This window comes from Euphorbia lathyris, chromosome 4, assembly GCF_963576675.1.
Source record: "Euphorbia lathyris chromosome 4, ddEupLath1.1, whole genome shotgun sequence".
Taxonomy (NCBI): Eukaryota; Viridiplantae; Streptophyta; class Magnoliopsida; order Malpighiales; family Euphorbiaceae; genus Euphorbia; species Euphorbia lathyris.
Window position 1 is genome coordinate 95,458,555 of NC_088913.1, and position 72,089 is coordinate 95,530,643.

Below are 72,089 nucleotides of genomic sequence, written 5' to 3' on the forward strand. Positions count from 1 at the left end.
TCTATTATAATAAGAAGTCATAGCAATTTTTTTTGTAAATACTAATATTTTCTCTATTATAATAAGAAATCATAGCATTTATTTCAACAAAAAAGAAGTCATAGCATTTATACTAATTAAGATTGATCTGGATGTTTAAGATCGTTTAAATTAGATTTTGAATTTAAATTCTAACATATGTAAAAAGCTTTAATTGAGAAATGATCCATTTAAATAGTGTCTGACGAGTCTCAGATCGAGAAATCAGATAAACTATAAATAAAATAAAAAAAGTCGTTGATTCGTTGTCAGATTTCCACCTCCAACTTATTGCATTTATAAGAGAAAACTACCATTGATTGTTTGGGGTCAAGTAATAATTTCAATCGTGTCAAAACCGATTAAATTATTGTTTTTAATATATTTTAAAAACTAGTGATTATAAATTAAGGATTTATGATTTATTTTTAGGGTATAGATTTATTATGATATATTGAGAATTAATTTTGATAATATGATTTTATTGTAATTTTATAACTAAATATGATTTGTAAAAAGCCCAAATTGGCCCATCCTGACAGCCAAGCCCGTTGTTTATAGATTGGGCTTGGATATACTTATTTAAATGAAAATGTTGAAAAATTTACATGGAAATTCACTTTTAAAATTTTATCTACAATTATATCAAGTGAGACTTTATGGTTTATAAATTAAGGATCTAGGCTATATTTACTAACGTTTAGAATTTATGAATCAAGGTCTAGAATTTTTAAATTAAAATATAAAATCATACTTTATTTATTATATACGGAAAATAATGATATATTGAAAACTAATTTTAATGATATGATATAATTGTAATTTTGTAACTAATTGTGATATTCATATAAAAAGCCTACTGTTGTTTTGATCTAGCTCATCCCGACATGTACAAGCCCATGACTAAAATGAGTTGAAGTTAAAATTTAAGGAAATTTACCTTATTAGTCCGAACAGATCCGCCTTTATATTATATATATATATATATATATATATATATATATATAAATTTTATACGATAGAATATCTAATGAGGTTTCTAAATTCTAACCCAAACTTTTTGGACAATAAAAAAAACTAACCAAAAAAATCTTTCCGTAAATCTATTGAATGTAATATTGAAATCGAAATTTATATATTTTTTTTTTCATTTTTAACTAAAAATTTCGTCATGAATTTGAATTTTTTGTAAGTATTGTGTTAGCTCCTTCAACCTCGACGATTAAAAAAAAGATTATTATGATTTTTGGGTGTTGTTATACCCAGCCTTGAATTCCTACCCCTAGTCCCGTGAATGGACGAAAATACCCTTTCAGGTGTTTTGGGTGGGAGAAGGCATTTTTTTTGCTTTCCCGACACGCGGGCGTGTGGCTATCACGCCCCACCTTGCGGTCGGGCGTGATAGCCACACGCTCGACCATACGGTGAGACGTGAGGCTATCACGCCCGACCACACGGTGGGGCGTGATAGCCACACGTCCGCATGTCGGGAAGGGGAAAAAAAGCCCATTATCTGATTAAACCCGTAAATACCTGTTAACACTACATAATTTTACTTAAACCTGTAAATATCATACAATTTTAATTAAACCCCAGCCTCAATTTTAATTAAAACCCAGCCTCAATTAACAAATTAAATTAACAATATAAAAATTTAGTTAAACTCAAATTAAACAAAAATAAAATTACAATAATTAAATTTAACTAAAATTAACAAATTAAAATTTACAACATAAAAATTTAGTTAAACTAAATTAAACAAACTAAAAATAACAAAAATCTAATTAAATTAAATTAAATTAAAAAAAAATTGCCCATACGCTGTGGCGTATGGGCATCACGCCCTCACCTTTGTGAGGGCGTGAGGCTATCACGCTGCACCACAAGTGACAACGTATGAATATCACATCGTCGCCTGTGGTGAGGCATGAGGCTATCACGCCGTCACCTGTAGTGCAACGTGATGTTCATACGCCACACTAGTGGTGACGGCGTGATCGCCATATACTGCATGTCCCGATTCAGATTTCAAAAAGCAGCCAACTTCGATGCAAAAAAAGTCCAAAAAACATCAAAATCAAACGGAAATACGTAGCATATGTCCCTTTTCTTTGCCGCCCCTCCACTGATCCATGTTTTCGTTGATAAATTAGTCCGGATTAGATTAAAGAGAGTTTAGGTTGTTTGAGAGGATTTGAGAATTTTAAAATTTTACTAAAGGGTATTTTGGTCTTTTCTCAGGATTAAGGGTGGGAAATTGAGGCTGGGTATAGTAATTCACTTTAAAGCAAGCTGCAATGGTAAAATTGGTAGACACACTGCTCTTAGGAAGCAGTACCAGCATCTTAATTCGAGTCTGAGTAGTGGCATAACATCATATAATTTTAAAGATACAATATATCATATAATGGCTTCACTTCCTAATTTCAATTTTATATACGAAAAGAATAAGAGAAGAACCCCCACAGATTATTTATTTCTATTTTTTTTTTTTGGTAAGAAGGGAAGAAAAAAAAACGAACAAACAAAAACCTAACCCGGGATCAGTCTAGGAAGACTGACCCCAATCCTATCCTCAAGAAGAGAAGGTAACAGAAAAGAAGGAGGAACGGAAAGGGTAGAAACACCTAACATCCCCCCATGCCCAGCAGCTGCTAAGCGATCCGCCACGCGGTTTTGCTCCCTATAAATATGGGAGAAGGTAAGAGAATCGAAGGCAGGACGAAGCCTCAAGATGGCTTTAATGAGATTCTGACTCTTAAGACAAACAGCCTGTCTATCCGAAATCCTGTTGATAGCCTCCAAATTGTCAGACTCCACCGAAAGTCTTTTAACACCCATGCGAATGGCGAGTTTAATGCCAGACAAGATCCCCCAGAGCTCTGCAGTAAAGGAGGAGCCCGTACCTAAGTTATGGGTAAACCCAGCCAGCCAGGCGCCACCAGCATCCCGAAGAACTCCACCAGCAGCAATTCTGCCATTACTAAGGCAGGAGCCATCCGTATTCAACTTGACAACCCCTTCCCTGGGCTTCCTCCAACCAACTAACTGGACCTCTTTAACCGGGGAGGGGTGAACCAGGGGCTCTCCTTCAAAACTCTTTGTAATAACAGAGAGTTTTTTCGAGAAGTAAAACCGGAGGTCAGGAATAAAGACAGTCTTCTCAGCAAATAACTCTTCATTCCTCCATTTCCACATTTGGTGACAAATAATAGCGAAGAGAATAGCCCCGTGCTCCATACTGGCCAACAAATTTCCATTAACGCCTTCAGAGAACCAGTCAATATCAGAGAACCCCATAAAGGAAGGAAGGATGTGGTGAGGAAGGACCCCTTCCCAAACCTTTCTACTATTCGGGCAATCCCTCAAAGCATGGCACAAGGTTTCCACATGGCCGCTGCATCTGCTACAGGCACCAGATACAGCCAAGTGCCTTCTGTGTCTATCTGCATTCGTGAGGAGCCTGTCTTTGACTCCCAGCCATAGGAAACTCCTAATGCGGTAGGGGACTTTGAGGGCCCAAATGGACTTCCAAATTTCCAAAGGAGGATCAGCCCTATTAGGGGTAAAAGCTTCATAGGCCGATTTGCAAGAATAAGAACCATTATTAGTCAAGGCCCAGCAGTGTCTGTCCTTATCCTCCTCCTGATTACTAATCTTCACACCTCTAATATTAAGGAGGGTCTCCAGGCTAAGAAAGGAGTCGAACTTAGACCAGATCCAGTCTCTCTCCGAGTCCACCACATCAGCAATTCTCCAGGAGAGGAGATCATTCGGCGGAGGGGCGATGCACACCTCAATCAACGGTTTGTCACCAATCCAGGTGTCATACCAGAAACTAATGGATCTCCCATTACCCACCTCCAAGCCAATCCCCGTACAGAACTCAGCAAAAACAGCACTAAGCCCTTTCCAGAGGAAGGAACAGCTGACAACCCTCTCATTCGGGCCACCAAAGATTCTATCTTTCCTATACTTGCCGCACAGAAGACGAACCCAAAGGGAGGAGGGAGATTGCCATATTCTCCAAAGAAGCTTCATTAACAGGACTTTATTATTGTCCTTAGCTTGCCTTATACCAAGACCCCCCCTGCTCTTAGGCTGGCAGGCTTCCTTCCAAGGGACCAGGTGAATCTTCCTCCCATCCCCAGACTCTCCCCACAGAAAACGCCGATTAATTTTATCAAGGTCGTTGAGGACCGGCTCAGGGAGCTTACAGGCTTGCATGATGTGATTTGGAGCAGCGCAGTTGATAGACTGGATTAAAGTAAGGCGACCTGCAAGGGAAAGAGAATTAGCTTTCCAGCTAGCACACAAACCGTTAGATTTGTCCAAAATGTCTTTAAAAGAGGCTTTGGACACCCTGTCACTATGAAGAGGGACCCCAAGGTATTTCCCAAACGATTGAGTCAGGGGAATGCCAGACATCTCACTCAGTCTTCTACACAAGCTATTATCCATATTCTTGGAACAAAGCATACGGGATTTATGGATGTTAATCTTCTGGCCAGAAGCCTCACAAAAGCAGTCGAGGATATCCATCACAGCCTTAATTTATTTCTATCATAACTCCCGCAAATTATTTATTTATTTATTTCTTTTTATGATAGTTTCGAGTTTAGAACATATATTAATTCATATATCTTTTTTCAGTCGTGTCAATGGTAATTACCATTCAGTTGATAACTTTATTAGTCGATGAATTTGTAGAATTATACATTTTACTACTTTTTTCTGTATAATAGGATTACATCGTTGGTTTTTTGGAGACCCTTTGCCATTAAATGATTTATATGAATTATTAATCTTTCTTTCATGGACATTTTCTGTTATTCATATAGTTCCGTATTTTCAAAAATATAAAAATTAATTAAACGCAATAACCGCATCATATATATATGTATTGGTTCAATAAGAAATTAGGATAAATTCATCGAAATATTAGCAATTTAAAAGTGCGGAATGAAGATGAAATTTGATGAATCGAAGTTTTGGTAGTTCTGTCTATCAATGCATTTTGCTTCACATAATTTTGATTTAATAGATGACGAGAAGTTAGAATCCGAAAGTCTGTTGAGTCCCCGTATTTATAGGCGGGTGGTGGAACCCTTATTGCCCGAGTCAGAATGCGATCGATAGCTCACAACTCTAACTGCGAGGGTGACCTAATTCTACATTCGAGCGTGGGCCTTTTAGTGCCAAATGCTTCATCATCAACAAGTAGATATTAAAAGGAAAATTACAGCCATGACCATTGAACTTTACTTATTTTCACATTATAACTACTGAACTTCAATTCTTAATGACAAGACCATTGAATTTTATATTTTTTAACACCAGTGGCCACTCAACGCCTCAAAATAAAAAAATTCGAAGAGTTAATGATATTATAAGAAGTTTTAATTCTTAAAATTTTTGTTTCCAGGTCATTCAGGTATTGTTTGGTTAGAAAATAGAATATGAATTTTCAGAAAGATAAAGCTCCAAAAAAATATAATTTTAAAAAATAAAAAATATAGTTTTATTATAAATATCGTTCTAATAAACAACTTTAATTCTTGAATATTTTCATTTTGAAATTAACGGTCATCTTGAGGAGTTGCTAATTCTTGAATATTTTTATTTTGAAATCGTTAACGATCATTTTGAAGAGTTACTTAAAGTTGAGTGGCCACCGGTATTAAAAAGTATAAATTCAGCGAGCATACCGTTAAAAATTAAAGTTCAGCGACCACAGTGTTAATGGATAAAGTTCAGTGGCCATGAGTGTAATTTATAAGTGTTCAATTGAGATTTTAGTTATAGCAAAGTTGAACAATTGTTGAGAGACAAGCATGCAAGTTAATTTGTTAATAAAGAAAGTTTAATTAAAATATTTATTATATTACCTAAAAATAATAAAACAATTTAATATAAAAAAGACATATATGTAACATATATATATATATATATATATATAAATATAAATGTATAAATGTAACATTTTAACAACAATACCATTGAAACAACTATAATCCTTTTATTAAAGGAGGCTTTTTATTCACCAGACAGTTAAAAATCACCTAAGAGACTAAAAAACGTTCAATGGACTAACCGACATGGATTCTCAATTTCGAGACCTAAATGTAACCTAACGGAGCGTTTGGTATTCTATTGGATAGAAATAAGGATAAATGGTTAGGATAAGGGTAAAAATATGATAGTCGATAATTATTATTTAATGTTTGATATGTGGGATAGGGACGGGGATAGAATAATACATTTTACTATTTTAACTTTATTTAAACTATATAAAGTTAATTTGAGGGATAAGATGGACTTTTCCATCCTATTAAAATCGCATGAGCTTATCCCACCTCCTTATACCACCCCTTCCTGTGTGGGATAAAAAGCTTATCCCTCATCTGTCTCACTCTTCTATCTCCCAAACAAATACGGGATAACTTATCTCGTGTTTTTTTATCCCTACCCCACCTTCTATATCCCTTTTAATAAACACCCCATAACTAACTTCAGTTTTGAACACCGAGTATATACCCATATATACATGATTTAGTTACTAATACTGGTTTAGAATCTGCAAAAGCAGTCAATAGTCTTTTCTAACTAGAATAAACTTCAACATAGTCCTAAATTCCAATTAGAATCAACTTCAACACATGGTGAAACTCCTGAAAGGTATAAAAACAGCCTAATAAATCACCAGCTCTATTAACTTGTCCATAAAAATAGATTTAAACTTGATTATTTCATATCACCAACTTCCTAAACTTGTCCATAAAAGTAGATTAGCCCTTGAACTTTATAAATATCTCACAAACTCCCTGAACTTGCTTATTCTGTAACAACTAAATACAAAAACCTGTTAAACCTAAATTCTAAAAATACATATTTATCTATTCAAGAGGTAATTTTTTCTCTTCTCCTACCTTTCAACCTATTATAAGAATTACGTTGCAGGTTTGAGAGATTGAATGGATGGAGTTTGAAAGTTAGTATTATAAGTTTTGTATTTAATTGTTAAAAAATTAGAGAGATGGTGAGACACTTATAAAATTCATGGAGCTAATATACTTTTATGGATAAATTCAGAGAGTTAGTAATACGAAATAATCAAATTCGAGGAACAAATGAGACACTTGCAAAGTTTAGGAAATCAAATCTACTTTTATGAATCCGATGATGTGTCAGGCCTATAAAAGATTAGTTCAGAGATTGCTTTATTTTGATTTGGGTAAATTTCAAATAAAACCCTTGTGGTTTCACTAATTTTCAGATAAAGGACTGATTTATTTTTTGTCAAAACGAAAATTGAGGTTTCGCACTTGGATTAATGCTATTAAAACCATTTTTAACGACCTGAAAATGAAAATTTTCAAGAATTAAAGTTGTTCAATGTCATATTTTTTATGGAACTACATTTTCGATTTTTGAAAATCATCTTTTTTAGAAATTTCTCTCTCTAAACATTAACTTTCTCTCTCTTTACCAAACATCATCTAAACAATCTCAAAATAAAAAAGTTGAAGAATTAAAGTTGTTTAGAATATTAGTAGTTCTTAAAATATGTCATTTTTGAAGTCGTCAAGGGTGATTTTAATAGTATCAATCGAAAAATTCCTTATTTTGCTAAAGTTGAAAACCTCAATCCTCGTTTTGACAAAAAGTAAACCACAGTCCTTTATCTAAAAATTAGTGAAACCACAGAAGTTTTATTTAAAGTTTACCCTTTTGATTTTAATATATCAGATATAAGAGTTCTTATATTAAGCATCCGGTCTTCCATGTCACTCGGAGAACCCCAATTCACATTTGAACATGTGTAGTGTGAGCCCAGATAATAATTAAAATAGTGAGGTCTCTTATAATATATGTAGGTCCGTGTTATACGTGTCAAAATATATATGGAAGGTCCTCTATTTGATATGGAAAACCGGATACTTCTAATAATTTGTCCAGATATAAATGTTAGAATTAGTCAACTGACGAAATCAAGCCTAGTCAAAGAGTTCTCAATACTAGAGTTCTCATATTATGAGTATTTTCGATAGATTATACTATCGTCATCATAGAACGAATTTAATCACACAATACTCATACTATGTCATAATTGTAGAACCAGTTTAATAAACTTTTAGGTGCCGTTTGGTTCGCGGAATAGAATGGAATGAAATGAAATAGAATGGTTATTCCAAAGGGATAGAATAGCAAAGAATGGAATAGAAATTCTTAGGAATTACTATTCCTATGTTTAGTTGATGGAATAAGGTAGAATGGAATAGATAATTTTTTTTATTAAAAAGACAATATCCTCAAATGTAATTTCTTATTTATTTTAAAATTTTAATTTTTTACTATAAATTGTTCAAATATTTAATATATATTATTTTAAAAAATATATAAAAAATAGAAAAATGGGAAACACGAAAGACGAAAAAACATGAAAAATACATTAAAAACGAAAAAACAATAAGAACATGAAAACGGAAAAATTGTAAAAACACGAAAAAAGAGTGGTAAAAAAACAAAAACAAAAGAAAAAAATGAGATAAAAGTGGAAAAGGGTGAAAACGCGAAAACATATAAACGTGTTAACACAAAAAAAAAAAACCCACGCAAAATATGAAAAAACACAAAAAAATGTGCAAACCGTAAAAAACACAAAAACACGAAAAAAGTGGAAAACACGAAAATGTGAAAAAAAAATGAAAAACGTGAAAAAATCGAAAAACACGAAAATATGAAAAAGTGTTAAAAACACGAAAAATGCGTTTGTAACGTTTTTTTTTATGTTTTTCCGTGTTTCCCAAGTTTTCTTGTTTTTTCCGTTTGTTCACGTTTTCGTATTTTTCACGTTTTGTCATGTTATTGTGTTTTATTTTGCATTTTTTCGATTTTTCACGTTTTAGTTTTTCGGTTTTTCCCCTTTTTGTTTTTTTTTTCGCGTTTTTGTATTTTTCGTATTTTGTTACTTTTTCGTGTTATGCACGTTTTTCCATGTTTTCGTATTTTTTCATATTTTTTTGTTTTTAACGTTTTCGTGTTTTGTTTGCGTTTTTCGCATTTTCATGTTTTTCACATATTGTCACGTTTTATGTTTTAGCATTTTTCGTATTTTTTCGCATTTTCGTGTTTTTATTTTTCACGTTTTTTAATATTTCGTGTTTCGTCACTTTTTCGCGCTATTCCTATTTTGTGTTTTTCGTGTGTTTGCTTTTTTTTTTTTTGCGTCTTCGTGTTTTTCGCATTTGTTCACGTTTTCATGTTTTTCGCGTATTTTATTTTTTGCATATTCTGGTGTTTGTAACATTTTCACATTTTTCGTGTTTCATATTTTTCGTATTTTTACATTTTTTAACGTTTTCATCATTTTTCCATTTTTCACGTTTTATATGATATAAATTATGGATTGACCAAAATTTATAAGATTTGGGAAAGTGATTAGAGAGAAGATTGAAGATTTAATGGAGGATAATTTTGTAAATTACAAAAATATAATATTAGAAATAGGCTATTCCTAACCTAAATTGAAGAATAGCTATTCCATGAAATCAAGGAATAAGGATTCCATGGAATAGCTATTCCATTAAAAAAATCAACCAAAGGTGGGAATAGCTATTCTTTAGGAATAGGCTATTCTATTCCCCCTCTATTCCGCGAACCAAACGAGTCCTTATAGTATTAAACTATTCCCTCCAATGTATTAACACTACAACCATTCAATCATGTAAGATCTACTAATTAATTTAAGGGTAAATAATTTATTAATCCTCTCTTTTTATCTAACACATTGTTTAATCCCTATTTTGAAAAAACTTATTAATTCCATATCTTTTTTGTATTATTAACCTTTTGATCATTCTATCTAATTTTTTTTTTAGTTTTTTAACTATTATAATCAGCATAAACAGACAGAAAATAACAAATTAACATTTGTATCGCACTATGACTGTTTAGAAAGCTAAGATATATTTGACAACAGATATAGACCTTATAATGCGTGTTTCAAAATAGAGAAACTTAATAATGTATCACGCAAAAAGGTGGAAACTAATAAATTATTTACTCTTAATTTAATAATATACTCTAGGATTAATTACATATAGATACCATATGGTTTCAACGTTAACGACTTTAAAATAAAAATTTTGAAGAATTAAAACTGATTTGTATCATATATGGAACCATATTTTTAATTTTTCAAAATCATTATTTTTAGAGTTTTCTCTTAATAAATATTAACTTTCTCTCTCGTAAAAAAACACCTAAATGACTTCAAACCTAAAAAGTTGAAGAATTAAATTGCTTAAAATATCATTTAACTCTTGAAAATTTTCATTTCGAGGTCATTATCAGCCAAATTTTGACACAGTAAACTCAAATACAAAATCTTACAAACCACAAGATTGCATTTGAAAAAAAAAAATAACACAAATATCCATCAGCAAATCAATGAAACCACAAGACATCTATATGTAATTAACCTTGTATTCTATTACTTTTTTTTAAGTGAAGCTTTGAAAGCCTCATTCCGCTTAATACATAACAAGCAGATGAACTCTCCTCAATGGTGTCATTTTTTGACACGTGTACTGTGATCCCACTTAATAAAATATAAAGCAGATGAACTCTCCTCAATGGTGTCATTTTTTGACACGTGTACTGTGATCCCACTTAATAAAATATAGGGTAAATTTCAAATAAAACCCCCGTGGTTTTACTAATTTTCAGATAAAGGACTGTGGTTTACTTTTTGTCAAAACAAGGATTGAGGTTTCGTACTTGGATTAATGCTATTAAAACCATCTTTAACGACCGGAAAATGAAAATTTTCAAGAATTAAAGTTGTTCAATACCATATTTTCTATGGAACTACATTTTCAATTTTCGAAAATCATCTTTTTTGGAATTTTCTCTCTCTAAACATTAATTTTCTCTCTCTTTACCAAACTTCATCTAAATAATCTCAAAATAAAAAAGTTGAAGAATCAAAGTTGCTTAGAATGTTAGTAGTTTTTAAAATATGTCATTTTTTAAGTCGACAATGGTGATTTTAATAATATCAATTGAAAAAGTCCTTATTTTGCTAAAGTTGAAAACCTCAATCCTCGTTTTGACAAAAAGTAAACCACAGTCCTTTATCTGAAAATTAGTGAAACAACAGGGGTTTTATTTGAAATTTACCCTAAAATATAATGATGAGATTTCCTATAACATGTGCAAATCCATGCTCTACATGGCAAAATCTGTATAGAGATCCTCCATTTGATACGAAAGATCCGGTACTTCTGATAATTTCTCCTAATAAAAAACTAGCTAGCCAACTGCATCTCTTTCAATATTGTTAGTATTTCTCATATCTATTCACATTTTGATATATTAAAAAATTGGCATATTTTAGAAGAAAAAGAAGATAAGGTAGCCATCTACTCCATTTCAAGCACATTGAGGATAATATATATCAACTTGAGAATTTAATAGCAGAATTTCGATATAGTTACACATTTTTGTTTTCTGCATGATCAAAGTAATTTGAAAGAACCTGATTTAGCCTCTCCAATTGTCCTTCAAATCCCTCGTCTTCCGAAGAGTTTCTACTGGCGAGTCACAACCCAACCTCGCCTGCAAAAGAAGCAAGCCTTGACATAAGAAAGCTATTGTCTCTAAACAGTAGAAAGAAAGTCCGTCGTGCCATGCCAAATTCCATAGGATTCACTTGATTGACCCGATAGTCCCTCAACTTGCTTAAAATCTAATCTATTAATCCCTTGATTGCAAAGAAGTAAACTACACGTAGAAGATGTGTTGCACGCGAACAAATTGACATGTGCGACATGTCGGAGTTAGACTGGGAGCTAGACTGACACGTAGGAAAAAAGGTGGTTAATTTTTTTTACCGTGAAATCCAATCTCTTATTACTTGAGAACTTTTGACGTTAGTTAGGTATTCCAGATTATTAAAACACAGCTAGAAGTAAACAATGTTATTACATAATTCACAAAATTGGGGCTTTCAGGGTAAAAATAAATAAATAAATAAACTCCCTTTTTTCTAGGTGTCAAACCAAGTCTGACGTGTCGCTTTTGTTTGGATGAGGGTATTTTAAAGTAAAGTAAGGTAGGGTAAGGTAAGTGAAGTGAATGAAATAATTTGTTGTGTTTGGATAGAAGGTAAGGTAAGTGATGGTTTAATAATGTAATTGTGTTTGGTTTGATGGTAAGGTAAAGTAAGATAAGTTATATACAAAATTACTTTTATATCCAAACAATGTCTTATTTTAAAATAAATTATTTTAAAATAAAATATAGAGGGTAATTTTGGAAAAGAAAAATTTGTCACCTCCCTACCCTCCAATTTGGGGTGTAAAGAAAATCAGCCAAATTTCACCTCACCTACCCTCACTTAATATTACATTCAATTACACCTCAAAACAAACAAGATTAGCTACCCTCACTTACTTTAAAATACCTAGGGGTGTGCATCGGTATAAAACCGAACCGAACCGAAAAAACCGAATACCGAAATGATCAAAATAATTCAAACCGACACCAAACCGAATAATAGGTAAAACCGAATTAAAACCGAACCGAAATATGCGGTTCGGTTCGGTTTAAACCGAACAAACCGAATTAAGTTAAAAATAAAAAATAAAAAATAAAAATCACTATATTTTCTCATTAAATTTACCTCAACAACAACAAAAATTGAAATATTTCCAAAATATATCTATATTGAGTTATTATATCAACAATAATAAAAAAAAAAAAATTTGTATAATCAAATATATGTGTATAGATATATATAAAAATATAAAATATGTGTAATTCGGTGCGGTTCGGTTTTTTTACATTTTCTGTCAAACCGAACCGAATACCGAAATACATTTAAAATTAAAACCGATGCCGAACCGAATTGTTAAAAAAACCGAACCGAAAAACCGAATTCACTCGGTTCGGTCCGGTATGCGGTTTAAACCGAACCGATGCACACCCCTAAAAATACCTCCATCCAAACAAACTGTTAGGTGTCAAGTTGTTTTAATTTTCCAAGGCACGTGAACAACTTCCGTATACAGTTTACTTCTTAGCAACCAAGAGATTAAGTGACTACGTTTTAAGCAAGTTGGGGGAGGCTACCATGACAATTCAAGCAAGCTGATGGGTCAATCAAGCTTTTTGGACAAGCTTATGGGGCTGATAATGTATTAAGCCTACTTTTTAACACCATTAGAATTCAAATCTTGTCCCAAAAAAAAAAAAAAAGGTAAACCTGAAGTTCTGGAAGATCAGCACGCATGAATGGATTTGTTTCCAGCTCTTCCTCGATAGTTGACGGGATGGTTGGGAGCCCTGCTTGCCGCTGTTTCTGAGCCCATGAGAGCTTTTGCTGTGTCTTCACATTGTCTGGTTCAACTGTCAGAGCAAACTGCAGGTTCTTGACTGTGTACTGGAGGAAGCATGATAAAAGATGTTACATTGGCATCAAAATAAACGAATTCAAAATAAGCATGACCACTATTTGAAACAACAACATTTAGCAAAGACAGAAATCCAGTTCGATGATTGAACCAATTATCGTTCACTAGCTAGAAAAATAACTATCAAATGATTATCAATACTGTTCCGTTCCAATCTCGCTTGAACCTACTAGTAGATCACATCTGATGCAGACAATGGTCTATACTCAATGTTGCACGGATACTTCTATTTAATAGCGTTTCTGCATTCCGTGATTGTTTCGTGTCTGTGTCTTTTTTCATTTGCAGGCTATTTTATGAAGTTATGTTTTAGAAATAACGTTTCCGGTGTCCGTGCAACATAGCTATACTTGATGTACCAACTACTACTGTTAATAACTATTGCATGACCCTAAAACTGCTCAAGAGTTGGTTCGGTGAATAAACCTTCTTAATTTCTTACATGCTATCCTGATAATATGGCACGGAAACTCCTCTTGAATAGTGTTTCCGGGTTTCGTGTCTGTTTCCATTTCAGTTTCTCGGCTATGTTTTGACGACTATGTGTTAGAAATAACGTTTTCTGGTGTCCGTTTCATTTCCGTTTTCATGGAACGTAGGTTGAACAAAATGAACTCCTCAATTAGCATTCTCATCTTTAAACATAAATCACTCAATCGAGCTAGTAAACCTGTGTTCTTAATCTTTCATCTGTATTGGAACCTTTATAGTGCAAACATCATAAAAGTCTAGTTTTCTGATGAACACAATGAAACTACAAGAATAGCTTAATTTAAACATAAAAGTATAAAAAGGATTAGAGATGTGTAGTAAAAATAATATGATGCATTCCGAAGTTCTATATATTTTTCGTTCATATGCATTGACTTTTAAAAGCATTCAAATTTTTCCATTTATATCATAAAGGAAAATAAGTACTAATAAGCAGGATTATGTTTACAAACAAATAAATTACCTCGTGGCCACAGTAAACTTGAGTAGGCTTTGGCAATGAAGCCAAAGTTTGACAAAGTGATTGGTACATCTGTTCTGCAGTTCCTTCAAAAAATTTCCCGCAGCCAGCAATGAACTGCAAATTGAACAAGGTTACAAAAGTTAGGGCTTTAACCATGCCGAGCTTTGGCCTGAATTGACAAGCTTGAGCTCACGATCCTATTCGTGAGCTGCTCGCGAGCTTGTTCATGAGCTTTGCTGGCGAGCAGCTTGCTAATTCTGTTCATGAACTTCGCTTGCAAACAACTCATTAATTATGTTCATTTACTATATTCATTTGAAATTGTTTCAACACAAAACTATGTTGTTTTACATTTTTCTCTTTGTAGAAATACTATTATTAAAAAAATAATTGAACCAAGCTTGCTCACGAGCGTGTTCATGAACATCATGAACCTACAACCAAGCGAGCTTTTGAGTCGAGTTTCGTCGTGCTCAAGCTCGGCTTATTTATAAATCAAGCCGAACACGGTCAAGCTTTTATCAGCAGAGCCGCTCATGAGCGGCTCGGCTCATTTACAGCCCTAACAAAAGTTAATGGCTTAAAATGGTTTAGGTGGACTACATAACTTATGCTTGAGAAAATACCATATTTAACAGTAGCACGTTTAAAGTTTATACCCTACATATATTGCCTCCTTTAACTAGCTTATCTATGATAAAATCCATATACACAACTGCATAAAGCTGATAATCATTTATTGGCTATACTCCACGAAAAACATTTCATAACTCCTAAAAGGACAACCAATTTGTATTGTGAATCTGAAAGCAATAGCATTCCAAATAAACAAACTAAGACCTATCTGTGCACTTACTAGCGTGTCTCCAGTGAACACTGCTGGATTCTCTTCCGCCTTGCCAGTTACGTAATAACTAATGTGACCTTTTGTATGACTGTAAACAAGAAAGTTAGTGAAATGGAAGACATAAAAAATTTATAATAAAAGGAATTGTTGTTACATTTGGGTGAAAGGAAAACCATGGAACATGGTAGAAATTTGAAGTAAGGAGTTCAGAAGCCTGTTCAACAGATTCCTGAGCAGGAAAAAGAGCTTAGCCCACTTTCATACCTAGGGTAGCAAATGGGGCACGGATTATTCATCCTCGATGCGGATTCGCCCCAATGGGGACGGGGAACCCCGTTTATTTTCCCCATTGAGTGGGGATGGAATAAAATTACCTCGAGGTGGGGATGGGGCAGGGGCAGGGACAGGGACCTCTATCCCCACCCTACAGGGATTCCCATCCCATCCCCATCATATCCCTACAGGGATTCTCCATGGAGATTCTCACAATAATAATATTTATATGAATTTTCAGATGTTTATTTTTATATTTGGATAAATTCTTATTTATTTTTATATCTGATAGATTGATGTATTAGAGTTTGGGATCTCTCGATGGCTAGGGCAGTCCATTGGATGCCACCTAAGAAGAATCACATTTAAAGGGCTTTAGCTCAACCTATCACAAGCATTATGCCAGCTTATCACAAGCCTCGTTGAGCCTCACGAACCTAACGCGCAAAACGAACTAAGTAACTCTTTCTTCTGCAAGCATCCTTCCTATATAAGCTATAGGAGCTCTAATGTTCATGCAATGAAAAGTCCTGGGTGGTGCGGTAAGGTGCTTACAGGTCATGTTCCCAAGATTCCCGAGAATGGGACATCAGGGCGGATAAGGAATGTACTACTCATGGGAGGAGTATCAGGTACTTCCTTTATAGACTGAAGTAAGCAAGCCTTGCCATCTCCTTCACCAAGCAAGCCTACTACGAGTGGAATACAAAGAGAGAACGAACTTACCTTACGGCTTTCCTTTCAATTTCATTTTCTTAGAATATGACTAATGAGGAATGGGATCCCCAAGGGGATTCGCACGGGAACTATATTTTACCAACTTCATAAATAGGCATGGACATGGGATTCCCCATCAAGACGGGGATGGGGAAGCAGTCCCCACCCCCACCCCACCCCATTTGCAGCCCTATTCATACCAATTCATGGAGAAGAAAAGCATCATACATAATTCAATAATGAGATAGTCATATCAATATCTACCATGAGCTAGGCTAAAATGTACAGGAATTTTGAATATTTCAAAGCTACAAGTACAAATTCTCGATATACTCCAGCTAAAAAACTAGCATTTGGAGAGCCTTTTGAAATCTGACTTTTTTTTACCCACAAGTTTCTCCTGAGGATTTTGCAGAAAATACCGAGACCTTGTTAAGCAGATGATGAATTGCATAAAGCATAAAACTCGAGCTTAAATTCAACTAAGCTATGGTTAAAAATAACTGGGTAACAAATGATGGCGAGCTTGTAAGAAAGCATACCAAGGAGTATGAAGAGCCAAAATATTAACATGAGAACCAAGAGTCAACTTATCACCGTTGTCCAGTTTATGGGTACATCCTTTAACGTTGTCAATGGAACCACCGCAGACCTCAATCCCAGGCACTAGCTCCTTCATCTTTTCATTTCCTCCAGCATGATCCCTAATTTAAGAAGCATATAATTGCGCTCAATGAAACAAAAACGAACTCTGGGAACAGATGCTAGAAAATTACTCAAAAAATAGGAATGAATCATTCAATCAACTCTAATTTGAGATTGAACTAGTACCGTTGAAACCTAAACAATGACTTCTGTGGACAGATAATACAAAATTACTCAACGAATAGGACTGAATCATTCAATAAATTCTAATTTGAGATTGAACTAGTACCAGTGAAACCTAAAGAATGACATCTGGGGACAGATGCTAGAAAATTACTCAAAGAATAGGAACGAATCATTCAATCAATTCTAATTTAAGATTGAACTAGTAACAGTGGAACCAAAACAATAACTTCTGGGGACAGATGCTATAAAATTACTCAAAGAATAGGAATAAATCATTCAATCAATTCTAATTTGAGATTGAACTAGTACCAGTGAAACCAAAACAATAACTTCCGGGGACAGATGCTAGAAAATTACTCAAAGAATAGGAATAAATTCAATCAATTCTAATTTGAGATTGAACTAGTACCAGTGAAACCAAAACAATGAATTCTCGGGACGTCCTGTAAAAACTTTTTACAAGCGGGCAAATGGGAGAAAATTACTCAAAGAATAGGAACCAATCATTCATTCAATCAATTCTAATTTGAGATTGTACTATACCAGTGATGATGGGTGGTAAGAACGAGCTTGAGAATGACCACGTGATGATTGAGAGCTTGAAGAATCTTATGAGTTGTCACATTATGTACGAAATGACACCAAAACAGACTTCTGGGGACAGATGCTAGAAAATTACTCAAAGAATTGGAATCAATCATTCAATCAATTCTAATTTCAGATTGAACTATTACCAGCGAAACAAAAATAGTGACTTCTGGGGACAGATGCTAGAAAATTACTCAAAGAATAGGAATCAATCATTCAATCAACTCTAATTTCAGATTGAACTAGTACCAGTGAAACCAAAAGAATGACTTCTGGGGACAGATGCTAGAAAATTACTCAAAGAATAGGAATAAATCATTCAATTCAATGAATTCTAGGTTGAGATTGAACTACTGAATGACTGCTGGGAACAGATGCTCGAAAACTACTGAAAGAATAGAAGCAATCATGCATTCAATCAATTCTAATTTGAAATTGAACTAGTACCAGTGATGATGCGTGGTAAGAACGAGCTTGAGATTTACCCCGTGATGATTGAGAGCTTGAAGAATCTTATCGGGCTCCACTGGATCCACCACCGCTGCTTCTTTAGTGGTCTCATCGATGATCCTGCGTCAAAAATTATGAATTTAAAACGAATCCAAAATTTCTGAGAATTGAAAGAGAAGCTCCAAATTAATAATCTCGCCGTACAGGTATGCGTAGTTATCTTCTAGGCAAGGGACGTGAAATATCTTCATCTTCACTATCTATTCTCCAATTTCACACTTACTGCTAAAACCCAATTAGGACCGCCATCAGAGAGTGCTGCGACTTTGAAGGGTAACGAAACACAACGTGGTGAAAAGAATAGAACACGTGGTAGTACAAACAGGTCGGGAAACGCCACCGTTTTATATGATTTTTCTAGACCTGGTATGGACCTGGCCTATCGGGCTTTTAATAAAACCTGACGAGCCCAAGCCCAAACCCAGTCCAACATGCAATAAATTGAGTCGGACTCGGGATTGGGGTGGGCTCAGGAGTCTTAATTCGTGATTTTAAGTCTTTAAAATAAATTAACTTTTTATTTTATACATTTGTATGGAGTTTTTATAGATTGAGGGATTTAATCATGACACCGTGTAAATTCAGGAGACCAATCAATCTTTTTGGACAAGTTCAAAGGCAAATTATGTTTTAAGCCGAAAATTAAATTAGACTTAATACATCGTCTCCTCTATCCAAAAAGTTTAATTGGTCCTCCAAACTTCTAACGTGTTTCAATAACTCTCTCAATTTATTTAAAATATCTCGATAGCTCCTATAACTTGCTTAAAATGTAGTCATTTAAGCACAATTCCAAAAAAGTAAGCTGCAGGTGGAACGTGTGATGTTCGCACCTTGAAGAAGTCATACGACTACGATCATGGTATGAGATTCTAATATATTTTAATATATTGGCAAAAAGCAGACTCATGATTTTTTTTTTGTTCATTAAACCATTGATCTGCTATTTAGATATATTAAGCCTCTGATCTTTTATTTATCACAATAAGCCATTGATGACCAAAACAATCAGTTTTGAACATAAAATTCAGTTAACATAATGTTATTCATCTCACCTGCATCTGAAATTTGTATTTTTTAACTGTTTGAAAGCAGTTTTGGATATGTAATGTGACTATATACGAAACCTGTAAGAACCTTAATTCAAACTGTAAAAATATTTTTTATATATAATTTCAAATACAAATGAAATTAATTATGTGTTTTTAACAGAATTAGATGTTCACAACTTACTAATTTAGTAAGCAATGGCTTAATGCGATCAGGGCCGGCCCTGGGCCTAGGCCAGGGGTGCCCAGACCTAGGGCCCATGGCTGTAGGGGGCCCAAATGCTTCAAGTATTGACCTACTTCTGAAGCTGACCTTAGACTCTTTTCGATTAAATCTTAGAAGGTTTAGAATTGAACTAAGTTAGTGGATTCAAGCCCACTCGATTAGATCTTATAAGGTTTAGAGTTGAACTAAGTCAGTAGATCCAACCCTTATGAGGGAGTATTTTCAGAATAATAGAAAAGGTCAACTATCATGGGGGAGCTCTACACTGAGTTCCTTACTAAATACTTTTGCCAACATCAAAATTGGGGAGTTTGTTGAAACACCTTTCCACATGATTTTGATTTGACAAAATTATTTAAGATAATCCCATGATTAAACGATTAAATTTAAGTGCTTTGATTTAATTGTACTAATGTGGTTGTTCAATGTTGAGTAAGTTAAGTAATAAGAACAGGAATTGAACGTCTATAAAAGAAAGCCTAAAGTCAGCAGACGCAAGTCACACAGCAGAAGCTGAGTAAGAACGCAACTCAACTTTAAGAAAAGAAATGTCTTCTTCAGAAAAGCTTGAAGGCGAAGTCGCTAAGTCAAGCTGAGTAGTCGTCAGGTCAACGTCAATGATCCGTCAACTTGGAAGACAAGGTCTGAGCAATATTCAGAAGACTCAGAAATCTGTCGGAAGGACCTTTTCGAGAAGCATGGACCATTTGATAAATTACTAAAAGACAAACCTGGCACAAGAAGACAAACCTGGCGTTAAAAGACAAACCTGGCTCTTGGCGAAAACAGAAGACAGGATTGGCCTGCAGCACTGACTGCTGACCAAGTGATGACGAAGAAGACCGTTTTCCCACAACGGCTATGTCGGGATTCAAATCATTGAAGCCTCAAGATTACTATAAAAAGGCCAATTCATCACTTGGATCACACACGCATACAAGCACATAAGACAGACAAGAAAATCTTCTTCAAGTCAATTCACTTGTAAAATCCAAAATAGAAGCTGTCTGAAAAGAAAAAAGCAAGCTCTTACACCAACTCCTATTTTGTGTAAAAGTCTAGAGTGATTTTATTCATCTAAAGTGTTCTTCACCCAGTGAGAACAAATCTTGTATCATCTGTAAAAGGTTAGAGAAGCTGAGTACTCGGTTATAGTACTCAGTAGTAGAGAGAAGCTGAGTACTCGGTTATAGTGCTCAGTGGTAGATAGGATTGAGTAGACGAATAGAGGTGATGCGAACCCACGAGGAACAGTGCCTCGAAAACCCGACAACTAGATTTGATCCCTAGGAAAGCTAACGAATCAGGGTCGGACAGAAAAGAACCCTTACAAAACTAGGTTGTAAAGACCCAATCACAGTCTCCAACAATTAAGGATTTAATCCCGAACTGTTCAAAGTAGTGCCCCAAAGAACACAAGAGAAATCACTCACAACTCTTTAAGAGTAATATTTTTATTAAGATGAAACTTGTGTCTTACATATGAAAAAGCTCACCCTTAAATAGGTAAAGCAAATACAAACAATGACTTGAATTGCCCTTACATATCTTTAATAACAACAATAATACAAAGGCATTTAAGTACTTTATTTAGTCAACCATTAAAACAAAGAAAATCAATACCCATAATTTGACAATAATGCAAATGAGAAAACAAGACTCAATTCTCATGGAATTGATTAGGTTCACATGGTTTTTTTGGAAGTTGTAATTTTAACCATTGAAAAAGAATTAAATCAATTCATATTGAATTGATTTTATTTTCCCCATAAATCCAAATGGTTAAAATTCATATGGTGATTTTTGAATCAATTTCATCTTCATGTAACTCGAAAGTGATTAAATTATTTCATTTTGAACTTCGCACGCTTCATAGGATTATCGAATAAAGGATTAAAATTCGTAAATATAATCCCGTTCTTAGCATGGATCCGATTCTCATCACGGATTAAATTTTTGACAATTTTGAATTTAACTTGGCTCTCTTAGGCAAGCAAGCATGGAAATTCCAAACTAACCCGAACTCCATGGTATCTAGATTGTTCAAGGCACGCTACTTCCCGCAATCAAATTTCCATGAAGCTCGATTAGGGGCAAATCCCAACGCTGTTTGGGCAAGCATCCACAAAACGCAAGCAATGATTAACAAGGATACACGATCGAGGATAGGGAATGGTAAAAGGACGAAGATATGGGAAGATAGCTGGCTAGATTTGGACTCGGGACTGCCAGGATCAGTACCGCTCTTACCTATCAAAAACTGGACAATAGATCAGTTAATGCAAAACGGGGCCTGAAACCAAGATCGATTAGAATCTCTGTTTTCAGAAGAGGATAGGAAGAGAATTAATAATATACCCCTACCGTCAAGTGAAATTTAAGACAACTTGTTTTGAAGAAAAGAAAAGAAAGGCCGATACAACGTAAAATCGGCATATTACGCATTGATGGAATCATACCCAAAGCCGGCGAAAGAGATCCGTAACACACCCTGGAGCAAACTGTGGCAAATGGATTGTCCACCAAAAGTTAAGAACTTCTTCTGGAGAGCGGCCTGGAATACTTTCCCGACACGAAAAACACTCCACAACCGTAGAATGGAAGTAGAGGTACATTGTCCGATGTGCTTAAATCAGGAGGAAACAGTCACACACATCTTCCTTAAATGCCCAATCGCGGTAAGAGCCTGGGAAGCATCACAGCTTGCTGAATTTAGACATCTTAGCGTGGTGGATTTTCAATCATGATGGAGAAAACTGGTAGAAATTTGCTCAAAGGAAGTTGCAGGAGCTTGTGCAAACCTTATATGGTACATTTGGTATTGGAGGAATAAGTGGATTTGGGAGAGGAAAACGATGGAACCGGAACAGATGGCGGGCCGTGCAAACCAGCTGCTATAGAACTGGCGGAATGCGCAGCAATTACTGAACATATGCAATAGTACTGGTACGGGAGAAACACAAGCAACCTGGCTTCCCCCGATGAGAGGCGTAAAACTGAATTTCGATGCAGCAACTAGTGAGGAGCAAAACATAACGGGCTATGGAGCAGTAATAAGGGACGTATAGGGTCGACTAATAGCAGCTCGCTATGGATCAGTCCAAGGCAGATTCTCACGGGCGATAGCAAAGGCTATATCATGCCGTGAAGCTCTCAGCTGGCTAAAAGATAGGGTAGAGGAAGAGGTGTGTGTGGAGGGGGACGCTCAATTGGTTATTAATGCGATTAGTTCGGATGAAGAGGAAGATTGGTCTTGCTTTGGGATGGTGATTTCAGAGTGTCGTGCGATAAAAGACTCACTCACCAGCAGCTCGATTCACTTTTCAAAGAGAAGTACGAATAAAGTAACCGTTGAGTTAGCAAAATTAGGATTAGCCTCTTCATATATTACTGTAACTACTCATACACCTCCATCAATTGTAAGCCTTTTAGGCATTTGATTAATGGAATATACAAATCTTTCAGTAAAAAAAAAAAGCTAGAAAATATTAATTTTTTAAAATTTGACTTTTAATATTACACATTGGCTTTCTAAACTAACGACAATTTATATATAATAGGCTTAATACATCATTTTGCCTCCTGAACTTATCTAAAAAGCTTGATTGGTCCTCTGAAGTTTCAAAGTGTTTTGATAGCCCTCTGAACTTGCATAAAAGGTTCAGTTAGCCCCCTGAACTTGTGTAAAATGTAATCAATTGATCACTCAGTCGTAAAAAAGTAGGTTAAATGCGGAAGATGTATTCCACCCATCTTAGAATGACATAATTAAAAAATAGATTAAAAATGAAGTTATTGTTTACTCAACTATACAACTTGTCTTCTCTAATATTAGAACCTAATACTCGATTTTGGTCGTTTTACTTTTTTTAAGACTCGTGCAATACATTTTCCACATTTAACTTACTGCATCTCTTTTAATATTGCTCATATATATTAAAAAAAATTGGCATATTTTAGAAAGGGTTAAGGTGCAAAAATACCCCTAACGTTTTGGGTTAGGAGCAACTTTACCCCTAACGTCTAAAATGGTGCAATTTTACCCCTAATGTTTGTAGCTAAGAGCAATTTTACCCCTAACATTGATAAATTGAATCAATTTCAGACACTATTATAAAATACAGTCATTTTTTTCTTTATTTTGCACCAATTTCATATCAATTTGTTCTAAAAAAATGATATAATCTTTTTTGTAATTTAATAATAAAATTGGAGATGATGAAAAAAAAATGAAAACTAATCACCTGCAAAAGCGATTTGCGATTGCGACTCCCCTTGCGATCTCCGATAACCTAACAACCGCTGCTGTCTGACTTCCGACGCCCAGCCGTCCTTTCTCTCCGCCGCCGTCGGTGACGTGGGAGGTTGCCTGTCCCTCCGGCGCCGATATTGGGTGTTAGTGAGTGGTTTTTTGCCTTCGCATCTGCTGTGCGATTTCCGGTTCTGTGGCGCGAGTTTCTTGTTTTCTGCTTTTCACTTACAACCGTTGTTCGTAGTCGGCTTCTGCTGGTTACTGCCGCCGTGCCCAGGTTGCTGCCTCCTCTTGGTTGGCCCTCTCTTCTGATCCGATACACCAACGCTACCGCCTCGGCAGTTTGGTTAGTATTTTCTTTCTCCCGCTTTGATTCTCCGCCGGAATTGTCTGTCTTTGGCTTCAATTGACTGTGTGGATAGTCTGTTTGGTGCACTGATTTCGCTTGTCCCTCCCTGTTTTGCTGGTTGGTCTGTTTCTTGATTTCCTTGGGCTTAATCTGCTCTCTGTGTTTGGAGTTTGTTTGGGTGCTTTGATTACTTGATTGGGAGTTGTGGTTGAACTAGGCTGTGTGTGGTCTTAGTTGCGGGCTGTCGGGTTTGCTGTCTGCTTTAATTTGTTTCCCTTGACTCTTGGTATCTATGGCTGGAGTGGAGAATGCTATAACCAATCTATCCTTGTCGGATGGAGAGGAGGAAGCTCTAGACCTCAGTGGTCCATCCTCAAATCCTATTGCTATAAATGGAGGGCTAACCTTGATTGGCCGGTTCCTTACAGAGCGTACCATTAATACCGTAGCTATGAAGGCTAGAATGGCCACGATATGGAGACCCGTCAGGGGTGTGGCTATATCGGAACTGTCAAACAATAAATTTGTTTTTGAATTTTATCATGCAATTGATATGGCCCGGGTGGTGGAAGGGGGCCCTTGGTCTTTTGATAATCACTTGCTTGTGCTTGCTCTCTAGAGAGACGAACCGTCACCTGATTTGGTTGAGTTGTATACTGCTGATTTTTGGGTCCAGATTTATGATTTGCCTATTGGATCTATGTCGGAGGGGGTGGGTAGACAGATTGGGGACTTTATTGGTAAATTTCAGGCGTATGACATCAATAATAACACTGGGTTACGCAGACAATTTATGAGGCTGGGAGTCTCGATAGATGTAAGAAAGCCTTTGAAGAGGATGAAAAAAAATCGTAAGGGGAAGGAGGAATGGGCTTATATATCTTTCAAATACGAAAGGTTGGGTTCTTTTTGCTACATATGTGGCTTATTGGGGCATACTGACAGATTTTGTGATAAGATCTTCATTCTGAAGCCTGAGGAGATCACTAGGGAGTGGGGGGATTGGTTGAAGGCCCCTGTGCGCAGGGGCGGGGATGTGTTGAGTGTGAAGTGGCTTAGAGAGCCAGGTAGTCAGGCTATGTCATCAAATTTTGGCAGCGGGCCTACTATTGAGAAACCTGTAAAACACCCAACAGTGGGGCAGTCGAGTGGGGGCAAGGAGGGTGGGAAGGAGAATATCCCTGGGGGTCGGATGAGTGAGAAATTGAAAGGTAAAAAGGATGTAGGGAAGGGGAGCCCAAGTGTACAGCCAGTCCAGGAGGGGGAGATAGTAAATATGGCTGTGGATAATGAAGATGATGGGCTTGAACTGGCAGACGATCGCAAGCATAGGCGAGCAGACCCGGAGTCGATTTCAGTTCAGGCTATTGTGAATAAGCTGCAGGGAAACGGGTCTGATCAGGTTCTTAATACTCCGAAAGGGACAGTTTCTAAGAGCCAAGTAGATTCTTCTTCTTCTAATGACACAGAAACGACGCGGTCTGCGGAGCAGGCCCGCCGAGGATTATGAATTGTCTAAGCTGGAACTGCCGGGGGTTAGGGAACGCCCGGGCAGTTCGGTCTCTCGGCGAGCTTGTTAAGACAAGTAAGCTGGATTTGGTCTTCCTTATTGAAACTTTGGTTACTAACTCCTGTATTGATGTTTTGAAGAGGAAGTTTGGTTTTGAAGGTGCTTTTGCAGTTGATTGTAGAGGTAGGAGTGGGGGAATTGCCCTACTTTGGAGGAAGTCTGATATGGCTTCGGTAGTTTCTTTCTCTGATCACCATATTGAAGTTCAGATGCACGATGCTGAGAAGGGGGGTTGGAGGCTGGTAGGCTTCTATGGTCACTCTAACAGAGCCAATCATGTGTGGTCCTGGAATCTCTTGACTCAATTGTGTTCCTCTTCGATTCTCCCTTTACTGGTTATTGGGGATTTTAATTGTATTCTTTCTGATTCAGAGAAGGTTGGGGGTCCAGGCTACCCTCAGGGGTTGATGCGCCGGTTCCAGGAGGTGGTGGAAGAGAATCTGTTGATTTATCTTCCTACACAGGGCAGTCAATTCACGTGGGAGAGGAGTCGGGGTACTAGACTGTGGGTCAGGGAGAGGTTGGATAGGGCTATGGTCACTAGTGCTTGGGTGGACAGATTCCCAACTCATCGGCTTCGTACTCTGATCTCAGCTTACTCTGATCATGCACCTATTTTTTTAGAGTTCGATAATATGGTTAGTAACATGAGGCATAGTCATTTTCGCTTTGAACAAGAGTGGTTGTCAGATCCTGAGTTCAAGGTGTTAGTGAGGACTTGCTAGCTAAGCAGTAGCTGTCATAACCTCGATGCCAAGCTGGCAGCTTGTGCCAGTAGTATGGAACAATGGGGAAAGAAGTATCGGCTGAGGTTTAGAAAGCAAATTGAGGGCTGTAAGAGGAGGTTGGATAGTCTTGTGGATAGTAATGCTCCGGCTGATGTGGTTAGATTCCTTCAGGCCAAAAGTGAGTTGAATGCCCTACTTGAGTCTGAAGCTATTCATTGGTAACAAAGGGCAAAGAACTTCTGGTTACAGGAGGGGGGCCAAAATACTAAGTTTTTCCATGCCTGTGTCAAAGCTAGAAAGCAGAGGAACACCATTCGCCGTCTTAAGGATGTGAACGGTCTGATAGTAGAAGGAGTAGATGATATGGGGATTATTGCCAAAGCTTATTTTTCTGATCTGTTTGCTGGACCTACTAGTCCTTGTTATGATGCTGTGAATACCCTTGCCCCTCTTGTTACGCCTGAAATGCAGGCTGACCTGTGCTCCCCTTTTACTTTTGATGAATTCAAGATAGCCATGTTTCAAATGCACCCTGATAAATCCCCTGGTCCTGATGGGCTAAACCCGGGCTTCTTCCAACACTTTTGGGACCTCATTGGCCCCGAGATTGTTAATGCATGTAAGGGTTATTTGGCCCGCAAGGAATTTCCCCCGCACTTAAATGACACAATAATGGTCCTTATCCCCAAAATTGATAGGCCTGAGTGTATGAAGGATTTCCGCCCTATCTCCCTGTGCAATGTGCTTTATAAATTGATTGCCAAGGTCTTGGCTAACATGCTCAAGCTTGTGTTACCTTTCTTGGTATCTGAGACTCAATCTACTTTTGTCCCTGGTAGGTCTATCTCTGACAGCATTATGGTGGCCTTTGAGTCATTACACTTTATGAAAAGAAAGAACAGGGGTAGAAGTGGTGAGGTAGCTTTAAAATTGGATATTAGCAAGGCCTATGATAGGGTGGATTGGACCTTCCTGAGACTTGTTATGCAAAAATTAGGCTTTCCTGGATTGTGGATTGATTGGATTATGGCGTGCATCTCTACTGTGGAGTATTCTGTGTCGCTGAATGGTACTTTTGTAGGCCCGATTACCCCGGGTAGGGGCCTGAGACAAGGCGATCCTCTGTCGCCGTACTTATTTATACTGTGTGCCGAAGTCTTATCTAAACTGATTACAAGGGCGGCGGTTGAGGGCTCACTCCATGGGTGCCTCATCGCTAGGGGTGCGCCAACCATTACACACTTGTTTTTTTTGCAGATGACAGCTTCCTGTTTTTCAGGGCCTCTATGGAGGAGTGTAATAAAGTTGGGTTGATTCTAGCTGAGTATAAGGCAGCATCTGGTCAGGCTATCAACCTGCAAAAATCTAGGATTTTCTTTAGTCCGAATATTGGCTTGGATCTGCGAAATGAGGTATGTGACTCTCTTCAGGTCTTTCATCCTCTGGATACTGGTCGCTACTTGGGTCTCCCCTCACTAATTTGGAAGTCCAAAGTGGCGATTTTTAGTTTCCTCAAAGATAGACTCGGGAAAAGGTTGAGTGCGTGGTCCTTTAGTTTCCTTTCTGCTGCGGGTAAGGAAGTGCTAATTAAGGCGGTTGCTCAGGCTCTGCCAACTTTTTGTATGAGTGTCTTTAAACTGCCTAAATCCCTTTGTCTGGACCTGGAGAAGATAATGAATTCATTTTGGTGGGGTATGAAACCAGGGGGTAGGAGATCGATTCATTGGCAGAGTTGGGAAAGGCTCTATAGGGACAAGAGAGAGGGAGGGTTGGGTTTTAGGAGCCTCCAAAAATTCAATCTTGCCTTATTAGGCAAACAGGCCTGGAAGTTGATGGTTAATCCAAATTCTTTAGTGGGTAGAATGTTTAAAGCTAAATATTATCCTAGAGACCCTTTTCTTTCCTCCAAATTGGGCAATAATCCTAGTTTTGTTTGGGGGAGTGTTTGGAGAGCCATTGAGGTTTTGAGGTTGGGAGTTCGATGGAGAATTGGGGATGGTAAGTCAATATGTGTGTGGAAAGACCCATGGGTAAATACTGTGGCCCATTTATGGTCCAAGGAGATGCTGTTATGCAGCAGGATGATACAAAAGAGGCTGACCTGTTTATTCAAGGCAGGAAAATCTGGGATAGAGGGAAGGTAGAGGATTTGTTGACCGAGGCAGATGCTAGAATTGTGTGTAGGATGGTGTTGCCAATTAGAGAGGTAGAAGATGGACCAATGTGGAATTTTACAAAAAAAATGGCATGTACACAAGTAAATCAGGGTATAAATCGCTTTGTGATGGTTATGGTGGTGAGAATCAGGATGATGGGTGGAGTAGAATTTGGAAGATGCATGTTCCTCCAAAAGTTAGAATGTTTGTTTGGAAGTTGGCCTCGGGTTGTGTGGCCACTAGACATAGATTGGCAGGAAGGGGGTTGTCAATCCCAATGCAGTGTCCCTTCTGTCACTCTGATACCGAGCATGACCATCACCTCTTTATGGATTGTGTATACGCCCAAGAATGTTGGAACCTATCCGGGATCAATACGGATGTATTCCAACCTGATTTTCTAACGGGTTCTATTTTGCAGGTATTTTTGTCCAACGATCAAGACACCATAACCAAGGTGGCAATGACGCTTTGGGTTATTTGGAACCAAAGGAATCAGATAGTCTGGGAGAGCAAAGTCCAATTACCAGAAACAGCAATCTCTCTTGCGGGTAACTACCTTGCTGCTTGGCGCCAGTCCCAGTTGAAGAACCTTCCTGCTGCTGTCCATCATTCTTCCACGCCCCCCAGCGGTTCACGTCGATGCCATCATCGCAGTCCCTACCCGCCCTGATGCGCAGCGCCGCCCGCCCACTGTCCTCACCGTCGACGCAAACGCAACTGTTGGCCATCGTCATGAGCACTCGACACGGGTGACAGCGACATAGGTACGACATATTAGTTGGTCTCGCCCCCTTCTGGCTTCGTCAAATGCAATTGTGATGCGGCTACCTTTAAAGCTGAGTCACGGAGTGGGGTGGGAGCTTTACTTAGATCCTCCGATGGATCCTTCATGGCTTGTCGTAGTCGCCTAATCCCAATTATCGATGATATTAGGGAAGCTGAAGCGTTAGCTCTACGTGAGGCTTTGCATTAGTGTGTCTATCTTAATTGCATTAATGTTTTGTTTGAAAGTGACTCGTTGAATGTGGTTAATAGTGTCAAATCGGTTGATCCAGACTTGTCTGTTTATGGATCAATTATTCAGGATTGTAAGGTTTTGTTAAGTAGTCAACACGATTATAAAGTGTCTTTCTCTCCACGCCTAGCGAGCAGGGGCGCTCATGTTGTTGCACGACATGCCCTGTCCAATGCTAGCGAGTTCGTTTCTTTTTCTGCTCCGGTTTGGTTGCAAGAGATTATTATTGCTGATTCGGTTTAACGGGGGGCGATGGTTGTTTGGGGGAGCCAGGCGACGAGAGACGGAGGGATCGATCTAGGGATCGTGGGCGGCCGTCGATTAGGGATGGGAACGGGCCGGATCCGGCTCCTGGCTCGGGTAGCACAGGTGAGGGGAGGGTGGGGAAAACGAGGGAGTGGTGGGATCTGGATGATGAGATCTGATCGGCAGGGGAAGGGAAGGAGATGGCGCGCGGGATCGGGGAGCGTTGAGGGAAGATTGGCGAGGGGCATGAGCGATGGGGGTGAGCGGCGCCCAGATGCGGAGGGAGACGTGGCCCGCGTCGTGCAGGGCTGTGGGCAGGAGGACATCGCGGCGATGGGATGTCCTGCCGCGGTTGAGCAATCTTCGGGGGCTGCTGCCCAGGCTGAGATTTTGGCAGTGGCCCCTGGCTCTAGGGCAGAAGGTGAGGCGGAGGCTGTCCCGGGGGCCGGACCGCTAGCCCAGGGGCGGCGGGCCAAAACTCAACATACCCTAATACTAATCCGGGTTCATGGAAACCGGTGGATAAGGAGAATAACCTCACTGTGGAAAACGATAAGGGGAATATTTCCTGGAGAGATAAGGTGTTAGGGGTAGTCGAGGAGGAACCCATGTTGGAGGATGACATTATCGAGGATGAATCTGAGGGATTCTTCTTCGACTCTGATATTGAAGATGGAGATCAAGAGGACCCGCTGTGCCCGGTGATCCGTCTTTCCTCTGAAGATAAACGGATCCTTAGATCGAAGTGGAAGTTATCCTTAATTGTCACGGTCCTTGGGAAAAGGATTAGCTTCAATTATTTTTCCCAGAGGATCCAGGCACAATGGGCGAAGAAAGGAAAGGTTACCATTACAGACCTTGAAAATGACTATTATGTCATTAAATTTACAAGGGCCGAAGACTTCAATGCTGTTGTTAATGGTGGACCTTATATTATCTCCAATCATGTTTTGGCGCTGAGACCATGGGTCCCAAATTTCAATCCTCATGATTGCTCTGTTAACAGGATCCTTACTTGGGTTAGATTCCCAGGTCTACCTATTGAATACTACAATGAAAGATTCTTGAATAAGATTGGTGGCCTTGTTGGGAAAGTTCACTATGTTGATAAGACTACCGTTGGGGCAGTGAGGGGCAAGTTTGTCAGGGTTTGTATTGACATTGATCTCGCTAAGCCTCTTCTGTCCAAATTCTGTGTTCAGGATAAGGTCTTTCATATTGAATATGAAGGTATACACAATATCTGCTATGAGTGTGGCATGTTTGGCCATACCTATGATGGATGTCCTAAAAAGAGGAAGGTGGTGGAGGAGATGGTGGCACCTATTATAGGTAGAGCTGAGGAGAGTCAAGGTGAAAGAAGGAATTTTGGCCCATGGATGCTTGCCAAAAGGTCAGTTAGAAGGAAGCCACGAGCTAATGCAGCTAGGAGTCATTCTCCGGATATCAGTAAAGAGATGACCACTCTCCATATTGCTCCTGAGATCAAGGTTAGGCCCCCTGACATCAAGAGGGGTGGTGATGCTGGTGTGGTCTCAGCATCCGGTTCGGGGTCACGGTTCGGTGTCTTGTCTATTGAGGAGGGACAGGACTCGGATCCCTCTAATGAGCATATGGAGTTAAGCATGCCAGGCCTTGAATCGGCCGAGCCAGCCTCCATCCTAGGTGAATCTATTAATCCTCTTTTTGTCTCTAAAGCTGATGCCAAAGGGAGTTCCCAGACCTTTCTCCCAACAGGAAAAGTGTTGAATAATGAGGTTAGTAGTTTAAACCATCTTGTTGATGTTCCAATTGGAAAATCTATGGGAGTTAATAAGTTGAATATGAAGAAACCCAAAGCTAACCCTAAAAAGAACCATAGTGTGTTGGATTCTTGGGATAAAATGGGGTCTTCTGGCACCTCTTCTAGGCTCTCCGGAGCCCCGAATAAATACCTGATCTAGGGTATGGGCTTGTGTCAGTAGTCTTCCTTTCTGATGGACTTTTTTGTTTGGAATGTTAGAGGTGCGGCGAGCAAGGCAACCCGCATCCATGTTAATGATCTTATTAAGCAATTTAATCCTTCTTGTTTTGCTCTTCTGGAGACCAAGGTTAGTGGTTCCAAAGCAGATGAAGTGGTTAGAAAGTTTAAGAATTGGAGTTGTGTCAGATCGGAGGCTACTGGTCGGGCGGGGGGGATTTGGCTCTTTTGGAAGCCAGGTCAAGTTAATATTGACATTATTAGTATGGACAGTCAATTAATCCATAGTAAGGTGTGTTACCCTGGTAATAAACCTTTCTTTGTCACCTTTGTTTATGCCGATCCTGTTTTAACTAACCGGAAAAGGCTGTGGGAGTTCCTGTACTCTATTAGTACTAGCATGGTGGATGCTTGGTTGGTGGCTGGGGACTTTAATGACATTGCCCTTATGAGTGATCAGAGAGGAGGGGGTAATCATTATGTGAACCGGTGCCTTAATCACAAGCAGAGTATGGATTTATGCGGGCTGTCGGACTTGGGAGCCGCTGGTCACAAGTTTACCTGGAAAAGGAATAGTGTGTTTGTTCGGTTAGACAAAGTTTACACTAATGTTGCTGCAATTTATAGATTTCCCGAGGTCAATGTGCTTAATCTCTCTTTCCGTCATTCTGACCATTGCCCTATCCTCATTAAGCTGGTTAAACGTAATCGGCTTAAAGAGAATAGACCTTTTAGGTATCTTATTGCTTGGGACTCGCACCCTGAGTTTAAGAATTTTGTTAAAAACAATTGGCAACCTCACTCTGATGTTATCCTTGCCGCTGAGGGGTTCAGGAGGAATGTGGTGGGATGGAATAAAAACATCTTTGGCCACATTATCAGAAGGAAAAACAAACTTTTAAGAAGGATGGAAGGCATTCAACGTTGTTTGGAGATCCGCTTCGATCACAGTCTGAATTGTCATCTTAGATCTCTCCAAAACGAGTTGGAAGCAGTGCTTAGACAGGAAGAGCTTCTTTGGTTCCAGAAATCTAGGAAGGCTTGGATTAAGGACGGGGACCGGAATACCAGGTTTTTCCACCTTTCAACGATTATTAGAAGGCAGAGGAATAGGATCGATGCTATCAAAGACTCTAATGGGGATTGGGCCTTTAAGGAGGAAGATATTCGTCGCCTTGCCCTTGAGTTCTATAAAGATCTTTTTAAAGAGGAAGCGGTGGACTTGAATAGTGCCCACTCTGGGATCTCCTTTCCTAGGTTGGAGGAGGATGCTATTAAGGAAGCTTTCCATCCTATTGACCAGAAAGAAATTGATCTGGCTTTCTCCAGTATCGGAGCTACTAAAGCTCCAGGGATCGATGGTATTCCTGCTAGTTTCTACCATAAACACTGGGATACTGTGAAGGAGGGCATTTACAGTTTTGTTTTAGGTGTTTTTGGTGGTTCCAACGATATTAGGCTGGTTAATAAAACCCTCCTGGTTCTGATCCCAAAAGTTGATAAACCTTCCTCCTTTCTTCAGATGAGGCCAATTAGTCTTTGCAATGTGTTATATAAAGCTATCACTAAGATTGTGGCTAATAGAATCTGGCGGATCCTTCCGGAGATTATAAGCCAGAATCAAGGGAGTTTTGTTCCTGGCAGGCAAATGATGGATAATGTTGTTATTGCCCAGGAGGTGGTCCATTCCATGAAGATGAAGAAAGGTAGGAAAGGGATCGTGGCTCTCAAACTGGATCTGGAGAAAGCTTATGATCGTTTAAACTGGAGCTTTCTTCTGGATAGTTTGATGAAAGCTGGTATCCCGGAGAGCTGGAGGAAATTGATTGAGGATTGCATTTCCTCTTCTGTTTTCCAGGTTATGATCAATGGAGATATGTCTGATGAGTTCTCTCCCTCCAGGGGAATTCGTCAAGGAGATCCTATGAGCCCCTTCTTTTTTTGTTATTGTCATGGAAAGATTGTCGCACCTGATCCAAGAGGCTGTGAGCAAGGGGATTCTCCACCCTGTATCCATCAACAAACATTGCCCGCCCATTACCCATTTGTTCTTTGCTGATGATGTGATGCTCTTCGTGGAAGGGAATGAGGAGCAAATTAGTGTGGTGATGGATATCCTTAATTGCTTCTGTGCTGCTTCTGGCCAGAAGATTAATATCCAAAAGTCTCGGATGCTTTGCTCTAAGAACATGGACAAAGGCATGTGCAGAAGGCTGAGTGATCTTTCCGGCATTCCCCTGACTCACTCTTTGGGGAAGTATCTTGGGGTCCCTTTACACAGCGATAGAGTCTCCAAAGCCTCTTTTAAAGATACTTTGGACAAAACTAACGGTTTGTGTGCTAGTTGGAAAGCTAATTCTCTTTCCCTAGCAGGCCGTCTTACTCTAATCCAGTCTGTCAATTGCGCGGCTCCTAACCATATCATGCAAGCCTGTAGACTCCCTGAGCCGGTCCTCAACGAGCTTGACAAGATTAACCAGCGCTTCCTTTGGGGAGAGTCTGGAGAAGGGAAAAAGATTCACCTGGCCCCTTGGAAGGAGGTCTGCCAGCCGAAAAGCAGGGGGGGTCTTGGCATCAGACAAGTTAAGGACAACAATAAAGTCCTTTTAATGAAGCTTCTCTGGAGAATGTGGCAATGCCCTGCCTCTCTTTGGGTTCGTCTTCTCTGTGGCAAGTATCGGAAAGACAAAATCTTTGGTAGCCCTAAGGAGAGAGTTGTCAGTTGTTCCTTCCTCTGGAAAGGGCTTAGCGCTGTGTTTGCTGAGTTCTTCTCGGGGGTTGGCTTGGAGGTGGGTAATGGTAAGTCCATCAGTTTCTGGTATGATACATGGATTAGTGACAAACCGCTTATAGAAGTGTGTAGCTCCCCCCCCCCCCCCCCCCCCCCCCCCCGCCTAGTAACATCCGTAACTGGAGAGTTGCCGATGTGGTGGACTCGGAGGGAGACTGGATCTGGTCGAAGTTTGATACCTTCTTTAGCCTGGAGACCCTCCTTAGAATTAGAGGAGTTAAGATTAGCAATCATGAGGAAGACAAGGACAGGCATTACTGGGCCCTGACTAACAACGGCGCTTATTCTTGCAAGTCAGCCTTTGAAGCTTTTACCCCTAACAGGGCCGATCCTCTCTCGGATACTTGGAAATCCATTTGGGCTCTTAAAATCCCTTACCGTATTAGGAGTTTCCTGTGGCTGGGAGTCAAGAACAGGTTGCTTACTAACTCGGATAGACACAGACGGCACTTGGCGGATTCAGGAGCTTGCAGTAGATGCAGAGGCCATGATGAAACTTTGTGCCATGCTCTGAGAGATTGCCCTAAGAGTAAAGAGGTTTGGAAAAAGATTCTCTCTCACCACATTCTCCCTTCCTTCATGGCCCACTCTGAGAATGACTGGTTCTCTAATGGTGCTAGTGGGAAATTAATGGCTAACATAGAGCATGGTGACATTTTCTTTGCTATCATCTGTCACCAAATTTGGAAGTGGAGGAACGAGGAGATTTTTGCTGATAAAACTGTCCTTATTTCTGACTTACTTGATTTCTTCTCGAAAAAACTCTCTATTATTACTGAGAGCTTCAAAGGGGATCCCCTTGTTAGGTCTACCCAGAAAAGAGAGGTCCACCTCGTTGGTTGGAGCAAGCCAAGATAAGGGGTAGTGAAGCTGAATACGGATGGCTCCTGCATTAGCAATGGCAAGATAGCTGCCGGAGGAGTTCTTCGTGATGCGGGTGGCACCTGGCTGACTGGGTTTACCCAGAACCTAGGGATGGGTTCTTCCTTTTCGGCGGAACTTTGGGGTATTCTCTCGGGTATCAAGTTTGCCATTAGCCTGGGTATTAAAAGGTTATCTGTGGAATCTGATAACATGGAGGCAATCAACAGGATTTCTGATAACCAGGCTATTTGTCTTAACAGCCAAAATCTTATCAAAGCTATTTTAAGGCTTCGCCCTTCCTTTGAGTTCTTAAAGTTCAGCCACATTTACAGGGAACAGAACCGGGTTGCGGATCGCTTGGCGGCAGCTGGACATGAGGGGATGTTAGGTGTTTCTACCCTTTCGGATCCTCCCATCTTTATTTCGTCTCTTCTTTTAGAGGATAGGATTGGGGTTAGCCTTCCTAGGCTGATCCCGGGTTAGTTTTCTTTGTTTGTGTTTTCCTTTCCTGTTTCTACCAAAAAAAAAAAAAAAATCGGTGATTTTTTTGAATTTTTTTGTTTAATTCGTACAAAAGACAGTATATTTTTAATATTTTTTTCTTATTTTTTTCACATCCCAACATATGTTTGTGATTTGTTACTGATAAAATAACGCATGTGTGAAGTGTAGATAACAAGATTCATGACCAAAAAGACAGTTTAATGAATTATTTCTTAAATTGACCCAATTTATCAACGTTAGGGGTAAAATTGCTCTTCGCTTCCAACATTAAAGGTAAAATTGCACCATTTTAGACGTTAAGGGTAAAATTGCTCCTGACTCAAAACGTTAGAGGTATTTTTGCACCTTAACCCTTTTAGAAATAAAAAGCATTATTAGAGTCTGACCTTTTATTTTTTAATTCATTAAACCTTCAATATTTATTTAAACACATTAAATCCCTTAAATCCCTGACCGTTTATTTTTTATTTCATTAAACCCTTATCAAATTTTCTTCAAAAGGAAAAAAAAAACCCTTATCAAATTAATTAATTGGAACATCTATTTCAGTTAAAAATGCATTATTGATTCAATATGTGTTTTAAATTATATTTTTTATAATTTGAATTAAAATATTTACAATTTTCCTATTTCAAAGGCTTAATGAACAAAAAAAACAAAACATTACAAGCCTAATAAGATAACTTCGGAATTTAATAATACCAACCCAACCCAATAAAATTTAGATATAGATACAAATTTTGTTTTATGCCCAACCCATCCCATCAAAATCTAGATATAGATACAAATTTTGTTTTATGAGCGCATACCAAAATGGCCTTCAATCGTGTCAATTTATACCTAACGTATAAAATAGTACAAAATAGCACAATTTTAAACTCAACGTTTGTAAAATAATACCAATTTAGCCTTGGATAACAGAACTTTGAACTAAATTAATACCATTTCATAGTTATACACAGTTAAATTGGTACCATTTCGCAAACATTGAAGTTAAAATTGTGTTATTTTGTACCTTGGGGTGCACCATTTTAGCCTCAACATTTGTGAAATGGTACCAATTTAGCCGTGAATAACGAAACTTGAGACTAAACTGGTACTATTTCACAAACGTTGAGGTGTCAAGTTCCATTATCCGGGACTAAATTTGTACCATTTCGCAAACGTTGAGGCTAAAATGGTATTATTTTATACACACTTCCCCGATAACCTTTTGGACATTTCGATACCTTATTTGTAAATGAAGGTCCTCATTTAGCCTCTCCAATTGTCCTTCAACTGCCTTGTCTTCCCAAGAGCTTCTATTGGAGAGTCACAACCCAACCTTGCCTGCAAACAAGCAAGCCTTGACATAAGAAAGCTATTCTGCAGTATTTTCAGGAGCGGTGAAAAGAAAGTCGACGTGCCATGCCACATTCCATAGGATTCACATGATAAATACTTTTTAGGCTTCACATCATTTGTCCCTGTCCCCCGCTCCTAAACTTATCCACTTATCCAAAAAACTTGTTTGGACTCCTGAACTTTTAAAGTCTGCCGATAGCCCCTGAACTTGCTTAAAATATGATCTATTAATCGCTAGGTTGCAAAGAAGTAAAATGCATGCGGAAGATGTATTGCACACGTTTGGAAAAGTCAAGCGAATTGACACATAAACGACAAGTTGGACTTAGACCGAGGCGTAGGGAAAGAAAAAGGGTTAATTAATTTTTTTCACCATGAAATCTGATATCTCCTATTACTTAGAACATAATTTTTGACTTTCCTTGTTCCAGTTGTAACAACTCTTCCTCCCGGTCACCTGATCTACCAGATTATTAACCGAGTCAAAAGTAAACAATGTTATTACATAATTGACAAAGTTATACTTTTACGGTAAAAAAGAATAAAATAATTAATTCTCTTTTTTTTCCTACGTGTCAGTCCAAGTCTGACGTGTCGCTACGTGTCAATCTGTTTTAATTTTCTAAGACGCGTGCAATACACTTTCCACATGCAGCTAACTTTTTTTGCAAGGGAGAGATTAAGTGAAGACATTTTAAGCAGGTTGAGGGGACTATCGGGACAGTTTAAGCAAAGTTGAGGGGGCTACGGGGACAGTTTAAGCAAGTTGAGGGGACAGATATTGTATTAAGCCTACTTTTTAACACCATTAGAATTCAAATCTAGTCAAAAAATAAAAAAGGTTAACCTGAAGATCGGGAAGATCAGCACGCATGAATGGATTCGTCTCCAGCTCTTCCTCGATAGTCGAGGGGATGGTTGGGAGCCCTGATTGCCGCTGTTTCTGAGCCCATATGAGTTTTTGTTGTGTCTTTACATTGTCTGGTTCAACTGTCAGAGCAAATTGCAAGTTCTTGACTGTGTACTGGAGGAAGCATGATAAAAGATGTTACAATGGCATCAAAATAAAGGAAGATTCGAAATAAGAATTGACCTCAATTTGAAACAATATCATTTAGCAAAGACAGAAATCCAGTTCGATGAACCAATTATCGTTCACTACCTAGAAAAGTAACTATCAAATGATTATCAATAGTGTTACGTTCCAATCTCACTTAAACCTACTATTAGATCCTAGGAAGCACCAACACTTCTTGGAGGTTAACGTACGAGTGTCGGACAGTCCGGGCACTCTGACACTCCGGGGACACTCGGGGACAACGCACCCAACACTCCAAAATAAGTGTCCCCTCTTTTTCTTTTCTTTATTGATGGGGACACTTCAGAGAGACAGATTCTAAGTTAATTAAGTAGAATATAAGGGTATTTTTTTAATAATTTTACAAAAAAGAGGGGTTGATATATAAAAAAATAAAATAAAACCCTAATTAAAAAAAAAAAATCAAAATCTAGTGAAAAGAATATATAGCAGCAGTCCCTTTTTTGGTAGTTTAAATAGTTTGAAGTATTAAATGTTCTTTTCTTATGAATTAACGACTTATTGTGGATGTTATTTATGGTCTATAATTACTAATGAATGTTATATATATATATATATGGCATGTCCCTTCCGTACCCGTGGCTCATATTTTTAAAAATACCGCTTGCCACACCCGTACGATCACATCTGATGCAGACAATGGCCTATACTAGATGTTGCTATTGCTATCGTCCATTTTGACAGACAATATACTGCTCATGAACTGCTCATAAGTACTGCATGACCCTAAAACTGCTCCAGAATTGGTTTCGTTAATAACCCTTGGTAATTCCAATCACTTTAAATGTTTTCTTAATTTCTTATATGCTATCCCATATAATATGTTTGAAACAAAATAAATTCCTCAATTAGCAAACTCATCTTCAAATGTAAATTACTCAATCTGAGTTAGTAAAACCTGTGTTCTTAAGGTTTCATCTGTATTGAAACTTTTATAGTGCAAACATCATTATAGTCTAGTTTTCTGATAAACACAATGAAACCTATGTTGCAAAGAAACGGAAACGGACAGCCAAAAACGTTATTTCTAAAAAATTATATAGCTAGGAAACAGAAATATTGGAAAAGGAAAAAAACATGAAAAGATTAGAATGAAACTAAAAGAATAGCTTAATTGAAACGTAAAAGTATAAAAAGGATTAGAGAGATGTAGTAAAAATAATCTGATGCGTTGCGAAGTTCTACATATTTTTCATTCATATGCATTGATTTTAAAAGCATTCAACTTTTTTTTAATTTATATCATAAAGGAAAATAAGTACTAATAAGCATTTACAAACAAATAAATCACCTCGTGGCCACAGTAAACTTGAGTAGGCTTTGGCAATGATGCCAATGTTTGACAAAGTGATTGGTACATCTGTTCTGCAGTTCCTTCAGCAAATTTCCCGCAACCAGCAATGAACTGCAAATTGAATAAGGTTACAAAAGTTAGGGCTGTAACCGACCCGAGCTTTACTTGCGAGCAGCTCGTTAATTCTGTTAATGAACTTCGCTCGCGGACAGCTTCTTAATTATGTTCATTTATTATCTTTGAAATTGCTTTAATACAAAACTACATAGTTTCGAAACCTACAAAACTACATTGTTTTACATTTCGCCCTTTATAGAAATACTATTATTAAAAAAATAATCAAACCAAACTCGCCCACGAGCGTGTTCATGAACATTATAATCGAGTTTGTTCACGAACCTATAACTGAGCATGCTCGCGAGCTTTCAAGACGAGTTTCGTCGTGCTCAAGCTCGGCTCATTTATAAATCAAGCCGAACGCAGTCGAGCTTTTATTGAGCCGAAAGCTGTGCCGCTCATGAGCAGCTCGGCTCATTTACAGCCCTAACAAAAGTTAATGGCTTAAAATGGTTTAGGTGGACTACATAACTTATGCTTGAGAAGATACCATGTTTAACAGCAGCACGTTTGAAGTTCATATCCTACATATATTGCCTTCTTTAACTAAGGATTTATGATAAAATCCATATACACAATTGCATAAAGCTGATAATCATTTATTAGCAATTTATATTGTGAATCTGAAAGCAATAGCATTCCAAATAAACAAACTAAGACCTATCTGTGCACTTACTAGCGTGTCTCCAGTGAACACTGCTGGATTCTCTTCCGCTTTGCCAGTTACGTAATAACTAATGTGACCTTTTGTATGACTGTCAACAAGAAAGTTAGGGAAATGGCAGACAAAAAAATTGATAATCAAAGAAATTGTTGTTAACATTTGGGTGAAAGGAAAACCATGGAACATGGTAGAAATTTGAACTAAGAAGTTCAGAAGCCTTCAATGTTTGACAGATTCATGAGCAGAAAAAGAGCTTAGCCCACTTTCATACCTAGGGTTGCAAATGCGGCAGGGATTATCCATCCCGAGGCGGGGATGGGGAAGGGAAGGGACGGACCGCTATCCCCACCCTATGGGGATTCCCATCCCATCCCCACCATATCCCTACATGGATTCTCCATGGAGATTCTTACAATAATATATTTATATGGATTTTAGATGTTTATTTTTATATCTGATAGATTGATGTATTAGAGTTTGGGATCTCTGATGGCTAGGGCAGTCCATTGGGTGCCACCTAAGAAGGATCACATTTAAAGGGCTTTAGCTCAACCTATCATAAGCATTATACAAGATTATTACAAGCCTCATTGAACCTCACGAACCTAGCATTCACGAACTAAGTAACTCTTTCTTCTGTAGCATCCTTCCTATATAAGCTATAGGAGCTCTACTTTTCATGCAATGCAAAGTCCTGGGCGGTGCGGTAGGGTGCTTACAGGTCATGTTCCCAAGATTCCGAGGAATGGGATAAGGAATGTACTACTCATGGGAGGAGTATCAGGTACTTCCTTTATAGACTGAAGTAAGCAAGCCTTGCCATCTCCTCCACCAAGCAAGCCTACAAGTGGAATACAAAGAGAGAACAGAACAGACTTACCTTACCGCTTTCCTTTCAATTTCATTTTCTTAGAATATGACTAATGAGGAATGGAATCCCCACAGGAACTATATTTTACCTATTTCATAAAGAGGGATGCACATGGGATTCCCCATCTAGACGGGGACGGGGAAGCAGTCCCCACCCTATTTGCAACCCTTTCCATACCAATTCACGGAGAAGAAAAGCATCATACATAATTCAATAATGAGATAATCATTTCAATATCTACCATGAGCTAGGCTAAAATGTAAGGAATTTTGAATATGTCAAAGCTACAAGTAGAAATTCTCAATATACTCCAGCTAAAACACTAGTATTCGGAAAGCCTTTTGAATTCTGACTTCTTTTTTACCCACAAGTTTCTCCCGAAGCTTTTGCAGAAAATACCCAGACTTTGTTAAGCAGATGGTGAATTGCATAAAGCATAAAACTGAGCTTCAAATTCAACTAAGCTATGGTTAAAAATAACTGGGTAACAAATGATGGCGAGCTTGTAAGAAAGCATACCAAGGAGTATGAAGAGCCAAAATATTAACATGAGAACCAAGAGTCAACTTATCACCGTTGTCCAGTTTATGGGTACAACCTTTAACGTTGTCAACGGAACCACCGCAGACCTGAATCCCAGGCACTAGCTCCTTCATCTTTTCATTTCCTCCAGCATGATCCCTAATTTAAGAAGCATATAATTGCGATCAATGAAACCAAAACGATGACTTCTGGGAACAGATGCTAGAAAATTACTCAAAGAATAAGAAAGAATCATTCAATCAATTCTAATTCAAGACTGAACTAGTACCAGTGAAATCAAAACAATGACTTCTGGGAACAGATGCTATTGCTTCAATCAATTCTAATTTGAGATTGAACTAGTACCAGTGAAACCAAAACAATGACTTCTGGGAACAGATGCTAGAAAATTACTCAAGGAATAGGAATGAATGAATCAATTCTAATTTGAGATTGAACTAGTACCAGTGAAACCAAAACAATGACTTCTGGGAACAGATGCTAGAAAATTACTCAAAGAATAGGAATGAATAATTCAATTCAATCAATTCTAATTTGAGATTGAACTAGTACCAGTGAAACCAAAACAATAACTTCTGGAGACAGATGCTAGAAAATTAATTACTAAAAGAATAGGAACGAATCATTCAATCAAGATTGAACTAGTACCAGTGAAACCAAAACAATGACTTCTGGGGACAGATGCTAGAAAATTACTCAAAAAAAATAGGCATGAATCATTCAATCAATCAATTCTAATTTGAGATTGCACTATTACCAGTGAAACCAAAACAATGATTTATTGGGACAGATGTTAGAAAATTCCTCAAATGGTAGATTCAATCAATTCTAATTTGAGATTGAACTAGTACAAGTGAAATCGAAACAGTTACTTCTGGGGACAGATGCTAGAAAATTACTCAAAGAATAGGAATGAATCATTCAATCAATTCTAATTTGAGATTGAACTAGTACCAGTGAAACCAAAACAATGACATCTGGGGACAGATGCTAGAAAGTTACTCAAATGATAGGAATGAATCATTCATTCAATCAATTCTAATTTGAGATTGAACTAGTACCAGCGAAACCAAAACAATGACAGATGCTGGAAAATTACTCAAATAATAGGAATAAATCATTCATTCAATCAATTCTAATTTGAGATTGAACAAGTATCATTGAAACCAAAACAATGACTTCTTGGGACAGAAAATTACTCAACTAATAGGAACAAATCATTCATTCAATCAATTCTAATTTGAGATTGAAATAGTACCAGTGAAACTAAAACAATGACTTCTCGAGGCAGATGCTAGGAAATTACTCAAAAGATGAGATTGAACTAGTACCAGTGAAACCAAAACAATGAATTCTCAGGACAGATGCGAGAAAATTACTCAAAGAATAGGAATGAATCATTCAATCAATTCTAATTTGAGATTGAACTACTACCAGTGAAACTAAAACAATGACTTCTGGGGACGGATGCTAGACAATTACTCAAATAATAGGAATCAATCAATCAATTCTAATTTGAGATTGAACTAGTACCAGTGAAACCAAAACAATGACTTCTGGGGGCAGATGCTAGAAAATTACTCAAAGAATAGGAATGAATTTGAAATTGAACTAGTACCAGTGAAACCTAAACAATGACTTCTGGGAAAATTACTCAAATAATAGGAATAAATCATCCATTCAGTCAATTTTAATTTGAGATTGAACTAGTACCAGTGAAACCAAAACAATGACTTCTGGGGACACATGCTAGAATATTACTCAAAGCATAGGAACCAATAATTCATTCAATCATTTCTAATTTGAAATTGAACTAGTACCAGTGATGATGCGTGGTAAGAACGAGCTTGAGATTGACCCCGTGATGATTGAGAGCTTGAAGAATCTTATCGGGCTCCACTGGATCCACAACCGCTGCTTCTTTAGTGGTCTCATCGATGATCCTGCGTCAAAAATTATGAATTTAAAACGAATCAAAAATTTCTAAGAATTGCAGCGAAAGAGAAGCTCCAAATTAATTATCTCGCCGCACAGGTATGCGTAGTTATCGTCGAGGCAAGGGATGTGAAATATCTTCATCTTCACTATCTCTTCTCCAATTTCACACTTACTGCTAAAACCCAATTAGGACCGCCATCAGAGTACTGCGACTTTGAAGGATCCATGAAACACAACGTTGTGAAAAGAATAGAGCACGTGGCAGTACAAACAGAAGTTGGAAAACGCCACCGTTTTATGTGATTTCTCTCGGACCCTCTCCTTCGTCAACTCACCTAAACTATCCCGATTCAAAAAAGAAAAAAGCGGTTTTTTACAATTGAACAAGGCAAACGACCAACTTTACATTTAACGTCTAAAATGGTACAATTTTACTTCTAATGTTAGCAGCTAAGAATAATTTTATAAGTTGGATCAATTTGAGAAACTATTCATCAAATTATTTCTTAGTCATTAATTTTATCATCTCTAGTTTACGTATGTATTTTATCACTCATTAATAATAGACCACAAATATATGATTAGACGTCATTTTTTTTAAATTATAAAATATAATATTTTTTGTATAAGTTGGACAAAAAAATCACCAAATTTATAAATATTAATCTCCAATTCTATTATAATAATATTCCATTACTGGTTCAATCTGTTCTTATTGACAACATCGAGGTTTAACTGGGTCAATTTTCAATCCTTTACTGAGCATATAATGATTTAAGTCCATTAGTGACAACATCGAGTTTTAACTGACACCCCAATAGGATGGCGCCATATGGCGCAAAAATCTCAAATTGCGTCATATGACATATGACTAGGGGTGACAACGGTGCGGGGACGGTTATGGATTTACCATTCCATCCCTAAATGTTTACAGGACGGTTTCAGGGAATCCTCATTAAATGATTCGGGGATTTTTTCATCCCCATCCCTTCCCCATACGGTTTCGGAGAATCCCCATACCCAATAAATTAATAATATTTATTTTTAGATATATAAAAAAAATTAATTATAATATTTTAAAAAAAATAACAAAAAAACATTTAATATTGTACTGGTTACATTACAAAGTGATTCGGAATATCATCGCGAGGCCCATGAGGCCCAAGCCCAATAGAAGCAAGGCCTTGAGAGGCCCATAAGACCACCACAACTCACTATAAATACCCCCAACATAGGGAAGGTATAGAGATATCCTAACTCTCACTACTCGATCGGGTACCCTCTAAGCTCTTCGATTATTTCCTTTAGTAACCATATCGAACATCTAACTTTCTTGATCGTCGGAGTATCCGCAGGGACGATATCCGAGGCCCCCGAGGATCTGAGAAGCTGTCCGGTTCACTGTAGTTCATTCCCTAATGATTTGGTGCGGTGAACGTGGACTACGAGTGACATTAACATTTCAGTAGAATGCAAACACCAACTGAATTCACCCCGGCCGGAATACCGGACGCTGGAACGACTAGCTCCATGACTAATGAAGCGTGTTCTGCGTTGGTCATCCCAATCTCCCCAAGGAACCTGGCCCCGTTGATGGAAGAGGTGGATCCAGAGGAGGAGGCTTACAATACCTCACAGCTCCTCAGCGCGATACGTGGCTTCCAGACCACTCAGGCCGTTCACACGGCGGCTCGCGTAAAAATCATGGAGCAACAGAGAAACCTGCAGGAGGAGAACGCCAAAATCTGGCAATACCTCAAGGAGGCCACAGAGCCGCGATGAGAAGACATGACCGTGGGGAGATCCGCGGTCCCAGGAGCATCTGTAGGGAGATGACCTGAAGACACGAACGCGACACCAATCGGGAGGGCCGCGGCGTCCGAGATTCAGGCAGCCATAAGCAGTGAGGACCTACTGGAGCTAAAGATCCAGTGCTTTCTGGACAAGAGGGCCCTCGGAGGAGTAATGGGGGGAAACATCACGTCCAGTAAGACTCCTTTGGTGCAGCAAATCATCGAAACAAGGTTCCCGTGAGACTGGAAGGCTCCTCGCTTGTCACAATATTCAGGGACCGAAGACCCCAACGACAACGTAGCCTCTTTTATGAGCACCATCAACCTCTATTCCAAAGATGAAGACATCATGTGAAAAGTCTTTCCCACCACACTGTCGGTAAGCGCACAAGAGTGGTATCGGGGCCTGGCCCCCGAATCTATCGACTCCTTCGACTTGCTAAAAGATCTCTTTCTCTCAAGGTTCGCTGCAGCCACAAAGGTGAGAAAAATCAGTTCGGACCTCAACGGCCTCAAGCAGCGAACCACTGAGCCGTTACGCAATTTCCTTTCCAGGTTCCACCATATGGCCTCTCAGGTCAAAGGGCTAAACCTTGAGGTAGCTCATGACGCCCTCGCAAAGGGCACCTCCTGTGAGCCCCTTAAATAGAAATGTTTCAGGAAAATGTCGCGGTCGTTCGAGGAGCTAATGGCCATGATGCAGACTTTCATCCGTTATGACGACTGCGATCGCCCGACCGGTTATGAGGAGTCAGAGAAGGATAAGGCCAGAGGAGACTCTCGGAAGGAGGACAAGTGCAAGGTACCAGGAGATGCTTGCGAGGTGGGCCGAAGTCGTAAGGAGGAGGCACCTTTCCCTTTCTCCCCAAGGGTTGAAGCGGCCAACCCGGAGAGGCCAGGCGACTCGTTCCGAGGAAAGGAGGTTCATTACGCCTCACAGCATACATCAAGAAAATACACACATCAGACATCGCCGGCCGACAAAGGCAAGACCCGAGTAGAGAAGGAATACTACAAGTATCATAAGTCTTCGGGTCACTCGACAGAAAACTGCCATCAGCTGCAGAAAGAGATTGACAGGATCACCGAGCAGGGCGCACCGCCAAAGCTCCCCATGCAAAGAGAGCAGAGCCCAAAGCAGCGAGATGTCGGGCGAGTAGAGGACCCTAAGAGGACAAGGTTTCAAGGGGAGATCCACGTCATCTGGGAGGGGGCACCTATGCACTGCGAACCCCCGGAGACTTCCCGCAAGAGGAAAGCATCAGATCAGATTTTGACGTTGCAACCCCCGCTCCGGACCAGTCGTTCTGAGGCTCTCATCGTCACCATAAGCATCGCCAGCTTCAACGTGCACCGAGTGCTGGTCGACATGAGGAGCTCAGTGAACCTCATCACCTGGACGACGCTGCGAGCAATGAAGAATGTCAGCACCTCGCTCCGCGCAGGGACTTTCCCTCTAGTAAGGCTGTCCGAAATTGAATTCCCTATCAAAGGGGTCATTACTCTTCCAACAATGTTGGCCTGTGGTGGTAGAGAGGTAGAATGCCTGGCCGAGTGGGTAGTGGTGGATATCCCGCTCGCTTACAATGTGGTCGTTGGGAGGCCTTTGCTAGCAGCCATGAAGGCTACGATCAATGTTTCCGAACTCTGCCTTACCCTGCCCCACTAGGACGGAGAGATTACAATTCTTGGAGACCGAATGCTGGCCAAGAAATTGCAGTGGCAGGCGACTCAACTGCGGACGGCTTTGTACTTAGAGGACGACTTGATGGACATGAGGGGCTATAACCATGCTCCCATCGAGCCAGTCGCGAATTGCTCAGTCGGAGAGGGCAAAGCATTGGAGGTCGGAACCAAAATATCGCCTAATCTTGCCGAATAGATTAAAGCCATCCTCACTCTCCACGCCGACATATTCGCATGGGGCACGGCCGATATCACGGGAGTGTCGCTCGAGCAGGCAACTCACAAGTTGGATCTTGACCCCGCAATCGAACCAGTAAAGCAAAGGATGCGTGTTCAGGCGCAGGACAAGCAGGTCACCGTAAAAGCCAAAATTCAAAAACTTTTAGCTGTAAAGTTCATTCACGAGGTTCACTACCCAGACTGGCTTTCTAATGTTGTACTTGTAAAGAAAGCTAGTGGTAAGTATCACATATGTGTAGACTTTACCGATGTCAATAAAGTATGCCCGAAAGATTGTTATCCACTGCCTAATATAGATCAGCTCATCGATCAGACGGCAGGTCACAAGATCCTGTCTCAGTTCAATGCCATCGCAGGCTTTCAGCAGATACCGCTAGACCCTGCGGACGCGGAGAAAACATCTTTTATCACCCATGAGGGCACGTATTGCTACAACGTAATGCCCTTCAGCTTAAAGAACGCGGGCTCTGCCTACCAACGACTGGTCGACAAAATGTTCTACCACCTCACTGGCAAGACGGTACAGGTCTACATTGATGACATGGTCGTCCTTAGCGCCGAGGAGCGGGATCACCCGCATGATCTGGCAGAAGTTTTTGAGATCTTTCGCAATTACAACCTTAAGCTCAACCCTGAAAAGTGCTTATTCGACATCCGATCGGGAAAATTCCTCGGCTGTGTTGTCTCAGAAAAAGGCATTGAGCCTAATCCAGCAAAGATTGTGGCAATTTTGGTGATGGAGGCACCCCGTAACCTTCAGGGCGTGCAGAAGATTAACGGGTGAATCATCGCCCTATGGCTCTTCATCTCTTGCTCGGCGCAGCGTTGCCTCCCCTTCTACAAAGCAATCAAGAAGGAACACCCCTTCAAGTGGTCGACGGATTGCCAAGCGGCTTTTGACGCAATAAAAACCTTCCTTGTCACCCCGCCCTTGTTATCAGCTCCAAAGGCGGGCAGGGACATTCACCTCTACTTCACCATCGCCGAGGAGGCAGTGGCGATGGCTCTCACGCAGACGGAAGGTAGCGAAATTTACCCCATATATTTTCTAAGCCGGGTACTCAAGGGGGCGGAAATCCGATATTCGAAGATCGAAAAAGCTTTGTTCGTAATCACCCTGGCATCAGAGCGCCCGCGGCCATACTTCCAAGCTCACACGGTGATCGTTAAAATAAATTACCCATAAAAGAAGACAATCCAAAAGCCTAAGGTTTCCGGACGTATAACTAATTGGTCCATCCGCCTCTCCCAATTCGACATTCGCTTTGAGGCTCGCACTGCGATCAAGGCGCAAGCACTCTCGGACTTCCTTGTCGAATTTATGGGCACAATGACTACCAACCTCTCTGCGAGCGACAAGGGCAATGTCGTTGACCAATGGTCCATGAGTGTGGACGGTTCATGCAGGCCAGGACGGGCAGGAGCTGGCGTAGCAATCTGAGGACCCCACAACCTCCATATGCGATACGCCATCCGCCTCAACTTCCCGACAATGAGCAATCAAGCAGAGTATCAAGCATTGATTGCGGCTTTTCGTTTGGCCAAGACTTTAGTAACAGGACACCTGACGGTTTACTCGGACTCCAAGCTAGTCGTGTGCCATGTCAATGGCCCCTACAAAGACAAGGATCCAACTATGTGCCTGTACCTAGAGCTGACAAAGACCCTCCTCTGAGACCTCACGAGCAAAAGGGTTACGTTCGCTCTGATCCTGATCCCACGAGAAGAAAACGAGGAGGGAGATGGCATCGCCGCCCTAGCCACAGGAGAGCAATCCAGTGACCTTAATACCCTCATAGAAGTATCGACCTCCCCGGCAATTAATGCGAACTGCTCCCTACATATCGACATGGCCGATGCAACAATGTTGAGCGATTTCCGTAAGTGCACGGTATACGCTTGTAGTAATAAAAGATATCGATCCCACAGGGAACGTTTTTCAACAAAAACTTATTTACAATCGGTTAAATTTACTTTTAAGGTTTATACTATGGAAAAATCGTTTAATCGGTTTTGGTTTTGAAATTGCTAGAATGAAAATTAGATTAGAGTATGAAAACGTTAGAAAATATTATGATTTAAGAATGAATTTGCAAGATAGGAACGTTTAGTAAAGTAAACAAATGTATTTGTTTGCATTAAGCAAAGAAAACAACTTTAAACTTTGTACGAATTATAAAGATGAAATAAATGACGGAACCTCTAATTAATTGGCTTTGAACGCGACAAAACCCTTTCGGGATAGTTGCCCTTAATCAAATTAAAACTCTTTCGAGATAATAATTTGCCTAAGTGTTCAACAAAGTTTCCTTGTAGAGATTTTGGATTAAATACGTTTTAATGAAAACACCAGCAGTCACTTTAGTGGATTGGTTACCATAAGTGCTGCATAAAAATCTATCGAATAGAACGGACTTTATTAGATGAAATATAAATTGATACAAGTTTACAGAGAACATGGAGCATTGAATTCTTCGACGGCGTGCAAGTGAACGGGTTGATCAATCCTTTCCTTGGGTTTCGTTAGAGTTTGTCAGGCTCAGGGGCGAATCCTCTTCTCAATCTTCTCGCTGTAACTTCGTAATAGGGATACGGTCGGCCTCTACCAAAATGAAAACTAAACTGGAACAATGTCTAAACGCTACTAAACTTGTTATTATTGAATAAACAATGTGTGTACAGCATATTGTTTTGAACAGAAATGAAATCTAATCTCTGACTCATTTCTGAGTCAGAGTTTCTGCATAAACTCTGCACTAATCTTCTCTTCTAACTCTCTCATTATTTTCAACTCTCCATCAACTCTTTATTTATAGATGTTGAAGAGTCGTGATTGAAGTGTCGTGTCCGTTGTGGAGAGTCGTGTCTGCTATGAAAGATCGTCTTTATCCACTCGAACAGTCGTGTTTTGTTGAAAACGAAAGTGTGCAAAATGGCTTCCAAATCTCCTGCTCGTACCGAGATTTATCAAATTCACTACCGTGAATGGGGGAGCATCAAGTTGAGCTTCGGACGAAGGGAAGAAGTGTCTGAAGGCGCGTGTCGCGACCGTGAAAGAGGGGGGCCGCGGTCGCGGCACGGAGCTTTTTCTGAATTTCTGCTCTCGTTCGTGTCCTCGACTTGGCGTTATTAATTTTCGTCGTCTTCGACTCCTTTTGTAGGGCTTTTCTTCTATTTTTGAGCTCTTTTTACTCTTATTTGGATTTTACCAAATATTTATGTACCTTACAAGAAAGAAACATATTCGAGAGTAAAAGCTTCCTAAACAGTTATAAATAGCATAAATTCGTAGCAATATTGATGTAATTAATGATGATATTTTATGTATAATCTTTTGCTAGTCCCGAGCAAAATTTCACTGATTTATTCTTTAACTAATCTCTGTATAAAAATAAAACATATATCTCTGTATTACCTCTTAAATTAGTTAAGCCGAAAAGACTAACTTCGCATGGAAAATTTATACGCAAAACATTAAACTAACTGAGTATAATATACGATATATCATTCGTCTTGTATTTCCAATTTTGAATTGAAGCATTCGGGACAATATAAGCACGCATGTTATTGAGTCTTTCGTCTCAAGGCATTTCAAAGCACAAAATTTCCTTTCCCAAACCTAAACTAATATATGAGATATATTATTTTAAATAAGTTCTTGGGTTAATTATTTACTTAGTTACGTCCGAGATAATGGTGGTCTTGATCGTAACTTTATACGTATTTTATTGCTTTGTGTTTGCTTAAGAGGTACCGACCATGCCATGGGTGGACGCAATCGTTACTTTAAACTTATACACGCTTGTTATTATTATTTTTTAAACGTTCCTTCCATACCTCGATTGTGATAAGGGTGGTCGCAACTGTGGCCAAAAGTAAACGGTACTTAATTTTCTTCCCTTTCATACCTCGATTGTGATAAGGTTGGTCTCAATTGTGGCCAAAAGTTAAGAATTCAACTAATTGATTAATTAATATGAATTATAAAATGGAAACTTGGGAAAAAGAAAGATAGCACATTCATCCTATATTGACTTAAAATTCAACATGTATTATGGCTAAAGTTTCCTTAAAAACTCCAATTGGTGTTAATGTAAGACGAAATAAAACGAATTAAAAATGTTAGTTCAATTTAATGCCTATAAACCTAATTGAAAATTTATAATAAGATTTATTGTATCATGAATTGCATGATATAAAATAGAGATTGAAATAAAGAATTTATTAACTTAATTACATTCACTCGAGACAATTTTACTTAAAATCGTATCGGAGATTTATGATAAATTTGAAAAATATTGCCCGTATAGAAATATTATTTCTAACGATGATGATAACCTAAAAATAATCATAAGTTAAAATATATTTTAAACATAACATATAAAAATGTAAAGTTATGAAAAATAATGTTAAAATAAATTGTGTTGTAATATATGTTGCATTTGCATAAAACAAGTTGCATTTGAAAATGTTGCTTAAAAATTATTCGTTGCATTTATTCGTACTAAAAATGATATATGCAATATCTCCTCCCACACTTAAATTGGACCATGTCCTCATTGGTGCAAAAATTGATAAAACACGAAAAATTGGACGAAATATTGAAATATGAAATGGATTTTATCCAACATAAATAGAATTTGAAAATGTACCAAACTTAATAAAAAATAACATAAAAATAAATGAATTGAGAAAAGATAAGATAAAACCTATTCTTGTGAAGGTGAACCCGGTGGAGACGGTGTGGTCACGACGTTTGAACGACGGAAAAAAATGATAATAACCGGTGTCATGTTGACATGTGCTCGCTCCTCAAAGTATGGATATTGGCATCCACCGCGGTAATTACTAATATGGTTATTTGCATTCATTAATAGCAGCCAACCGCAAATTCATTTGACGGCTGTGTGCATTCATTGGGTGCAAAATTCTTGGCAAATTAACTTGATCATGAACATTGTGCTTATCATCAACAAGCCCTTGTGCTTGTGTGGAGGCATCAACAAGCGCATCTTTCTCACCTTCTTCATCATCATAATGCATATCGTCATCCTCACAAAAAATGTTCCTTGTGAGTAACCTTCTTATGTTTAGGCAATGTGTGTAAAATAGAGGAGTAGGGTATGAAGTTTGTGTATGGAGTGTGTAATTTGGGTAAAATGGGAGGTGATGTTTGGTTTGTTGTAAGTGATAGGTATATATAGGTATGAATATGTGTGTTAGGAAATGTATAGGTAGAGTAGGAATAGGAAAAGCTGGATTTTATGTCAAAAATTGGACTCAAACCCCCTACAGATCGCGTGTCGCGACCGAGAATGGCAAAGCCGCGGCCGCGGCACGCGACTTTCAGGGGATTTTGGCCCTGAATTGTGGTCCGTATTTTTGCTGCTCATACCGAGAATTATTAATTCTCGGTAGAGAATTGGTCAAAAGTGGCTAAATTTGTGTATGTGGACCGAGCTTGAGTAATTCCTTGATTAGGTGTGCCCGAAACTGAATGTGAATTGTATCTGCACTTAAATACTGAAATGAAAACATTAAATGCAAGGAAAACCAAAGGTTTAGCCGTATTAATTGGGAAAATAATAAAACATTAATGCTTGTAAGTAGAGTTCATGTAGAATCAGTGTTCATGAATTCACATAAGTTGAATGAATCGTCCAAAAGATAATAAATGGAAGTGCATGTAGGTATTTATTCATGCTTAAAACTGAAACATGATCTCTATTCAAATTAAATAAGAATTCAAATAATGAAACTTTTAACCTTAGACATTAATCTTATTTAATTGGTACAGAGTCATATGAAAAATTTGTAGGTTTTATTTTAAGAAGTTGATAATGATATATGCAATAATCAATACGATATAAGTTCATAATTTTCATAATTAAAATGAAACTCAATGAGTGCATAAAAATGAAAATTTAGTATTATGTTCAATGATCATAACTTATTAGCATTGAAGATATATATGAACAGATTCATTTGCTGATAGTTTATAAATTTTAACAGACATAACCCAGAACATTAAGATTAAAGTATGAAAATGAAACAAAGTTTTTATGGCATAACACATATCTGCATAAATGAATAGTAACAGATGTACAAGAAAGATTAAAAATAAACCTATATACAAAAGCAAACAAATAAAAATTAAACAAATCAAATTATTAATCACTTATGCATAAATTAACAAGAATATAAATGAACAAGGAATATTTAGGCAAATCTGAATGCTTCAGATTAATGAAATAATAAACAGATTCATTTTAACATCATATACACATTCATGTTGAAGGCTATACGGTTTCGTTTTACAGATTCATTCTAATAACTTGCACAGATGACATTTACGAATCAAAAATAAATAAAGAATCAAACTTGATATGCTATCAAAATTTAAAAACATATGTACAGAACAAAACTTATAAAATTAATGTTCATGAACTTGTTCAATAGTTATGAATGATGATACCGTATCAGTATGTAATCTATATGAAAAGTCAGATGTGTGGAAACATTTCTGAAATTGAATATAGATGCATGAAAAATAACTACAGATTCATGTTAAAACTTAGATTCAGATGTATTCGTATAACTTGTATGGTTAACGTATTTTTAAGCAAAAAGAATCAAAGAATCAAACCTGATAGTCGATTAAAATTAGAAGAACACATATACATAAGAACACAAAGAACATACATATATAAAAATGAAAACAAACCTATGTACAAACTATACACTCAATGTAAAATCAAACAGAACAAAAACAAATTAAACTAAATTCTCATCCTGCTGAATTGGGATTCACTTAACCCGATAACGAGCAATCGTCGCTTGCACGAAGATCTATCTTTCTTCCGCAGAAAGAACTCATGGGCCAACCCATATGGCGAGCAGCAGCATTCTTCTTAGAAGATTCATGTTTGGTAGTCATGTTTATGTTTAAAGGAAAAAGTCTCTGTAACCCCCCCTTTTTTTTAAAGGTTGAATAATTTAGAAGAATAGCAGAATAGAGAGGAAAAGAAATGAAAAATAAACAATTCTGATCTCCTCTAATTATTAATGATGGATTCAGGACAAATCAATGTGTCTGTTGGGATTGAAAAGGTGTAAATTCACACAATTTGGAACTGAAGAAACTCAATGTTTCGAAATTATCAGCAATGGTGCATGAACTGAAGAAGAAAGAAGAGATACAGGTCTGATACCACCCGTGTCGCGACCGTGAATGGCGATCCGCGGTCGCGAATTTTTTTTTTTTGGTTTCGCTGAAGTTACCGAGAATTTTAAATTCTCGGCCGAGAATTTTAATTCTCGGTAAGTTCAGAAATGTTTTTCCTCTTCCTTTCCTTGAAAATCCTGAATCCTCTACTGAGAATTCATATTCTCAGTAAGTTCAGAAATAAAAAAAAAATTTGTGCAAAACATTTAGAAAGATGATTTTAAAGAATTTTTATTGGATAAAACTTGTTTATACACAAATCAAACTTATGAAATAAAAATAAAACAAAAATAAATTAAACTAAAAACAAATAAACATAAAAATTATGAACAAGAGATAAGAAGTATGAAAATCTAAACGTAAAACTAAGCGAATTAATTTTCAAAGAACTTGTTCGCAAATTCAATTGCTTGAATTGGAGCTCATTCTTATTCAAAATATTTTTATCAACTAAATATGGACTTGTCCATTTTAACTTACCTGGAAATAATTTCAAGTGGGAATTAAAAAGTAGAACTATACTTCCAACTTGAAATTATTATTGTATATTTTTTTTCTCTTTTCTTTTTTTTTCTTTTTTTTAAGCGCTTTCTTTTTTAGCGTTTTCTCAATTTAAGGATCTAATGATTTCGGTTGAATGCCCGAACTTCTAGTTCTGGCCACGAACAAAAAACTACGTACATTAACTGAAACTTTCAAAACTATATTGAAAGTATATAATTCCTTCCTGACGGATAAGATAATTTCATCCTACTTCTGATATATCTTTCTTTGATTAGCTATTTCTTAGAGAGATAAATGTAGGTGTTTGTAAGGAAATGATAAAAAGGGAAATTCTTTGGGTTTGGTGTAGGAATTGAATAAATTTCTTAACAAAGAGATATGATGTTTTGGTGAAGGACTAAGTATATAGAAAAGAGGTAAAGGTTTCTGGGAAGATTTTTTTTCTGGGAAAAATTATCTGTCTTGTTCCTGATACTGCAGTTGCGGAACCCGATATGCAATTTGAAAAATTTCCATTCCTTTCTGATGTATTTGCTAGCCGAATTTCTTTTCTGTAGACTCCTTCTGTGAATTTCATTGATAATCAAATCTCCAAGTTATCTTTGAAAAAACTTGAATTTTTTTATCTGCAAACATCTAATTGCAAACGTTAAATAACAACGAGGATTTAGTCCTAGTGACCATCCTCAATAAATAATAAAACTATAAAAATAAATATAAATAAATAAATAACATATATTATAAACCAAGGTTCGAAATAAAACACGAAAAACATAAATTTTTGTTAAAAATTTGGCGTTCCCCGGCAACGGCGCCAAAAACTTGTTGAGCGATTTCCGCAAGTGCACGGTATACGCTTGTAGTAATAAAAGATATCGATCCCACAGGGAACGTTTTTCAACAAAAACTTATTTACAATCGGTTAAATTTACTTTTAAGGTTTATACTATGGAAAAATCGTTTAATCGGTTTTGGTTTTGAAATTGCTAGAATGAAAATTAGATTAGAGTATGAAAACGTTAGAAAATATTCTGATTTAAGAATGAATTTGCAAGATAGGAACGTTTAGTACTTTTAGAAAAGTAAACAAATGTATTTGTTTGCATTAAGCAAAGAAAACAACTTTAAACTTTGTACGAATTACAAAGATGAAATAAATGACGGAACCTCTAATTAATTGGCTTTGAACGCGACAAAACCCTTTCGGGATAGTTGCCCTTAATCAAATTAAAACTCTTTCGAGATAATAATTTGCCTAAGTGTTCAACAAAGTTTCCTTGTAGAGATTTTGGATTAAATACGTTTTAATGAAAACACCAGCAGTCACTTTAGTGGATTGGTTACCATAAGCGCTGCATAAAAATCTATCGAATAGAACGGACTTTATTAGATGAAATATAAATTGATACAAGTTTACAGAGAACATGGAGCATTGAATTCTTCGACGGCGTGCAAGTGAACGGGTTGATCAATCCTTTCCTTGGGTTTCGTTAGAGTTTGTCAGGCTCAGGGGCGAATCCTTTTCTCAATCTTCTCGCTGTAACTTCGTAATAGGGATACGGTCGGCCTCTACCAAAATGAAAACTAAACTGGAACAATGTCTAAACGCTACTAAACTTGTTATTATTGAATAAACAATGTGTGTACAGCATATTGTTTTGAACAGAAATGAAATCTAATCTCTGACTCATTTCTGAGTCAGAGTTTCTGCATAAACTCTGCACTAATCTTCTCTTCTAACTCTCTCATTATTTTCAACTCTCCATCAACTCTTTATTTATAGATGTTGAAGAGTCGTGATTGAAGTGTCGTGTCCGTTGTGGAGAGTCGTGTCTGCTGTGAAAGATCGTCTTTATCCACTCGAACAGTCGTGTTTTGTTGAAAACGAAAGTGTGCAAAATGGCTTCCAAATCTCCTGCTCGTACCGAGATTTATCAAATTCACTACCGTGAATGGGGGAGCATCAAGTTGAGCTTCGGACGAAGGGAAGAAGTGGCTGAAGGCGCGTGTCGCGATCGTGAAAGAGGGGGGCCGCGGTCGCGGTACGGAGCTTTTTCTGAATTTCTGCTCTGGTTCGTGTCCTCGACTTGGCGTTATTAATTTTCGTCGTCTTCGACTCCTTTTGTAGGGCTTTTCTTCTATTTTTGAGCTCTTTTTACTCCTATTTGGATTTTACCAAATATTTATGTACCTTACAAGAAAGAAACATATTCGAGAGTAAAAGCTTCCTAAACAGTTATAAATAGCATAAATTCGTAGCAATATTGATGTAATTAATGATGATATTTTATGTATATTTTAGGCTTAACAAACAGCGACAAACTGGCGAAGCGACATAATCAACTTCTTGTAAAATGGAGCCTGAAGGAAAAATAGGCTAACGTATAGCAGCGGAAATATAAAAATTTTAACCTATTTCCATAAACCATAAGATCCGTTAACCGTTATTTCATATAAAGAGGGATAAGAAGAAATACCTTTTAGATGTTCTATCTACCGTTGCAAACGAAGTGCCCACAACTCTTACTTCGAGTTCCCGAGCACAGAACAAAAAAAAATATAAGATCAAGTTAGAATCAACCGTTGAATAGCAACCAAAATAGATTGCCTCTAATTAATCAACACAAGATCAAGGATAAAGAAAGAAAGATGAAATCAATTGAATCGGTAGGAAGCGGTGGATTGTTTCGTCCTCAACAAGGGGTGTCTAAATTCTCTCTCCCGGTTGCACTGTGTATTTCGAAAATTCCAGTAGGGTTTTTGCTTGGTGGATTTCGAAAATCCTATAAGGGGGGTTATTTATAATCTCTTGTATCTAATCCCTAGTTAGATAGAATTAGGTTATTGAAATAAGAATTCTATTCGGAATAGAATTCATAATTATTATCCATTGATATATCTAATATATAAAGGATAATAATAATAATAACCTTATTGGATAATAATAGGAGTAATTTAATCTAATTAAAACTCCTAACTCATTTATCCTTTAATTAATTTAATTCATAATCCTAATCTAATTAGAATAGATAAAATCAAATCAATTATTTATGTATTTATATACATAAATTTCGACCCCCTCTATTACTGGGCCTTACTGGGCTCAGTTGGGCTTCCATCAATTAATTAACATCTGTCTCTCTTTTGGGTTCCAAGTCTTATATGTGACCCATTAGGTTCTTATTGCTTCTAGCCGTATGCAACTATTAAAATTAAATTTCAAAGAGTTATATTTAATCTTTGCATAACGGAATGACGTACAGAGTATGTGATTAGTAAGTCCGTAATCATTCCCCTAGAGCTATAAGAAGACAGGTTGATTCTGTCGTTGACCTTTCAGTATTAGTTACGGTATAATTCGATCCTTTATCAACTACGTCCTTGAACTGAATCTTATGACTATGGGTAATGTCAAGTCACATATAGCGAGACGTTCGTTTTACTTGTACAGGCCGAGTCAACTCAAAATAGATAGGTTAAGTGAAATCTGTATTTCAAGTCTTAAGTTATCACCTTGCAAGGATTTAGAGTCGAGTCTTCCACAAGCGGTCTATGGACATATCTCCCATTTATCGGGAGTGATAAATGCTCAATCCAATATATAACGATCCCGCAATCACTTCCTGTGATACCCAACGTCTGCTGTTCACACCCCAGAGTCAAAGCGTCACATTCCGTAATCCAGAATACCAATTAACATTCCTTTGAGTCTGAGGATTATTTACACCTATTAATACCAATGAGATGAACAGGTGACAAGGATGAATCTACCCATCCTGTTATCTCAAGTCGGGTCCCCAATCCTAATGAACTACTTTTCATCGGATCCATGTAACTGTCCAGATATCTGTATATATGAAGCTTGTGAGATCAGCTTTCTGTCGGACAGAAGACATTGTTACATGCAAGTCTCAACAGTGATACATCAATCCTAAACATATCACTTGACTTGGGGTGGTTTTAAGTTTATTAGTTTATTATAAAGTTTTGTCTCACTTCATGCTTGTATGAACACTTTATAATCACTTTAAAACAAACTTACGGATTTCCTTTTATTAGACTTTATTTAGTGCTTAAAAGGGATTGCCTTTATATAGTTATAAAACATATATCTCATTTAAAACAAATGATATAAAGAACAATTCATTTACATTAAGTTTGTATCCTAGAACAATTGTCTATAGGACACTAAACCCCAACATACTCCCACTTGGACTAAAGCCAATTGTTTCTATAACTTATCCCAGTAGAAGTTAGATGACGATCATGTATTCTCTGGGTTAAGGGCTTTGTCAACGGATCTGCAACGTTGTCCTCTGTAGGTACTCTTTCTATTCTCACATCTCCTCTTGCCACAATTTCTCTTATAATGTGGTATCGCTTAAGGTAATGCTTGGACGCATTATGAGACCGTGGTTCCTTTGCTTGCGCAATGGCTCCATTGTTATCACAATACAGTGTAATGGGATTTACAATGTCAGGCACCACACCAAGTTCTGTAATGAACTTTCTAATCCAAACCGCTTCCTTTGCTGCTTCCGCAGCTGCGATATACTCTGACTCGGTCGTAGAGAAAGCTACGCTTCCCTGCTTGGAACTCTTCCAACTGACCGCGCCCCCATTCAAGATAAACAGGTATCCTGATTGGGATTTAAAATCGTTCTCATCTGTGAGATGACTTGCATCTGAAAATCCTTCTATTTTCAGATCCCCTTCTCCGTACACTAGGAACATATCTTTAGTTCTTCTCAAGTACTTAAGAATGTTCTTGACGGCAATCCAGTGCTCGTCTCCCGGATTTCCTTGGTAACGACTCGTTACAGATAACGCGAACGCTACGTCAGTTCTAGTGCATAGCATAGCATACATAATCGAACCGATTGCACTGGCGTATGGGACTACAGCCATGCGCTTCTTATCATCATCGGTTTTAGGACATTGATGATTGTTTAACTTTACTCTATGTAGCATGGGTAAGTTACCTCGTTTCGATTCAAGCATGCTAAACCGCTTTAGCACCTTTTCGATGTATGTAGCCTGTGAAAGACCAAGCAGTCTTCTTGATCTATCTCTGTAGATCTTTATACCAAGTATATAAGCTGCTTCACCAAGGTCTTTCATTGAGAAGTTACCAGATAACCATACTTTTACCGACTGTAGCAGAGCTATGTCATTTCCCATTAGTAATATATCGTCCACATATAATATTAGAAATGCTACAGAGCTCCCACTTGCTTTCTTGTAAATGCAAGTTTCTTCGCAATTTTGTTCGAAACCAAATTGTTTTATGGTTTCGTCAAAACGCTTGTTCCAGCTTCTAGATGCTTGCTTGAGTCCATAAATGGATCTCTGAAGTTTGCAAACCTTGTTTGCATCCTTTGATATGAAACCTTCAGGTTGCATCATATATACATCCTCAAGCAGGTTTCTGTTTAGGAAAGCTGTTTTCACATCCATTTGCCAAATCTCATAATAATAGTGAGCGGCAATGGCAAGCATGATTCTGATAGATTTGGACATAGCCACAGGAGAGAAAGTTTCGTCATAATCAATTCCTTGCTTCTGATGATATCCTTTCGCTACTAACATAGCTTTGTAGGTGCTAACCTTTCCATCCATGTTTGTCTTCTTTTTGAAGATCCATCTGCACCCAATGGGTTTTATCCCTTCGAGTGGATCAACCAAAGTCCACACTTGGTTGGTGTACATGGAATCCATTTCAGAATCCATGGCCTCAAGCCATGCTTTAGAATCTGGACTAGTAAGAGCCTCTTCGTATTTTTCGGGTTCGTCGTCTAACACGAGAACCTCATCATCGTCTCCCACTAGAAAACCATATCTAACTGGGAGTTCACGAACTCTTTGTGATCTACGAATAGGTGGCACTGCAGTCTCATCTAATGGGACTGCTTCGGGCACCTCAACCGCCTCTGTTGTTTCAGTCGGTGTTTCTTCTTCTTGAACTTCTTCAAGTTCAATCATGCTTCCCTTTTGTGTTTCTTCGAGAAACTCTTTCTCTAAGAAGGTTGCGTGCTTGGATACTATCACTTTCTGATCATCTGGATGATAGAAGTAATATTCCATAGTTTCCTTAGGGTATCCAATGAAGAAACATTTATCAGATTTAGAATCTAGTTTGTCAGACGCAATGCGTTTGACAAATGCTGAACAACCCCATACTCTCATGAATGAGAATACGGGTTTCCTACCGACGAACAATTCATATGGTGTGGAACTAGCGGATTTAGTTGGTACTCGATTTAGGGTGAAGAGGGTGGTTTCCAAGGCATAGCCCCAGAATGTCTTTGGAAGTAATGCAATGCACATCATGGATCGTACCATATCTAGTAGGGTACGGTTCCTCCTCTCGGATACACCATTGTGTTGTGGTGTATAGGGAGGTGTCCATTGTGAGCAAATCCCACATTCAGTTAGATAATTCAGAAAATCATCTGAAAGATATTCGCCACCTCGATCGGATCGAAGTGTCTTTATTTTCTTTTCTAGTTGATTTTCTACTTCATTCTTGAAGCATTTGAATTTCTCAAAAGCTTCGGATTTGTGCTTCATCAAGTAGATATAACCATATCGGGTATGGTCGTCTATGAAGCTAATGAAGTATCTGAATCCTCCTCTTGCTTGGACTGACATAGGACCGCATACATCTGAATGAATGAGTCCTAAAGTGTCTGATACACGTTCACCTTTATTGCTAAAGGGTGTATTTGTCATTTTGCCTTTTAAACATGCTTCACACGTTTCCAATGATTCAGGATCAATTGAATTTATAAGCCAATCTTGATGTAGCTTAAGCATGCGTCTTTTGTTTATATGGCCTAAACGACAATGCCACAAGTAAGTTGAATTATCTAGCTTATGTCTTTTGGTATAAATTGCAAAAACAGAAATTTTTTCATCTAACACATAAATCCCATTTTGTGATATTCCTGAAAAATAGAAGATCGAATCTTTATAAAAATCGCAACGTTTGTCTTTTATTGAAATATGAAAACCGTCGTCAACAAGACGGCTAATAGAAATAATGTTACGAGACATTTGCGGAACGTACAAACAGTTCCTTAATTCTATTACAAGCCCAGAGGGCAAATTTAAAACATAATCTCCAATTGCGAGGGCGGCAACTCTTGCTCCATTTCCTACTCACAAGTTTATGCTTCCTTTCTTCAATTCCTTAGTCTAATTTAGTTCCTGCATATTTGTACAAATATGAGATCCGCATCCGGTATCAAGTACCCAAGATTCAGACTGTGAAATTGTATTTATTTCAATATAAAACATACCAGATGTTGAAGCACCGCCTTTTCCCTTCTTGAGGGTGGCTAGATACTCCTTGCAGTTCCTTCTCCAATGCCCGTCTTTACCACAGAAGTGGCACTCTCCTTTGGGCTTCTTTACTTCCTTTCCCTTAGCTCCAGTGGGTATGGCCCTCTTACCTTTCTTGGGATATTTAGGATTGGGAAAATTCCCTTTCCTCTTCTTTGATCCCTCAATGACGAGCTGGTATTGCATTGTCTTTCTTCGTATTGGGCTCAACTGACTTGAGCATATTTGCAAGCTCTTCAAGAGAGGTTTGCAAGTCATTCATTTGGTAGTTCATGATGAACTGTGAATAACTCTCTGGGAGGGATTGAAGAATCAAGTCTATGCTTAATTCGTTATCCATCGCGAATCCAATACTTGAAAGTTTGGTAATATAGCCAATCATCTTGACACAATGTGCCATGACAGATGTGCCCTCTTGCATCCTGCAACGATATAGCAACTTGGATATCTCGTAGCGTTCGCACCTAGTCTGTTTCCCAAACAGCTCTTTAAGGTGCATGATGATGGAATAGGCATCCATTTCCTCATGTTGCCTTTGTAATTCCGATGTCATCGATGCAAGTATGATGCATCCGGCATGATCATCATCAGCCTTGTGCTTCTGTTAAGCATCAATTTCCTCAATGGGAGCATCATCAGCAGGGATAGGGGTATCGTTGTATCAAGTACATACCCTATCTTATCGAACTTCAAAACAATTTTGAGGTTGCGAAACCAGTCGGTGAAGTTTGAACCATTCAATTTGTTATCGGTAAGAATGTTTTGCAGATTGGTTTTAGTCATGATTTTAAGAGTGTTTATATAAACCTGAGAGTGAGAAAGAGTAAACGTATGTTATTCATTTGCTTTAAAGTATATCAATCTAAAATTATAGGCCTTTTGTTTATTTTAGATTGCTCCCACTATTTTGCCAAATTAATAGCCCTCCATATTAATTCGAAGAATTTCACAAATCCTTTAGTGAGCTAGGATCCTAACTCCTGAGATTTCGCCTTGAGTTTACTCAACAAGCTAGTCTCATTCGTTAGGTAGATTCATGTAATCAATCACATCTTTAATGTGATTCCTAGGTTATTGGGTTACTAACCACATTAGTAACTAATATGCTATTCATATTAATCCCAACCGTATTGCCCATTAGTTTATGAAAACATGAGTTTACCCATCCAATTATCATAATCTAATTTAAGTATTACCCCATATTCATGAAAAGTGATTTTCGATAATTCAGGTGTTACCGTAAGACCCCGAGCTTGAGTTTACTCAACAACCCAAAAGGCCCTCAGTACTGCCGGCTGAATTATAATATTAGGGAGGGGCAACCGATTTTAATAACTTGCTTATTTACTTAACTTTTTAATGAGGGATTTTTATTTTAGGTCTCATAATCTAACTTAGTCTTGATTTGCTTTAGCATACATCAGACACATACATTAGCGTTATGGACATATCATCTAAATTATTCCGTCGAGCCAGAGACGGAATAAAAGGGCAAACCTAAGGAAATACTAACTGATGAGGACCTTGGATCTTCATAGCCAGCCGAGTATATGAAGCGAGGTTGATGCCACTCCGGTCGCCGGACCTGCGTCGGGGGAGGCCCCCGGTGTACACTCTGATGCTAAAGTTAGTAGGAGTATATATATAGAGAGATAAAGTAGTCAGAGAGAGAGAGAGCGTATACCTTCCCCTTATAGGGGTATTTATAGCGAATGTGATGGACTTAGAGGACCTTGATTGTCTTGGGCTTGATTGGCTTGGGCCTAGTGGGCCGTGTTCATATTCCGAATCAAGTAGCCCCCCCCCCTTCAAGTGTCTTTCGAGTATTTATGCGAGGTTCAAAACATTCTAGGAGTAGTAATGAACGTAATTGTGTTGCTTGGGGCCCCTTGTGAATAATAATGGTGATGATTAGGACGACTTTATGAATAAAAATGGATGAATGTATACACGTCGAGGGACGGTCTTCGAGAAATAAATGGTATATAGATGTCGAATGACGTTCTTCGATAAATAAATGAAAATTTACGCATCGAATGACGTTCTTCGATAAATAAATGACAATTTACGCGTCGAATGACGGTCTTCGAGAAATAAATGGTATATACACGTCCGGAGACGGTCTTCGACAAATATGTGAATATGTACCCGTCGAGGGATGACCTTCGAGAATTAAATGACTATATACACGTCGAGTGACGGTCTTCGATAAATAAATGATAATTTACGCGTCGAATGACGGTCTTTGAGAAATAAATAGTATATACACGTCCGGAGACGGTCTTCGGCAAATAAATGGATAATATATTTGCGTCGCTTGGGACGACTTGTGAGCATGGTTGCGTCGAATGAGACGGCTTATGAATATAATGGCGGCAATTGAGACGGGTTATGAATATAATTGCGTCAATTCAGACGACTTACGAAAATAATTGTGTCAATTGAGATGGCTTACGAATATAATGCGTCAATTGAGACGGCTTATGAAACTAATTGCGTCAATTCAGACGGCTTATGAAAATAATTGCATCAATTTAGGACGGCTTATGAATAAATGCATCGCTTAGGACGGCTTATGAATAATTGCGTCGCTTAGGACGACTTATGATTAATTGCGTCGCTTAGGACGGCTTATGAATAATTGCGTCGTTTTAGGACGGCTTATGAATAATTGCGTCGCTTAGGACGGCTTATGAATAATTGCGTCGTTTTAGGACAGCTTATGAATAATTGCGTCGCTTAGGATGGCTTATGAATAATTGCGTCGCTTAGGACGGCTTATGAATAATTGCGTCGCTTAGGACGGCTTATGAATAACTGCATCGCTTAGGACGGCTTATGAATAACTGTGTCGTTTAGGACGGCTTATGAATAATTGCGTCACTTAGGACGGCTTATGAATAATTGCGTCGCTTAGGACGGCTTATGAATAATTGCATCGTTTAGGACGGCTTATGAATAATGATGGCTATATACACGTCGAATGACGGTCTTCGACAAATAGATAAATATACACGTCCGGAGACGGCCTTCGACAACTAGATAAAGATATATATGTCCGGAGACAGTCTTTGACAAATAGATAAAGATACACGTCCGGAGACGGCCTTCGACAAATAGATAAATATACATGTCCGGAGACGGCCTTCGACAAATAGATTAATATACCCGTCCGGAGACGGCCTTCGATAAATAGATAAATATACACGTCCGGAGATGGCCTTCGACAAATAGTTCAATATACGCATCCGGAGACGGTCTTCGACAAATAGATAAAGATATACACGTCCGGATACAGCCTTCGACAAATAGATAAAGATATACATGTCCGGAGATGGCCTTCGACAAATAGTTCAATATACGCGTCCAGAGACGGTCTTCGACAAATAGATAAATATATTCACGTCCGGAGACGGCCTTCGACAAATAGATAAAGATATACACGTCCAGAGACGGCCTTCGACAAATAGTTCAATATACGCGTCTGGAGACGGTCTTCGACAAATAGATAAATATACACGTCCGGAGACGGCCTTCGACAAATAGATATATATATACACGTCCGGAGACGGTCTTCGACAAATAGATAGATATACACGTCCAGAGACGGCCTTCGACAAATAGATAAATATATACACGTCCGGAGACGGTCTTCGACAAATAGATAGATATACACGTCCGGAGACGGCCTTCGACAAATAGATAAAGATATACACGTCTGGAGACGGTCTTCGACAAATAGATAAATATATACACGTCCGGAGACGGTCTTCGAGAATAGCTGAAACAAATATACACGTCCGGAGACGGCCTTCGGGAATAGCTGAAATAAATATACGCGTCCGGAGACGGCCTTCGAGGATAATATACACGTCCGGAGACGGCCTTCGAGAATAACTGAAATAAATATACACGTCCGGAGACGGCCTTCGAGAATAAAATAAATATACTCGTCCAGAGACGGCCTTCGAGAATAAAATAAATATACACGTCCAGAGACGGCCTTCGAGAGATAGATAAACAAATATACGTCTGGAGACGGTCTTCGAGAGATAGATTTGTACCTTGCCGCATGTGCTAATTCGAATACTTGTGGTGAAGTACTATCTGACAATGCTTTGAATTTCTCTATGTGTGTGATGGTGATTATGCAAGTGTCATGCATTCCATGATGTGTTGAAGATATTTAGATGGTGGCATGATCGAAGAGGTTGATAATTAAAAGTATGGGTGTATACATGTAGGCTTGTATCAGAATTTTGCATTTATTTATAGGTGCTTGTGAATACGTGTAGGCTTGCATGTAGAAGCCATTTAACTAATGGCCATATGCCTTTAATGAAAGGTGGAAACGTATACTAACCTTCATTTTGTTAGTTGTATGCTCCATATGCTTCTATTGTCTTATAATGTCATCTGACCATCAAACTAAGTTTTCTTCCTTCCTTTAGTCTTTTTGTGAAAAAACAAAAGGGACGATAAGTGCCAAATGTGAGGACGAGCTCTGGCTTCAGTATGTCCGATTGATGCAGATCGATCTCGATAGGCATGGAGGGTCTAGATTGGCTTGTGCGGATTGACCTCGATATACATGAAGGATGGGCATCGACCTTCGACAGATTCGGAAGGCATTGATCGGGTTAGAGAGTTCGGCTTGAGCGATGAACTTTTACTTTGAGTGGAAGGAGAGTTTTCCGACTTCGGGCTCCATTTTCATTGAAAACTGTCAGGGCTTCAACTTCGGGTAGGTCGAACAGGGAGCTGCCAATGTCGAAACCTAATGCGATCGGTGACTTGAGATGAGTTGTGACTTCTGAGTACTACCGAGAAGCTTCGGAGCTGATCAAACGGGAGTTCGAATTTGAGAGGGGCTTGAAGTGGAGCTTTCTGATTGGAGGTGTCCATGTTGAGCTTTCTGAACCGAACCGATTGGAGAGTATCCGATGTCACATGCATAATCCTCCAGTGATTGTCGAGATCAGACACCACGTATGAGGCGTTGAACCCGATCGTTTCAACTGCCGTGGGAGGTTCCCGATTTGAGCGAATGGCTTCTCAATTCGACATTGATACTAGCAGTGGGGTTAATTTGGATGGAGAGCTTCGATGGCGGACTTCGATTTCAAGAAGAGGACTTGATAGAGCTTCTAATTTTGGGAGAAGGACTTCGATTCACCATGTGCAATGTGAGGAGGCCTTACGGGATGGTGGCGATGAATGCAGGTCTTCGATGTGTGATTGAATGTTTTGGTTTCCATGAATTATGAAAGAGTCTTTGTAGTACTGTAGTTGCGAGGGTGCCGAACATACGCTTCCGACCTCACCAGGTTTGATGGATTTAGAGAGTGCATACTGACCTTGGTTAATCTGTAAGATGTGAACCAACTTCGATGGGTCTGCTTTGACACATCTAGAGGATATGAATTGTATTATGCGGTCGGGCTCGAAGAGTGCCCTTTCAAGCTGGTATTGGATTCGCAAGCAGCTCGACTTCCACAGGCCTGAGATTTTGATGGGTTCAAGGGCTGCGAACCGACTTCCATGGCCTCGAGTAGACCGACCACGACAGGTCCATAGGTTAACGACTGACTTCGATGTGGATTTGGAGAGACTATAGCCTAGTCGACACATCGAGGAAGTGGTCTTGCAGACTTAAGCAGTGAGCTTCTTACTTTGAAAAAGTTTGACTCGCTAGTCGGTTTCGACGTGGCACAAACTTAAATAGGATTGTACCGAGGTGGTTTGACATGTTTTCGACTTCGATCAGAAAATGATTGACCTCGAGATAGTGCTCGGATAGAAAAGATTTAGGATGCACACACATAAAAGCCATCACAAACATATAATTTCCATGTATGGATCGTTAAGCATCCATGTATGGATCTTAACACATGTTTATAGTATGTATGTATATATGTGATGGTTCAATTATTATTATATCTTTTTTTGCTGTAACTCTATTTTGCCAAAAGAATAAGCATTAATCTGGCAAAGTTTATGCATACGAGTGTTGTGTGTAGCATGCAAGTTTATTTCAATATGAAATATGACCCCTCAAAAGCATGAAGAAATTGGAAGAGCTGGTAAGTGTGAGGTAAGCTAGTGATGTTTACACATCGAAGAAGACAAAACCTGATCCATGTGTTTAGGTTCTACTTTATTCGGCTTCGACAGAAGAAATCCGAAGGTCACTTGCCCTCCACGCTCACCGCACCAAATGATGAGGACCTTGGATCTTCATAGCCAGCCGGGTATATGAAGCGAGGTTGATGCCACTCCGATCGCCGGACCTACGTCGGGGGAGGCCCCCGGTGTACACTCCGATGCTAAAGTTAGTAGGAGTATATATGTAGAGAGATAAAGTAGTCAGAGAAAGAGAGAGAGCGCGTATACCTTCCCCTTATAGGGGTATTTATAGCGAATGTGATGGGCTTAGAGGACCTTGACTGTCTTGGGCTTGATTGGCTTGGGCCTAGTGGGCCGTGTTCATATTCTGAATCACTAACTATTACATATTTCTCTTTAGGTCCTCCGTCTTCTCCATGGCGCCTTGAAATTACAAATTAATTTCTATACTACTAAAGAAAACTTCAATTAAATTGAAGGGAATTAGATGAGAAAAGAAATTACAATAGATAGTAGAAAGGCAGGACGCGCATGCCCTATTTCAAAAATACCAAAAGACTAAAGAGGGTCCAAATATGTCCATAACTCCAAACATGCATAGACTCAATTAAATAAATTTAATTGGTTGATTACATAACTATTTTATGTAATATTTATGTTAATCACATTAACTTATCAAATTAACTTTCATCCAATTTTACTTCTAATAGTTTCGTATCTTCTATATTAATCTTTAGATTAATACAACTATACAAAACTTTAATTATGCACGTCCCAATTATTTTGATTTTAATACTTTTGATTTACAAATAGGTAAAACAAACTTTTAAATAAATTTTTCATTCGATAACCAAAATAGAAAACTATCAATTTCTGAAACATATATATTTAAATATATATAAAAACCGATTTTAAACAATTTAAAATTCAAGTGGGTCTCGGGCCGGACCCGAGGGTGGGCTGCTGTCGATTGGCAGCAGCCCTAGGGCGGCTGAACCGCCGCTGCCTTGCGGCAGCGGCGGCCAGGCGCCGCAAGGCGCGACTCGAGCTGCTGTCGCATTTATTTTTTTTATTTTTTTTAATAATAATTTTAAATATATATATATATATCAGTTCTAAAACGGTTTTAAAACGATTTTCAGAAAATAGGAAAACATACTATTGATTTCCGTTTTATCTTTAGAATTAATAAAACTGATTTTATCAATCTAACTATAAAACCAATAGATTTTCTTATAATGATTATCAACCAAAATAATTAGGAACATACGCATAATCTATTTTAATTAACAAGTAATTAAAACTTATTTATCTTTAGGATTAATTAATCAAAAACTATTTGTTAATTAACCTAACAATAAATATTTATTCAATCCTATTGAAAAACTTCTAAATTTTCATATATGAAATAACGGATTTAACGATGGCTCTGATACCAATGAAGGAAAAATAGGCTAACGTATAGCAGCGGAAATATAAAAATTTTAACCTATTTCCATAAACCATAAGATCCGTTAACCGTTATTTCATATAAAGAGGGATAAGAAGAAATACCTTTTAGATGTTCTATCTACCGTTGCAAACGAAGTGCCCACAACTCTTACTTCGAGTTCCCAAGCACAGAACAAAAAAAATATAAGATCAAGTTAGAATCAACCGTTGAATAGCAACCAAAATAGATTGCCTCTAATTAATCAACACAAGATCAAGGATAAAGAAAGAAAGATGAAATCAATTGAATCGGTAGGAAGCGGTGGATTGTTTCGTCCTCAACAAGGGGTGTCGAAATTCTCTCTCCCGATTGCACTGTGTATTTCGAAAATTCCAGTAGGGTTTTTGCTTGGTGGATTTCGAAAATCCTATAAGGGGGTTATTTATAATCTCTTGTATCTAATCCCTAGTTAGATAGAATTAGGTTATTGAAATAAGAATTCTATTCGGAATAGAATTCATAATTATTATCCATTAATATATCTAATATATAAAGGATAATAATAATAACCTTATTGGATAATAATAGGAGTAATTTAATCTAATTAAAACTCTTAACTTATTTATCCTTTAATTAATTTAATTCATAATCCTAATCCAATTAGAATAGATAAAATCAAATTAATTATTTATGCATTTATATACATAAATTTCGACCCCCTCTATTACTGGGCTCAGTTGGGCTTCCATCAATTAATTAACATCTGTCTCTCTTTTGGGTTCCAAGTCTTATGTGTGACCCATTAGGTTCTTATTGCTTCTAGCCGTATGCAACTATTAAAATTAATTTTCAAAGAATTATATTTAATCTTTGCATAACGGAATGATGTACAGAGTATGTGATTAACAAGTCCGTAATCATTCCCCTAGAGCTATAAGAAGACAGGTTGATTCTGTCGTTGACCTTTTAGTATTAGTTACGGTATAATTCGATCCTTTATCAACTACGTCCTTGAACTGAATCTTATGACTATGGGTAATGTCAAGTCACATATAGCCAGACGTTCGTTTTACTTGTACAGGCCGAGTCAACTCAAAATAGATAGGTTAAGTGAAATCTGTATTTCAAGTCTTAAGCTATCACCTTGCAAGGATTTAGAGTCGAGTCTTCCACAAGCGATCCATGGACATATCTCCCATTTATCGAGAGTGATAAATGCTCAATCCAATATATAACGATCACGCAATCACTTCCTGTGATACCCAACGTCTGCTGTTCACACCCCAGAGTCATCTCTGTTAAGGATCGTGTTACACCAGAGTCAAAGCGTCACATTCCGTAATCCAGAATACCAATTAACATTCCTTTGAGTCTGAGGATTATTTACACCTATTAATACCAATGAGATGAACAGGTGACAATGATGAATCTACCCATCCTGTTATCTCAAGTCGGGTCCCCAATCCTAATGAACTACTTTTCATCGGATCCATGTAACTGTCCAGATATCTGTATATATGAAGCTTGTGAGATCAGCTTTCTGTCGGACAGAAGACATTGTTACATGCAAGTCTCAACAATGATATATCAATCCTAAACATATCACTTGACTTGGGGTGGTTTTAAGTTTATTAGTTTATTATAAAGTTTTGTCTCACTTCATGCTTGTATGAACACTTTATAATCACTTTAAAACCAACTTACGGATTTCCTTTTATTAGACTTTATTTAGTGCTTAAAAGGGATTGCCTTTATATAGTTATAAAACATATATCTCATTAAAACAAATGATATAAAGAACAATTCATTTACATTAAGTTTGTATCCTAGAACAATTGTCTATAGGACACTAAACCCCAACAAGTCAAAGCGTCACATTCCGTAATCCAGAATACCAATGAACATTCCTTTGAGTCTGAGGATTATTTACACCTATTAA

The 72,089-nt window shown here is 38.2% G+C and overlaps 2 protein-coding genes across 5 annotated transcripts; both read right to left on the bottom strand.

Moving 5' to 3' along the window:
* Window positions 1–11,448: 11,448 nt before the first annotated feature.
* Window positions 11,449–18,505, bottom strand: LOC136225589 (hydroxyacylglutathione hydrolase cytoplasmic-like). Of its 3 annotated transcripts, none has more exons than XM_066013669.1 (7): window positions 18,362–18,505; window positions 18,155–18,277; window positions 16,831–16,992; window positions 15,308–15,386; window positions 14,452–14,565; window positions 13,289–13,465; window positions 11,449–11,640 (listed from the first exon to the last, which is right to left on the bottom strand). In XM_066013669.1, exons 1-7 carry the CDS (start codon window positions 18,406–18,408, stop codon window positions 11,566–11,568), a joined length of 777 nt encoding a protein of 258 aa, XP_065869741.1. In that variant the 5' UTR covers window positions 18,409–18,505; the 3' UTR covers window positions 11,449–11,565. The 3 variants fall into 3 exon arrangements, with proteins under 3 accessions (XP_065869741.1, XP_065869743.1, XP_065869742.1); XM_066013671.1 differs by having other exon boundaries at window positions 18,193–18,277; window positions 18,362–18,499; XM_066013670.1 differs by lacking the exons at window positions 18,155–18,277; window positions 18,362–18,505 and adding an exon at window positions 17,663–17,835.
* A 4,610-nt stretch (window positions 18,506–23,115) lies between these two features.
* Window positions 23,116–44,046, bottom strand: LOC136225590 (hydroxyacylglutathione hydrolase cytoplasmic-like). 2 transcript variants are annotated; one of them, XM_066013673.1, is made up of 8 exons: window positions 43,895–44,046; window positions 43,683–43,805; window positions 41,839–42,000; window positions 40,461–40,539; window positions 39,665–39,778; window positions 38,122–38,298; window positions 37,160–37,259; window positions 23,116–23,165 (listed from the first exon to the last, which is right to left on the bottom strand). In XM_066013673.1, exons 1-7 carry the CDS (start codon window positions 43,939–43,941, stop codon window positions 37,185–37,187), a joined length of 777 nt encoding a protein of 258 aa, XP_065869745.1. In that variant the 5' UTR covers window positions 43,942–44,046; the 3' UTR covers window positions 23,116–23,165; window positions 37,160–37,184. The 2 variants fall into 2 exon arrangements, with proteins under 2 accessions (XP_065869745.1, XP_065869744.1); XM_066013672.1 differs by lacking the exon at window positions 23,116–23,165 and having other exon boundaries at window positions 36,606–37,259.
* Between the last annotated feature and the right edge of the window lie 28,043 nt (window positions 44,047–72,089).

What these genes read in the sequence shown, in the direction of transcription:
- LOC136225589 (XM_066013669.1), bottom strand. Translation starts at nt 18,408, where the DNA reads ATGAAGATATTTCACGTCCCTTGCCTAGAAGATAACTACGCATACCT. An exon ending in CTTACCACGCATCATCACTG is followed by an intron (nt 16,993 to 18,154) that starts GTACTAGTTCAA and finishes TTCTTAAATTAG; the next exon opens with GGATCATGCTGGAGGAAATG. An exon ending in TGTTCACTGGAGACACGCTA is followed by an intron (nt 14,566 to 15,307) that starts GTAAGTGCACAG and finishes TTCAATTTGCAG; the next exon opens with TTCATTGCTGGCTGCGGGAA.
- LOC136225590 (XM_066013673.1), bottom strand. Translation starts at nt 43,941, where the DNA reads ATGAAGATATTTCACATCCCTTGCCTCGACGATAACTACGCATACCT. An exon ending in CTTACCACGCATCATCACTG is followed by an intron (nt 42,001 to 43,682) that starts GTACTAGTTCAA and finishes TTCTTAAATTAG; the next exon opens with GGATCATGCTGGAGGAAATG. An exon ending in AAGTTTACTGTGGCCACGAG is followed by an intron (nt 38,299 to 39,664) that starts GTGATTTATTTG and finishes TGCTTCCTCCAG; the next exon opens with TACACAGTCAAGAACTTGCA.